At 37.5% G+C, this 62140-nt stretch overlaps 2 protein-coding genes across 4 annotated transcripts; both read right to left on the bottom strand.

The window, feature by feature from the left end:
- Positions 1 to 9104: 9104 nt before the first annotated feature.
- On the bottom strand, positions 9105 to 43932 carry BTBD8 (BTB domain containing 8). 2 transcript variants are annotated; one of them, XM_082766109.1, is made up of 18 exons: positions 43757 to 43932; positions 43502 to 43678; positions 35539 to 35810; positions 34511 to 34628; positions 31511 to 31600; positions 29478 to 29558; positions 28206 to 28302; positions 27465 to 27553; positions 27138 to 27240; positions 22796 to 22978; positions 21896 to 22033; positions 20726 to 20855; positions 18061 to 18122; positions 16352 to 16964; positions 16079 to 16169; positions 15374 to 15507; positions 11835 to 14180; positions 9105 to 10479 (listed from the first exon to the last, which is right to left on the bottom strand). In XM_082766109.1, the coding sequence occupies exons 1-18, from the start codon at positions 43864 to 43866 to the stop codon at positions 10010 to 10012; spliced, it is 5304 nt and encodes a 1767-aa protein (XP_082622235.1). In that variant the 5' UTR covers positions 43867 to 43932; the 3' UTR covers positions 9105 to 10009. The 2 variants fall into 2 exon arrangements, with proteins under 2 accessions (XP_082622235.1, XP_082622234.1); XM_082766108.1 differs by having other exon boundaries at positions 43502 to 43932.
- A 281-nt stretch (positions 43933 to 44213) lies between these two features.
- Positions 44214 to 59369, bottom strand: EPHX4 (epoxide hydrolase 4). Of its 2 annotated transcripts, none has more exons than XM_082765487.1 (7): positions 59045 to 59369; positions 56552 to 56637; positions 53031 to 53188; positions 51257 to 51385; positions 48627 to 48730; positions 47549 to 47697; positions 44214 to 45118 (listed from the first exon to the last, which is right to left on the bottom strand). In XM_082765487.1, exons 1-7 carry the CDS (start codon positions 59285 to 59287, stop codon positions 44887 to 44889), a joined length of 1101 nt encoding a protein of 366 aa, XP_082621613.1. In that variant the 5' UTR covers positions 59288 to 59369; the 3' UTR covers positions 44214 to 44886. The 2 variants fall into 2 exon arrangements, with proteins under 2 accessions (XP_082621613.1, XP_082621614.1); XM_082765488.1 differs by having other exon boundaries at positions 44214 to 44418.
- Positions 59370 to 62140: the final 2771 nt, after the last annotated feature.

The raw sequence follows: 62140 nt of genomic DNA, 5'->3' as shown, positions 1-62140 counted from the left end.
TGATGAGGGTTGATGATCCAACTGACATCTGCTGATGTGATGTTTGAATTCATGCACACTGTGAATGAGTTTGTGTTTCAGTACTTTCAGTACAGAGGAATTCTGGGCTACGGAGTAGGAACTGTTGCTGAAGTAGTTGTACTTGTTTTTATAACACTATAGTGCCTTTGAATTAATATTTTGGAATATGTTTAATATGAATGAGCATTAAGTGAATTACATCAATTCTGATGGAATAGATTGGAATAAAATGACAATTCACAATATAAATATACTTAACAGGTGAGTAGATTTTGTTTCATTCTGTGTAATATTGTTAAAAATGTACAGTACAAGAATAAATTACTACATTTTAAAAAATATGGAAAAATATAAATACTGGATTTAGGCTCCTGGGATACCAGCAGATGTCTTTTTCTGCTATAGCCATTTACTAAATATGAAGGAGTTGCCTCTTCACAGTTTACGAGTCTGTTCTCAATGTCTGTCTGTCTCAGCAGTGCCTTTCTTCAAGCTGGATTTCTAACCTTAATGCTGTATCTGGGCTGTATGAGGTTTGCACATACTGAAAATTAACCATTTCAAGAAATTTTAACATTTTACCACCAGGATATCCATCATTAGCTTAAGGTAACTTAGTACAGTAACTATACAAAAACGAGCAAGCAAAAATACATATTAGACAGTCCTACTCTCACTTTTGAGCAGTATGGTTTCTTGTTACTGACTCCATCTCTGAAATATATTTTTAAAATAGTATTTGTTACTGTTTGGAGGTCAAGTGGGCAAATGAAGCATGTTGAATCTGAAACTGAAAATAATTTTCAATCCACATCTGGAAAGTTTCCTGACGAGGTGGAGAATTGCTAGGAATATCAAGGCTGTCCTCAGCACTTGCAGTATATTCATTTGCTTCATGCAGTAGGGTAGTAGAAGCAGTGCATTTTATGACATCGACAAGAATCTTGCTTCCAGCCAGTCTGCTTGAATATAAAAACAGGCATGGTTTCAAGAAATGCAAAGATGTTCAAGTCGTCATTCAACATACTAAAAAGTGAAGGACTTTTAAAAATGATTTTATTAAACCTCCTAGTCTTCAGAAGTGTGTCATTATATTTTATTAAGACTGTTTTTACATGAGAAACAGTAGTATTTATATACTGACTGACTAGGTTTTAGTTTTGAAATAAGGTATTTGCATAATGTCGAATTATAATTATAGTTGGTTCCTGCCATCTAAGTAGAAGGCCATTTAAATAGAGCTTGGACTAAAAAAAGATGTATACTTTTTCAGTAACGTATTCTTTAGAGTATTCTTCCCCCTAAGTGTTCTCCCTTTCAAAAAGTGACTTTGAGGGATCCTGTGCTGACTGATGTTAAGAGCTAAGTACTACTTCACTACCATATCTGCACTAATTCTGTGCTTGATGTGAGTGTCCGTCCTTCCGCTTCCCTACTGAACCACTTGGATCAATGCTGTAGCCTTGAGACTACAATTGACCCTTGCAACATTGAGATTTAAGTTTTCAGCAAAGGTTCAAGTCTATGACTTCTTACAGCTGTTAACCCAGTTCTTTGTCCTTTTGGGGACATGCACACATAGCCCCACACAAAATTCCTGGAACCTGTGTTATTTGCAGTGATTTTGACCTAAGAGGCAATTGAGGCCAACACAGGAGGCAACATTTTGCTACTTGGGACTACAGTAAAAACTCAGTTGTAAATGTATGGAGATTAAGTATCCAATTATTACTAAGTTTTGTAGACCTACTCAAGTGTTCTGCAAGAATGTAAAAAATGTGTAGGAAGAATTGTTTTGGGTTAGGTTGAAAGGAAGTATATAGATGTACAACTGATGTTACTGAATGACCTTCAGTTCTTCTACAAGTTTGGACTCTTTCAGTCTTGAGGATTTGACCAGTGCATCAAGAGACTGATTGTTAGAGTTCTAATAATGAATCAAGAAGAAAGCAAAAGAGCTTTAAATGAAAAGTTTTTTTTTTTTTTTTTTTTTTTTTTTTTTTTAACGATAAAAGACAGGGTGAAGCTGCAGCAGAGAGGAGAAATAGGGCTGTGTCTGGCAGCATACCAAGTAAGGCCTGGGCACAGAGTGAAGAACTCCTCTTAGGCAGGAATAGAAAGATCTTGGGATTAGAACTTTCATATGATGAAGATAATGGTTTAAACATTTGGATTAATAACTAATTTATGACAAGACATTCTCTCTCCCAAAATTATTTTTTCTCTGCTCTCCTGGATCATATCCTGAATGTTCTGAATCAGCACCTACTTTGATATCTGATTTTGCAGGGCAGTCCCACAGCTACTTATATTTTCTATGGATTCCTATGAGAAAACTAATTTTTCATCTTCACACACATCACGTGTCCTGTTCTCTGACGACATGATCCAATAAAAAGTACTTTTTTCCACATTAGAGGAGAGAAAGTTGGACTGAAGGTCCACTAAATGAATGGAAAAAGAAAGTCACTTTTTTTCAATTTACAGAACACAAATTAAAATTGATGGCAGCTGTCCACGCATTCAATGAAGTACAATGACACAGCTTTTAAGTTACACATAGAATTTATTATTTCCATCTGTCATACACAAATCAATAAAGAATCTTCAATATGTAGCATGGGGAAAAAAGCTTGTGGGACTATGCAACCATACAGTGATTCTGAAAGCAAAAGACTAGGTTCACAAGGAATCATTTGGAAATATGGTTACTTAGACCCCAGCTGTGATTCTAATTATTAATGTCTGGAAAACAAGTAGGTTGAAAACATGCAAGCATTCAGCTTGAGAGCTTAACATGCTCCTTACTCTCCCAAAGACTGAATGGTCAAAATATTATAGGATCCATTAAGGCATGGATTACAGCTAGTGACTCAGACTTTTCTCCAAATGCACTCCATTATGCATATTTAGGATTAATCTCAATTACTAGAGCACGACAATCCAGAAAATAGGGATTTAAGTTTCTTGCTCTACCACAAAGATACAGGCAGACCTCTTGTTACAGGTACAAAATTTCACTTAGAGGTGGGTCTTATGTTCACGAGCATTAAAATTACCTCATTCTATGAAGGTAACTAAAAGTTTTTATGCTACCAACACTGAATCTGGCATGTATGTATGTTTTGTCCTAAGCATATTGATATAATTCTACTGAAAGGCAGGATGCCATGCTGCATTCAAAGGAGGGTTATAAAAAAGAAGCAAGAAATTAAAATGATCTCACTAAACACAAGTTTAAGAAAATCACACATTTGTTTGATCACAGTAAACCCAAGGTACAAGGGTTGCAGAAATGAGGATGCTCTTCAATTTAAGTAATTTGTTACAGCCTTACTAAGCTCAGTCTTAATTTGGTTATACAAGCTAAAATTTTTATTCAGGTTACCAATCCTTCTGTTCAAATGTTTTAAAATATCCCTAGTTTTATAAATATGGATCTGATACCACTCAAAGTAACTTCAGAGGGAGCTGAGAAAAAGTCAGAGTCACTTTTACTCCAGTACATAATTATAAAATGTGGTGAATTGTCTGGGTAATAGGGTCAGTCCCCACATTTGTGCATGCAAGTGTTCAGATTCACCAGAGCATTCAGTTATGTCCATTTCAGTTGTCTTCAGTTAACATTTTGAAAAAAATATTTTGGCCATTGATGTCCTTGTTAACTGTATCTAATTACTGAGGTATAGTCACCTCCCCCCAGATACTGAGGCTTCTGGTTTTGGAGATCTGATCAGCATTCATATTTTACAGTGCAATAGCAAAAGAATATTTGTTCCACGTAATGCAGAAAGTTACATTTCTCAGGATTTTGATTTCCCTAATGGAACAGTCTTCTGAGCTGGGAATTTCAGTAATAAGTCAAAGAGATTAGGGAAGCAACCTAATGGAATTCCATTATTAATTATCACATACTTTAGCTTCATCCAGATGGTTCATCAAGATTAGAATCTCATTAAGTTGAGAGTACCATCTAAAAACACGAGTATGCATAGTGCTTGCCCCCAGTGCCAGTTCCATTACCCTTTCTGAGAAGTGAATGTTAACCTGAAAGCCAGTCTGCAAATGTTTGAGCAGATTTACTCATGTTTGCAGAACTGTAGCCTAATTCACTGTACAGTGTAGATGATGTATAGCAAGTAAAAAAGAAAGGTTAAATGCAAGAAATAAATAGGTGTGCATGTGCATGCACGCATTGTTTAGCTTATTCACCTATTAGTTATCAAAGGTAAAAAATATGTGTATATATATATATATATATATATATACACACACACACTGAAATCACAATTTTTCCTCAACTGATATCTGCGTTTTATATAAATCATTTTCTTCCATGTTTAGTTTCCTTAAACACATGTAGTAGTTGCCAATAGAAAGCTTGGTGTTAAATGAGCAAAGAATGAATTTGAGCTGTAATTTTTCCAAAACAATATACATTAAAGCTTATTTTTGAAAAACAGCATATATAGCTTATAGCTATAGTGTTCAAGAGATACAGGTGAAAAGCACTATGGATTTTCTGCAAGAGATTAAAACTTCTAATTATATTGGATTTCAAATGTAAAAGCCTCTTTCCATGGAACCATCTATTGTAGCAAAGCTGCTGCTTCTGATTCTCTTTTGTCTTTAGTTCCTGTGTAGTCCTGGCAAGAATGTCATCTATCATAGTATGAATGTTAAATCACTCCAGGCATGAAATATTAACAGAATACATACAATTATGACTCCTAAATTGAAGTCTTTCTAGCTGCAATTTGTCACCGTTCCAATTGTACAGTATTATAGGTTAGAATAAAACTAGAATAGTAAGAAATACAGATATTGGAAAAATAGCATTTCTAGTACACGCATTTAATATAGCTAAGCCTTGAACCTATTTTAGCAGAGGTCAACAGGAGTTTTGCCTTTGATATTAGTGAAAGCAAAATTATGCCTACTTAAATGTCTTGGATTTGAGCAACAGATGATCAACATATGAGCAGTTCTTAATTCCTTCATGCAAAGGTTTAGCTTTTCTGCAACAAAGTAGTATGAACATGCTAGTAATTATTTTGCAGATGGCAGTAATATATATTCAGAGTTTTAAAATAGTCTTCTGTGATCTGTGATTAGAACAGGTATGTTGTTTTTTGTGTGTATATTCCCTGAAAGAAAGTAAGATAGATGATGTTAGGGGAATTCTTATTATGGATAAACTTTTTGTGAGGAAAATGGGATGATTTCTTGCCCACTAGCTCCTCTGAAGCAATATTAAAATTTGTAGGTTTGACAATTCAGTGTAGTTTTGAAATAGATTTAAAACCTTAAAAAGTAAAATGTGGAATAAGATTATTCAATACATACAGTCAAATCATGTATTAGCCAGAAATTAAAAATATTGCAAGCAAGGCGTATTTCTTACACTTATTGACTAATCTTTTTCAAAATATTTTCAAATAGTTTTATTATAATGCGAACATTTGTATCTCAAGTAACTATTTCCAGTGTGCATTGTGTTCCTGTCTACTGACTTTATTCCAATTTGACACGCTACAGACCTTCATAAAGCCCAGCAACCTCAACTAACTTTGAAGTTACCCCTGCTTTTAGCCAGAGGTTAGCCTAGAGACCTTCAGAGGTCCATTCAGGCCTGAATTCTTCTGTAATTCTGTGATTTTTCTGTTTCTATTCATTCTATGATTCTATAGCAATTTTTTTCCAAGAGAAAAATGATATATTTATGATGCATCTTTTCCACTACCCATACCACAAAAGCACACATTCATCTCTTGCACTCTCATCTGATCACTTACAGTAACAGCCCCGACTGCATGCTGATCTAATTTCACGCATACTTACTCATCTCTCCTGATCTTCATTTTAGGTCTTAGTCTCCTGATTTCTTGTGCTATGCTGTATAAATATGGCATCTTATGCATTTAAAATCAAAATTAAACATATTAACTGATGTGTTTTGTTAACTGATGCCTCTCTCTTACTTGCTAGCTTCAGTTTCCTTCCTACCTTTCTCTCATATTCTTCCAAGCTCCTCCATTCGAAGGAAGCTAGAATCTCATTTTGATTGCACCTAAGAACATTTTCTTAACCAGCCTCAAAATTGCTGTTTTATTCACATCATCTATCTCTGGGTCCATTTTCAATTTTTTTTTTCTTTTCTTATATTCTGCCTTCCTCATTTGACTCCTGTCTCCACCTTTGTTTATTTTCTTAGCTTCCCTGATTATTTTCCAACCAAATCCTCTGAAAGAACCTCAATTTCCTGTAGGGGTCCAAGTGTTCAGGCCTCAAGTTCTTTCTCTTTTCTTGTCTGCAATATGTGATTTATTCCACAAATACAATTTTAGCTAGCACGTGAAAAACTGGCAAGGCCGCTTCTCCAATGCAATTCAGACTCTTCCTTTCCAGACAAAAACAGTTAATTATGTTGATATGACATCACCATCTGGAGGTCTAGCCTATTTTGAACGTAATACATCTATACCTGTTAAACATCCTTCCTGTTTTTTACTTCCATAAAACGTCATTCAGGATAAACAAAACAGGGTCATCGTCTTAAAGTCTGATTTCCAAGTCCTCCCTTCTAAATTTCTGATTCTTTGTTCCCTGTAGGATACAGGCAACTTTATCCATTCACATAAGCAGATCTCATGGAAGCTGTCAGTATTACCTTTTGACTGCGAGTTTCTCTTCTAGACTGACAAAAACAATTTTACTGCTGTTACTCATTCAAAATACTACTGCCAAGATAAATTCTTAACCATTACTTTGACTATGCCGTCTTGTTTCAGTGGGTGTACATACCTTGTCTTTACATCAGAGGTCATTCAGGACCTCTTACGCCCTATTCATTCGGGGCCCATGATACTAGCTTTGGCTACCTGCATATTAAGTTTTCAAACAAACCTTTGTCCGTTCTCTCATGCTTTGGAGAGAGGCCAATACATTGGCAGAATGATTGTCAGGAGATGCGAGCAGGTTCCAGAGAACTCAAGTGACTGATGCTATTAAACAGATAGCCACCTATACCTGCCTAAAGCTTGCACAGCCTCCTAAATGAGGAGGGACTATTAAACAACATTGAGCACAAGCAGACAAGCAGGATTGGTCAGGAATATAGATCCTTACAGCTTCCTCCAATTTTCCCTTCCCATAATGCATACAGAGAAAAAAAAAAAAAACACAACCATTTAAACTGATGGTGCACTGAAACTATTGCTGATCGGCTGAACTAATATTGACTCTCATTTTACTTTTGCATCCTTTTTTTAAAAAATAAATAAATAAATAAATCTTTTGCCTTAACTTGGATTATAGCCACACTGGGAAGCCTTCGTTTTTGTTCTGTGTTTGTACAGTGTCTAGCCAGTGGGATGCTGGTCTGATTAAGACTCACAGGCAGTCTGGTAATGTGAATTAAAAACAATACCGCTTTTTGTTCTTGCTACTTCTACAGAGAGTCTGTGGCTGTGGGAAGCTGAATTCTATTGTTACATATGCATCAATTGAACAATACACCAAATCCTAATCATTGGTCTGCTGCAAAACTATTACAGGAATTATAACATCAGTGGGTATTTGAAGAGAGAATCTGATTTAATTGTTATACAACAGCTGGAAAAGTAAATAAAAATACAGCTCAGTAACATGATTATATCTCAATATGCAAAGTGTGAAACTTTGTGTGCTGGTTTTCAGTTATTTTTTTAATTCCGTAAGTTAAAAATATGGGTAAAGCAAAAAATAGACAAGGGGAACCTTTCTTTCACTTTGTCACTTTTCCTAATCCTTTATCTTCTTTCCATCATTTCATTTAACATTTGAATGTCCACCAGGGGCATCAACCAGGATTTTAAAGTTGATTAAACGGTATTTTAATCATCTTTTATGACCACATTTTGCACAGAAGTTGAGAAAAAAAAACACACTTCTAGTTTTTTTTTTTTTTTTTTTTTTTTTGATTCAGAAGTTAATGCCCTTGCTTGTGACCTTGAAAGTAAAAGCTGTTTTCTTGATGACTTGCACATCTAAAGGTTCTCCTAACTCCTTCAATAATAAAGGCTTGGCTATATACAACATATTATATTTAAAATACTATGAATTTTAATATCACAGAATATTAATGCTGATAAAAGCTAAGAAGACTACAGGAAAAGTTACTATAAGATTGAATACCTTTCTTGCATGGGTTCTGAGTCCTTCATTGACAGGAAGAGAGAGGAGGGTTTTATTTTTTTTTCCCCCCTTTCTTGATATTAAAGAAAGTAATACAATTCCTCCTCAATTTACTTTGGGGAAAATAAAATGTCACTTTTACTTCTGTAACAGAAGTTCAAAAAAGTGGCTTTCTTGAGTAAATGTTTTGCCTTAGAGCCCTTTATTTTGTCAAGTCCAAACACAAGTTATGACCTTATGACAACTTTAGTAACGTGTTAGGGCAACTTCATATTTCAACACAATGAGAGTTTCTGACTATTGATAAAAAATAAATGAAGTTCCTACAGAAAATTAAGGTGCCCTGCCAGAGTTCTGCAAAAGTCTGCAAAACTGACTGTATTATCATTGTTAAAGTCAGATAAAGTTCTGCTTTATAGTTAAAAAAAAAAAAAAAAAAAAAAAAAAAAAAAAAAAAAAGTTAGAAGTGCTGTATGGCAGTAAAAGGCTGTTAATGACTAAGAGGAGGTAGAATACTTCTTTAGATTTTGAACTGCGTGAATGACAAGCCCTATCATTTCCTTACTGCAGGAATTTTAGAGGGGGTAACCCCTGCAGGGAAAAAAACCCTCTGTGCTTCAGGAAGAATTCTGTCTTTGTAAGAACAATGAATAATTTCTCACTCCCCTCTTCCCCTATCAAATCAGAAGAGACAATAAACCGTCCCCTCTATGCCCAAATTCACATCTAGAAGCAACAGAATGAGCAGTACTGAGAAGGATGTCCTATCTCATTCTGCTCACAGAAGAATGGTTATGTTGGCATTTAGTCTCTGGATAGAAGCTACAGTAGAGAGATACAATAATTTTGTTACCCCCCCCCCCCCCAAAATGTAGTATTTATGAGAATAAACAAAACTGAATCTCTGAGAATCTAGCTATGCCTCAGGTAGTGTCAGAAGTTACAGGGTGCAACTGTAAGGAAGTGAAACACAAAGCTAGTTCTAGACAAAGTCAGACTTCTGATATGAGTGACTAGATTATTTCTACCAGGACTTCAGACTGAGATACACTTTTAGAAATATCAGACATACATCATAAAACAGGAACAGTATTCTCCTAACTCTTCTGAATTAACGTACTATGCCATTAAAAATATTTACTTAAATACGTGCATTTTCAAGAAACAATGCCCTTCCTAGAGCACAGAGCCTCTTAAGACTTATATTTAAAAAATTTATTGAAAACTTGTAAACAAAAAAAATACAAAAAAAAAATCAAATGTGGATGAAACAGATGAAACAAGCTGCTCATATTAATAAAGCCCAAAGGGGATTCAGATTGGAACCTTTCCTGTGAACACAAATTTCGGGCAGACATGACCTTTCGACACAACCATTCTGAATCTTTATTGTTGTAAAATTGAGTCACCATATAGAGAAAGAGAGAAAAAAAGGAGGGAATAACTCTACTAATTGTGCAGTCATCTTTAAAGTCTTGCTCAACGGGACTATTAAATGGCAAAAGGAAGATAAAAGGAGAGAGGAAACTGAGATCTTCCTTTCAGGTCATCTAATTTTTCTAACAGTTCCAGAAAATACATGCTCAAAATTCATTTTAGAAAAGACATACATTTAAGTCTTGAAAAATAATTGTACTTGCAATTAAATCTAGATTATAAATTAACATATTTACCTCATTATATCAGAAAGATTGCCTCAGTACCAAGAATTGCTTGTTCTTGACTGATGCAGTATTTCATTATTGTATGGAAACAACGCATCAAAAATAGATTTGGGGAATGGATTGGAGTGAGTTGCAAACATTTGATCACCTTAATGATGAGTTTCCAGTTCAAGAATTGTCCATTCCCCTTGAGGGGAAGAACAGTCTTCAGATGAAAAGCTTGCCACTGTAATGCTTGCTGAAGAGTCATCAAGTGGAGACATAAGTTCAGTCCACCTACTGAATGTGTCGACTTGTGATGTACCCTGAGGATTCGAACCATCTCGTGCCAGAAACAGTGTCTGATTGATGAGACATTGTGCTAAGTTAAGGTCTTCAGGAACAGAGTTTTTGAAACCTATATTTGAGTCCTGCTCAGATAACAGTTGCCTGAGAAGAGTCCAATCCTGTTCTGCAAACTGCTGATCTTCAAGATCCACATCTAGAACTGCTGTTTCTGAATCCATCCTCTGCTCAATTGCTTCTCCAACATCCATCTCATATATTGGAGAAAGGGTTTTTGAAGGCCGGTGCTCAAACACGCAGGTTTGTGCCATTGTGTCATAATCATCTATGTCTCCTGAAATAATTCACAATACTGTACAATGTAAAAATTGCAGGTGATCCTCCCCTCAGGGCTGTGTAGAACAAATTTAAATCATTCAGGAAGGATAATCCAACCAGGTTAAAAAGGGGATGATGGAGGGTTATACAAAATTGACAAAATTTTAGGCATTTATTTCCTATATAAAAAACGAAGTATGGTTTATAAATCAAGTTAAAGCAGCAATCACCACTGGTAATTAACAATAACCTCCATAATTAAGTTTCTGATACAGAAAATGACAATGTAAATACACATTTAATGCACATGAAATTTCTCATTTACTACATAAATTAAATTTAGAGCAGGAGGTGCATGGAGGGAATTAATAGAGAATGATTTCTGTATGGTGACTTAAGCCATGTCAGCTTAGAAAAGAATTAAAGACAAAATACTTCATCCACAGGCTTATTTCTACACTGCACATGCAATGGCAGCTGCAGGCAAGGGCAAACAAAACTTAAAAAATAAAATAGTACAACTTTTGTTGTCTTTGTGTTATATGGTTTGGTTGAACATAGATCGTCATCAGCATTTCATTGCTCTTGAATACACAATAGTTGATAACACTATTGTATATTTTTGATGGGAAAAACAGACTGAATTATTGGTATAAAGACAAAACACAAAACAACTAGACAAGTATTCATCTAGCCACATCAAAGAAGTTAGAACTCTTCTGTGAATAAGCATTAGTTCTAAGTATAATCTCTCTTTTAGGAAATAAGTTTTTACTGGTAAAATTTAGAATTTTATACATCTCACAACCTCTAAATCAGAGTTCAAACCTGCTCCCACTGACGTATATGGCAAATATTCAGTTATATTCAATAGGAGAAGGCCCCAAGTTTGTGTATAATATATAAATAAATAAATAAATAAATAACAACGGTAATACATATAGCTGTTCAGGTAAACGGTTCAGTGTGCTTTAGTTAAGGTGATTACTGTAGTTATTGCACATCCCATTCAGACACACTATATGTTGTCAAGCAGACAAAACAAATACTAAGTTTCCATCAAAAGTTGATGCTGTCAGTGTTAGATTGGATCAAAAATAACTTAGGTACAAAAAACTGCATCCAATCTTTATTCTAGCATTACATTTAAATCTTTTCCTGTAGTAGTTGAATTTCTCATTGAACAGCATGGTATTTATGGATATATCAGACAATCATTCTTTACCATAGTGAAATACTTAAAAATACTTAAATTTAATATAATTTCCGCCAAAATTACTTCAGTTTAGTATTCAATCCCAGGCAAATTGCCAAAGCTTTCCCTAGTAATTTGCTCTTGAATGACTGAACGTTTCTATTTCTGTACATTACCTGGAAGTAAATCAGTATTAGCGAATTCAGTAGGTGCTGGTTGACTGTCTCTCACTTGACCTTCCTGAGTCAGTACCTGATTCTTACTGGCTTCTACAGGTTTTGCAGAGTTGCTCTTTTGCATATCAGCATTTGTTTCTCTTTGATGAAGATCCAAATGACATGGTCTTTCTTGAGATTTTGCATCATTGTCTAGGTATTTATTGCACTGCTGAAACTCAATAGCCACCTCATTCTTTATATTTATTTTTTTATTTTCCCCTGGACATGGACTAGCCTCTGAATATACTTTCTCTGGGCAATTTTGTTCAGTCATTGATGTACCTTGATTCTCCTTTCCTGGCACTTCAGTGCCATGAAGAGGTAGGAGACAACTTTCACTTTTTTCCAGTCTGTTGTCTCTATCCTTAGGCTGTTTGCAATCCAGGAATCCATCTTCAATTTCCAATGAGTATCTTGAATAAAAAGTCTTTTCATGGTGCTCTTGAGAAACACTGTCAAATACATCTGAAGGAGTAAGAAAATCTATTGAATGCTGATGTGAAGGATGAGTTTCTGCTCTATCATCAGATCCCAGTTCTTCACATTCATCTACTGAAAGTAAAACAGATCGCTTGAAATTTTTAGTTTTAGAAAACTCTTGTCTTGCATTATCATTTTCTGTTGCATCTTCAAAAGCTAAATTATCAATTCCTTGGAACTGTTGAGTGGGAACATTTGATGGAGGAATGTTTTCTGCAGCATTTTCTGCTTCAGATCTGTCATCTTCTGTTTCATCAGCAGAAGAAGAAACTTGGTCTGCTTCCTGAGTAAACTGTGCATTGCCAAAAGCAGAATTTTCAGTTTCTTTAGTATTGGTCCTTGTGCTTCCCTGATGGGACCAAATTTCATTTTTTTTCCTTGGTATTTCATCATCACTTGTTGAATTAACACGGAAGAGATCAGAACCTTCTTTTTTCATTTTTACTTCTATTCTTAGGCTGCTGTCATAAATTTTTAATTCTTCAGGTGTGCTAGTGTCACTGCTGCTTCTTCCAAGAAAATCGTGGCATAACATAGTGCTGCATTTAGAAATCCCTCTTTCATTGGATCCTTCATCATCCTGAGAGCCTCCAGCATCATAATCTTCTGATCTTGGTTTTATATCATCAGAGGATGTGGTGGCACTGCCAGTATCTGATTCGGGACTCTCTTTTGGATCTAGCACGCCAGTACTCCAGTGGTCCACAAAGGGAATTTCTGCATTTTCTTGGTTTTCCGGCATTTCCATTGGATCAATACCTTCTGTGTAATGATGTGCACATTTGTCCCTTACTCCTTCTGTGGAACATTTGGAAACATCATCTAAAGCTACTGTAACTGACTTGTATTCAGTCAGGGCTGGTGTATCACACAACTCATCAGCTGAAAGAAATCCCTCCATATGAACCTGAGGAGATGGTGTTACATCTTTATTGGTTATCCTTTCGGAAAAGCTCAGTAAAGTATTTTCACCACAGTTGAGACCCATATCGCTGCTTAATTTATCACTTTGTTTGATACAGACTGTTGTTTCTTTTGAATGTTCTACCAGTTTTCCTGAAGCAGTAGCCTTTTGATTGGTTTCCTTGGAAAAGTCTGAGTATCCATCACTGGTAGACTGCGCTTGACAGTGAAATTCAGCAGTATTATCATCTGTCTTTCTGTCTTTATTCTGTTGAATTGCAGCCTGATCTCCACAGATTTGTCTTACTTCCATTTCATTTTGCACTGAAACATGCAATTTAGAAAGAGTTTCTTCTATAATCAGAGGCAAAGATTTAGATTGTGATTTGTATTCCTCATTTTCAGGAGGATCCAATAGTTTTTGTTTATCAGGTTGGCAGGATTGATCTTCTCTGCTACCTTCCATCATAGCTTTTAGAAATTCACTTTGCTTTGCAGAACTGCATTCATTATTTTCATGAAGCTGAACTGCCACAGCATCGGCCATATTTTTTTCAAGTTTCTGTCCAGGACTTCTGTGCTCTGAGGCGTGCATATTCTTCTGGACAACAGGAGATTCACTCCTTGAATGTTTTGGGGTAGAGGACTGAGATTTTAATACAGATTGCCCAGCTGTTTTCAGTTTTGGGTCTTTATTATTCATAATCTCACCATGCTTTGATGGAGTCTGAGTTTTGGGTGTTAGTGTTTTTGCAGCAGCTTTTGTTACAGGTGTTTGAGACTGCTTAACACTCTTCTTCTTGGCCGAAGGAAGTTTTTCTGGGAGTGCTGTCTGAACCAGGTGCTGTACCACATTTTTTTCTTCATTATGTTTTGGAGACATTCCTGATTTCAATGACTTTGGTGATTCCACCATAGGTCCTAACAAACAGTGAACAAACAGACATAAAGACTATAGATTTTAGTCTATGTATATGCACTGAATTTAGGTTAGTGTGCATTTGTATTGAGAAACAGATTACTCAACTTTTCATTCAACTATGGGATTTAAAGCTTGTTAAAGAATCAAAAGTTGAGATCTTAAATACAAACAAGATGAAAATGCCATCCTGCATTTACATACCATCTTTGGAACGAAAGCACCTTGTAGACTATACCTGAAGGAATTTGACCTGTCACCAAAGTAGTCATCAGTGGAGTAGAAAGCAGCAGCTATGTAGTAGTGCATAAAAACACCGCACAGCAGTTAGCACAGGAAGCGATGGGTACTGTATTCAATTTATATTGTAGAGGAAATGACAGGAGGTACAAACTAATTGCATTACTAGTAATGTGATTAGAATACCAGAATGAACATCACTGCTCTGTCTGATCATACTGCAAGATCTCTAATGACCATAAATTGACAGGACCAGTGGTTTCTGTATCATAATGCATATAAGATAAAGCAACTGGAACGTTCTTTCCCACCCCACCCTCAGTAAGTGCTAGATCCAAAAGGGATTAGAAAGAGCTCCATCCTTAACATGTCATGTTTTCATAAAGCTTTTTCCTCTCTGTGCTCTATGATGTCATTTCCCACAATTCCTCTGAACAGCTGTCAAAATTGAATATTAGTTCATGGGGGTAGGTCAGCATCAGCAGAACAACTACTAGGGAGGCAATCAACAAAAAAGGAAGGCATAAAGTTTGCTTTGTTCTTGAAAGTTCTTGAAACAGTCTGCAGTCTGGATCTTTGATGTATATTGTAAGCGCTTGACCTACAGGATTTCTATTGAACTCAGTCATAGTTTTAAGTGCAGAAATGTGAGCTATTAGCAAATAAAAGAGTCGGTGAAGCAGATAACAGAAGAAAACGCCAATTGGCGGAGAAGGCCATCTCTAAATATTTTGAAATAGCTATTCATTTACATTTTACAGTTTAGTGTTGTCACCAATAGTGAAATATGGAAAATAAAATTGTTCAGAAGATTTTGCCAATGCTTGCACAAATCAAAAAAAACACACAATCAAACAAAAAAACAACCAGCCAAACAAACAAAACCAAAAAAACCCACCCATCAAGTTTTTGCAAAAACAATGCAGGACTGTTTCATTACCACTGGAAACTTTACCTTGATTTTTGGGGGAATTGGTAGGTGTGTTCTGAGCCTTTTGCTGTGTAGGGCTACTCACATGCCCTTTTTTCTTTAGAACAGCTTGTGCATTTTGTTCATTGCACCCTTTTCCAGTTGACTTTTTTGTTAGACTGCAAAGAAATTATTATATGCATTATTTTCAAGCATAAGACCTAGCAATATTTGATTACATTTGAACAAGCAATATATCTGTTTTAATGTACACACATATATATAAACATTGAAAATCCAACCTAAACCATGTACTTTTGTGGAAAGAAAATATACACCTATGTATGTATATAGGTGCACACACACCCCTATATAAGTGACCGCTGTCATATTTTCACAGGGTTTCAACTGTCTTTCTGTGCATTGTTTTTGCAGCTCACTCTAAGCGATCCCAGAAATACTAAGTTTACAACACCTTGTGCAGTCATTAACCGTTCCAAGCGTGCAGCGTTCTGAATGACCTACAACAATGTTCAAATGATTAGCATGAAACAATCCAACATGAAATCCAAAGTGTTTCCAGTAACAATTTTTTTTTTTTTTAGAATAACATGTAATAGACAATCATTATGAAAGATACTCAGGTTAGAAGTAACATGTTGGTTTAACAGTAAATTTAATAGTTAAACTGAAAAAAAGATTTCGCAAGCATGCATCCGTAGAAACTAAAAAAGCATATTATTGACATACCTGCTTGTTGTGGCATTAGCCTCAAGCTCAGTCTTTTTTTTTTTGTTGGTGACTCCATCTGAGGTCTTCAAAGAAGACTTTGTTATTACTGCTGTGAAATAAATTCAAAGTTAATTATAAGGGAAAATGCATTGCATATAAAGTACTGAAAAATTCTACTACGTGATGGTCAGCTATGAAAACTGCATACTGCATAGCTGCTAAACATGTAAAAATTTTTAACATATGACTCTCATTGATGATAGACTTTTTAAAAATAAATAAGTAAATTACCAGCACGTTTTTTTCCTTCTTCTACCAATTTATCCTCTTTGGGTTCTTCTGCCTGTTTGCTGGCAGTCTGGATATCTGTGCTCGAGTTTGTTAACTTGCTGGATGTTCCTGCCACAGTCACTATGGATGGAGATTCCTTCCCTGTGTATTTTTTCAATGGTTTAGTTTTGATTTGCACACTTGCAGTTACAGTCAGCACTTTAGGCCTGGCACCTGTGATTTTTCCTTCGTGGTTCTTTAATCCTTTGCCACTTGCAGATGTCTTTTCAGCATCTTGCTTGGTAGGCATGCTTTCAGCCTTTGTATTTCCGTTATTTTCTATTTTTGTTTTGATGACAGCTCTAGCCTTTGGTGAAGCAGTTTTTTCCCCAGTTTTTGAATCTTTAGTAATTTTGGAAACAGTTTTTTTGCTATCTTTTCCCTTTGTATCCTCATGCTTTGAAGTCTTGTTGGCAGTGTTTCTGTTGGTGCTTGATGCATGTCCAGATGTTCCTAATCCATCAGATTTCATTTTATCCTGATTAGTGGAAGAATCTCTTCCACAATCTTTCTTGCTGTGTTCTGTCCAAGAAGTATTCCTTACACCAACAGATTCAGTACCAGATTTATTTAGCTAGAAAAGAAAATCAGAAAAAGAAAACAGAAGACCATATATATAGTATACGTGCATGTATATGTGTATGTGTATATATATATATACACACACACACAATCTGTAACTACTGAAACACAGCTATTTATTAGGTAGTACATGAATCTAAAACATCAAGTTTCAGCATTGATATAATTTTTAAAAATTTTATTTTCAGCTCAGATTGCTGGCTTACAAAAGTACCAGAAAAAAATCTAGAGTGCCCAGTTTATTTTTTTGTTTTGCAAAATGCTGCTCTATATAGAGGATATAGAAATATATAAGCAGAGTCACACTTTTACTTTAGACATTTTTTTCTGTTATGTATAGCTAGTGTCCGCTGAGGGAAGGAAACTTTTTTTTGAGCTACATATGCCTATTTTCCAATGAGAAATAAAGACTCTGAATTATTAGAAACATAAAAATTAATTTGAAATGTGTTGTTTTTTTAAAGCCATTACCAAAGTATATCCATCAGATAAGTGATGATAACTATTCTCTCTCTTAGGTAAAGATATTCTGAAATATGGAGAATTAAGTACATAAAATAGAATCTTTGTGTAATTGCAATGTATCCATGACCATCAAATCATATGAAACCCACACTAGTTTTCTACTAAATAGTAACCTAATTTTGAGCATGAATTTCAACAGAGGTGTTGCTGTTCAGGGCATTAAAACATAATTTTGATGGCAGGGAGCATAACAGACTCACTACTGCCATGGCTTGTGATAATAGTAGAGATTCGTTAGCTCAGTAGCAAACCATTTGCTCTGGGAAACAGATCTGTTTCATTACGTAGCAACAAGGGAATGTGAGATTCTGAACACAAATTCCAATCTTTTATTTGAGCTCATCTGTTTGAAAATGTAGTAGAGCATAGGATGAGTCCTAAAATATTTCCAGTAAGGGACATCACTGATTCTGCAGAAATAAGAGTTCAAGAGAATACAAATTTTTCAAAAGGAAGTTGCATTAATTAATGTGACAAATTAACATTGAATATAAGACGAATGACAAAAATAATTATGTTCACAAGCTTTCGAATACTTTTAATGCTCAGATATGAAGGTTTACCTGAGAACTAGTGAATACAGGTTTTTTGCCAAGTCTTCGGTCATCACCCTTGTCAAATGCAGCTGTAAAGAGGAAAAGCACTTTCTTTAATATTTAGCAGATAAGAAGGGAGACAGAAAAAAAAAGTCAGCCTACTCAATTAGCATCTTTTGAAATCAGGAAGTGATTCTTTGAGTCCTTTAATTTTTTTAAGAAGGCTAATTTTGGTGATGTGGCAAATGTTAAGAGGAGAAACAGCTTTATATTTGGAATAAAAATTGTGATATTTGTTATGAGGTCACATGGCCACAAGCAAGTTTTTTTTTTTTTTTTTTTTTTTAAACTCTTACTTTAACTCATTTCCCCATTTTCATAGTAAGACACTTTTGTTGATCCAAGCTTACCTTACTTAAAGCTTGAAATACACTGAGACTTTGGAAAGTGTATACAAAAATTTACAAAAAAAGACAGACCTTCAGATTTAGAGTACTAATGACTTTAATGTGACATACTGTAATTTATAGATTAAGTTCTTATAATATTTAAACAGGAGGTTGATTACAGAAAGGTAAATTAAATTAGTTTTCAAACATGGTAAAGCCAAAATATCTAAATGTACTGCACAGTGCCTCTTTAGACAGCATGCAGCTTAACATCATGAGAGTTATCCCTGTGATTGTCATGTGAAATTTTCAGGCAGTGAATGCCTCTTTTTTTTTTTTTTTTTTTGACTGTTCTACTCTGGTAGAGAAGCATTTTTCAATGAAGCTTTTGAATTAATTGTGCTTGTAGAATATAAAAAAATATGTATAGACACTATACAGACATAGAATCAATAAGGTTTCTTTTTTTTTTTTTAATTAATGTTTCAACTGAAAAAGAGGTTTTATAAAAAATGTAGTTAAAATTAAGCATTCAGTTCCTCTTGTTCTGACAGTATTTGTACATATATAAAAATGTATCTATTTATAACAATGAAACAAAAAATCTGCTGAATTCTTATTGAAGATTTCTTAAATATATTTCTGTAAAAATCAAACAAGAAAAGATATACTGGAAATGGCACACCAGGGACCTATCCCTTTTTGCAGCAATGACTCTGCACAATAGTACATATTAAGATAAAAGCCATTTAAACTTGAGCCTAAAAAAACACATGACATGCTGCGATTGAAAAAAAAAAAAAAAAAAACAAAAAACCCACACCGTATCATTTCTTCTTTTGGCATTTTTCCTCTTCCTTCTGTTACAGTGTTCCAATTCTAGATAGGCTAAATCTCTAAAAGATGCCCCTTCCCCCCCCCGAAATCTTTTAAGATGAAAGTTGATTTAAATGATCTAAGACAAATTTCACCTGAAGATTAAAATTTGTCTACCAGTATTGTGTGATTGCTTTGCCTGTAATTAAAAACAGATAATGCATGGGAACATTTCAGATTGGTTGTTTACAAATAAACTGTATACTAACTCTGACTTAGGGTTTAATTTAGAGAAAAACAAAACAATGTCTGTCATGATGCAGTTTGGACAACTAAGGCACACCTCAGTCTTAAGTATTCATTTTTGTATTGAAAGCACTGGTGCAAAACAGCCCAAACATTATGTACAATAAGGAGATAAGCATACTAAAAACACCTCCCCAACAAACAAACAAAAATCCTCTGGTTTCTGAAGCCAGCTCCTTAGCCTCTGAAAAACTTCACGGTCCAGAAAATAATCACAAACCTGTTTCATGCAGATTTAGCAGCGAGATGTTAGTGGGCTACACCCTTAAATCATGCTTATAAAGACTGACACCGCATCTTTACCTCAGCGTGCAATTCTAGAATAAAATTATCATCAGCCTACAGGCATGAACAGCTCTGTAACTAGCATGGTCTAACCCCAAATGTCCTTAACAAAAAGAACACTGAAACGTTTACCTTCTTTGAATCAAAATGCTTTCATTTTATACAAGTCTTACACTGTACTGTCACAGCCAGTATTCAGCCACAACTCCATCATCAGTTCGCAGCCGCAGAATACTTGTGTACTTCAGCACAAAGAAAGGCTCAGAACAAAAACTCCTTTTTGTTGGAAGGGCTGCCTGTCCACATTTTTAGAGCACAGTGCAGCTCCTTAGGGGCTTTCTGCAGTAGCATACACAGGATCACAATACCAATCAACTGTGAAGTCAAGCTAGCTGCATTTACTCACGGAGCCTGAGATAAGCATTACACAAGAGACAAACTATTTATACATTATGTAGAAAATGATAAAGGATAGAAACTGAATTCATAGAATGGGTAATCTACTTTATGTAAATTTAACATTTCCACAGTGCTTATCTCCTTAAAAATGAGACAGAAAAGGTCTATTAATCCTACTGCAGTATTTTAAATGACTTAGAGTAGCTGTAAACAAGGGGAGAATCAGCATACCCACCTCTGGTTTCTGTGACATGCTCTCCTAAAAATAAAAGGAGGGGAGACTTCGTAGAAAAAGACTTACTGATTTCCACGTTTGAAACTAGCTAAGCATGCATCTATTCTAAAATACCATTTCAGAAACCTACTGTTTCAGAAACCTACAAATTGTGCTTTAATTTGTATCTGGCTCTACAGTACCACCTACATTTTATCTGCTAAACAGATTGCTAAAAAATTCTAATGCTAAATTCTAATTCTAAAATTGATGCCAGGCATACCTGCTTGTATTTTCTGTTGATGGTCTGGTCTCATCAGCTTCCAGCTTTCTGTGTGACGAACAGCATAAAAAGACTGAACCAGGAAGACCCAGAGCTTATCACGCAGAGCCTGGATCTTGCACGTAAAACCCTGTGTTCAAGTAACAAATCAGCAGCTGGCGAGAGGCAGATTGTCATAGCAACCAGTCATTATTCCTTGCAGAATCTACTTACTCCCTAAGCTAGATCAATGATGTCATCACTTATATTTTATAATGGCCTGGTAGATGGGGATGCTGTTTTTGAAAGATTATTGCCCACCATGGTAATTTTTGTAATGCTTTGATATCAAATCACTCCAAGGCATACTAAAGCACTAGAAAACACTGCATTCCTTTTTTTTTTCCTCCTCCTTTTTCCTATTTTTTTTTTTAAATGAACCCCTTAATAGCTCTTCACTGTCAGCTGTGTCACAGCAAGGTCAAATACTCTAGGGAAAAATAATGTATCTGATTAAATTTTCATTGCTTTTACCAAGAAGACCTACAATAGCACCAGATTGCAGTAATTCATTTTGCATTTATTTTTCATTCTTTGCTTGTAGCATCATTCCAGATTTTAATCAGTATGTCATATTATTCATGAATTATCCCCAGCATTACAGTCAACCACAGCTTAAATATCTTTATTCATTATTTAGACTGTGGGATACATGCCATGTTACATACACGCAGACTGATACTTCCCACCAGTCCAACACACGCTCACTAGATTGGGCAGCCCTTGCTTCAGAGGAGAGTCTTAAACCCAGATGTAGCTGTGACTTTTAGAAAATGTGGAAGGGGGTTAGATATATAGAGAAATAGAGAATTAAACGCTCTTCCCCTTTAGGTTTCGGGTAATTAAACATTTTGGTAAGTTTTTCCTCATCACAAATTTAAAGTGATAGTAAAGATCAACAGAGCAAATGGTGCCCATGGGACTTACATTCTCAGTAATACTTTTTTTTTTTTTTTTTTTTTTATGGCCATATGTGGGGTTTCTCTTTAAAAGAAAAATGTTAATATCCAGTAAAAAATGCCAATGTCTTGGGCACTTCCAACCTGAGCTCAAAGTACATCACATGATTTGAACTCAAGTGAAAAGACTAGAATAGTTTGTCCTACAGACACTGCACGTGGCAAAACCTACCATCTCCTTCACATTTGTGGAGTCCAGCAATGTATCCACAGCTACAAGAAGAAAGCAGCTGTTTTCGTTATTAATACTTTTTTCAATTGCATTAAAGATTAGTTCAAGAAGGTCAGGTTTGCTGCTCATTGCCTGAGCCTGAGGAAACAACAAAAGGCAACCATTTAAAATAAAAGAGCGTGCACTATGCAAAAGTATTACTGAACAGAAAGGGTCTGCTATCATGCTGGTGCAGGAAGCCTTCCAAAAGCTGAGTATCCATTCCTGTGTATTCCTTTCACGCACATCCCACTCCAGGCCTCTAACAAATAATCTTGAGAACTCTTGCTAATCCAAATTTTAGGAATAAACATGAATTTACAGCCACATGCAACTCTAAGTTCAAAGACAAAATGTTCTAAAATCTCAATATTTAAAATCCTCTACACATTAAACAAACAAAGCTTTTTATGGGAGAAGTGAACTCCCTCTATAAACAGGTATTTTCTAACTAGGACTTGCAGCATTGCCAGTAACTTGCAACAAAGATCAGTGAAAATTTGAGTATACTGTTAATAGTTATAAACGTTCCTTTAAATACCTGTTGTAATCTGTGGGTCCAAAGATAGGAAAGTTTTTTGGAATTTTATGTACATACTTACTATCTCTTTGCGACGTAGAAATTGTCCCACTAAATTCTTGTGTGAACACTTGTCTTAGCTGAAGCACATACCCAAATGCGGTATTAAACCTTAATAATGCTTTATAACACTTAAATTTAGCGCTGCCTTTTTTTTCCCATATTACTGTAATTTAAAGTAAAAGTTGAAACTATTGCAGTTATTTAACAGCCTGAACTATCCAAAGCCTGATATGATTTAGTTTACTTGGAAACACAGAGTAACTTGAGGGCACTTTTACCTGCAACAAAGTATAGAAGGCTTCACTCTGTACTACATGTAGGAAGTTTGCCACAATAAATGTTATGCATTCTTCTTGTAGCCTAGATGCCACTGCCACAGCAGCCTCCGTCCACTTCACTTGGGGAAGACTGTTGATCAGCTGGTCACTTTCCATCAAAAGGAAAGCAGCATTCTTATGGTTCTTAGAAAATAAAAACAGAGATTAGGCTGTTGCCTAAAGAATTGCTGCTTATAAAATAGCTTCTGTTCAGTTCCTGAGTATTTATACAAGGATCCAATGATCCAACGATATATTCATTTCCCTTTTAAAAAATAAATTTGGCTTTTGATAATTCTGAACATTATAGGTACCTTTGAAACTAAAAGAGAAAAAAAAAAAATCTGTTGCTGCTTTGTCTACTGAAGTTAGGCAGTAAAGTTTTCAGTAGCTTCTATTGTATTTTCCAACTGTCATTACATACATACTGTAGTCCTTAACAGAATCTAATCTGATACGATATTACTGAACAAAGAAAATCATTCTAGGTCACTGCAAGATACAATAAATTACTTAATAAAATGCGTAAGTGAATGTTTTAGGTGATTGTGGATGGTCCAGCATTTAGAATACATAAATATCCAAGTATTTTCATAGCTATGAATCCTTTTGCCTTATTTAATAGAAACATCAAGTATCTGTCTTCATATATGGAGAACTTACCTTCTTTTTAACTGACATTTCTCTAAGAAGCATGACTGTTATGTTTATAGGTAAATTTGAAAGAAAAGAAAACCAAATTCCTAATATCTACCCCCCAGGTCAATTCTTTTGCTTCTTTCATACTTGGCTAAGCATTTGCATTGTCTCACCAACCCAGTAACCAAGAACAACTTCTACTGGCTGATATGTGACTTACAATGAACTTGCAATTTATTAGGATGGATCCACATTAGGATGGATTGACAGCTCTACTCAACATAACCTAGCAGGTCACTAATAAATGATGTGGTAAGATCAGTAACAGTGGAGAAAGAAGCAATTCAGATAAATATTTGACACACACACACAAAAAAAAACACACAACACTGTAAATTCATATTATAACCACGTTTGGACCATACAATTAAAAATCAGTGAGGATTTTCTTCATGCATATTGCAGTTAAAGCATAACATCTGTTATGCTGTTGAACAGCCACTGTTCAACTGTGTTTTATTATTTTACTCAGCTGCAGGTAAAACAAGTTTGTTTATATGCATTTAAGGTAAACTAAAGATTAAGCAAGTGCTTATGGTTTGATCTTGCTCCCACTGGACTCACTTGCAAGCTTTTGAAATTGTCCAGGAGTCACCCCTGCTTGTAAGGCAATAAGCATTAACCCCCTTCAGACACGTCCAGTGAAACACAAAATGCTGTCATTGACATCTAGCTAAAACCAGCCCTTGGCAGGAGGGGCCCTATCTGAGTTTTACTTCTCTTGTTATAATGTTTCTCCTAATCATTCTAAAATGGTGTCCACTTTACTCGCCTATAAAAGTGTAAATCTCTGACACCTCATTGAGACTCCGGGGTAGTACCTGGATGGTGTTTTAAGCTGCACTCCCCTTTTAACATTGCTGTGCTTGTCACTGTGGCTGCCCAGAGATTTTCTAGTCAGTAGTCTCCTTTTCTTTGTCCCTTTTTGTCCTCTAAGGGTTGCCTGTATTTATAAGCTTCGACATTTGCAAGATTGATAAACAGCAGGCTCAAGAGTCATTCTGTTTAAGAGTCATACTGTTTAAGACTCAAGAGTCAAACTGTTTAACTGTTAAAAAGTTCTACAACAGAGAACTTAAAGGATTGCAAAACATTGGGCAGCTCCTGCAAAATGAATGTTACACTTTTCTTCTTTCTCCGTCAAGCAACTTGAAGCATTTTTGCAGATTCTTAGTTTTAAAAATTCCAGTGGGAATTTGTACTGGGTCTGGCTGGAATGTTAACTTTCCCGGCAGCAGCCCATTCAGTGCCGTACTCTGTACTTGTAGCTGGAACAGCAGTGTTATCACACCAGTGTTGTGTTTACTGCTGAGCAGCAGTGGCACAGCATTGGGCCTTTCTCTAACCCTCCTAGGGGGTGGGCAAAAAAGTGAGGAGAGAAACATCACCAGGGCAGCTGACCTAAACCAATCAAAGGGATATTCCATACCATGTGGTGTCACACTCAGCAATAAAAGGTGGAAACAGGAAGAAGAGGGGAGGGGTGGGCTCTCGTTGAGAAGACGTCGGTCCTCCTCTCGAACACCGGCTGCGTGCGTTGAGGCCTTGCTTCAAGGACGTGGTCAATCATCGCTCATTTGTGGGAAGTAGAGAGTAATTTCTTTCCTCTGCACTTCCATATAGCTTTCATTTATTTTGTTTGTTTGTTTTCCTCCCTTTTTCCCCTTTCCCTTTTATTTCCCCTTAGTTAAATTGTTTAGTTCATGGTAGTCTTTATTTAATTATTATAATTATTTCCCTTTAATTAAATTATCCTTATCTCAACCCGTGAGTTGTTCTTTGCTTTACTTCTCCCCCTCCTTATCTAAAGGAGGGGGAGTGAGAGAGCGGTTGTGGGGTTTAGCTGCCCAGCACGGTAAAACCACCACAGAATTCCACAAGTGGACTGGGTGTCTTAAGAGCTCGGAATTAAGTGATTACTCATCAAAACTGTTCTGTGGGCAGATGAGGTTTATGCTTTACTTTTTAGAATTGCAATTAGAAAAGTTTTCTAGGCTTCAGTCTATAAAATATTGGTGAGTCTTGCAAAGACCCACGAACAAAAATCCTAACTCAGTAAAGTGGGAACCAAAATACACTTTAGTCTGCACTCCAAAATGTTCTGGAGAGGCTAGGTACACAGCTGGAGCAGTACCAAGTACTACAGGTTCTGTGAAAGCTGGTAGCTTCAAGATAGCTCATATATTTCATCACAAAATCAATACCACAAAGCTACACACACATTCTGGGAACAAATGAGTGTACTGAATTAATACAATGGCAAAACACTCCTACTATCTTAAAAGCCATAGCTACTACATTCTGTTAAAAGTTGATGCATGCTGGTAGAAGGACTGGTTATTATAGCTTTGGATACTCACAAGCTTCTCCTGGTACAGCCACATAGATCTGAAATCTCTTGTTTTTCAGGCCTTCACCTGAATACAGACTAGCAGCCACCACTTACAGCTGACCTACTGGCCTCAGCACTTGATGGGGTAAGTACTCTCTCAATAAATCATCCAGAAAGGCCCCAAGAAGCCTTCACAGCACTTTCAGCAAGGGGCAGTTCTTGGACAGAATTATTTGACAGTGTTGAGCTAAGGGGTATGTTTGGTAGCCATACCTAAGCTCGTTACCTTGGATAAGAGTAACAAGACACAAGAACAACTTCAGCATGAGATACACAATCATTCTGAAGACCGTACATACTCAGCTGTCTAGTGTATGCTAGAAAATTGTCCTGTGAACATTAGCTGAGCTAGTTAGATTAAACTTTGTGCATGCCAATCCATTAGTTGTATTTATATACACACACACAGAGTCATGCCTGACAACAGCTGTACAGATATATCTTTAGCTCCTTTACCTGATCTTTTTATTTCTACAGCAATTCACTCTATTTCTAGGCTAATTACTGGGCCAAATTCCTGTTAAAATAACTGATCTGAGCTAGATCTATGAAATCAGCACTGACAATAGTTTTATACACAAAGAAAATTAAAATATTTACATTTAGGCAGATCAAAATTTGAACAATGTAAATACATGCTACAAACAATGAATTCTGAACTGTGACGGAACCAATTCAGTACTGTCATCTGTGAAGTTGAAGATACGTATACAATACTGTTACTTTCTTTTTAAAGATAGCGGGCATTTAAATGGATGGTTTGTGCTCACTGATAGCCAGTGATCACCTGAAGTCTGGGAAAAAGAAAGATATTATTTTCCAAATTAGAACATATGTAAAGAGGAGGAGACAATCACAAATAACGCGCGCCGCTACCTAACATTAAATTTGATGCAGTAATTTGCTGCTCCTCGCTCTTTGAATATGTAATGAATGCTGTGACGTCAGAGCTGTGTTTCATAAACTCCTTTTGTATTATGCTGGACTTTCACTATGCTGTGATTTTCACTAGACTGTTTTCCATGAAGCAACTACATCTGCACATCAAAATCTGTTTCTTAAATTGTTATTTTAATGGGAACTTTTATGCAGTATATATGTACTACAGATCTAAAATACTGCCATTATTATTTCTTAAATTGCACTCTACAGCTAAATAAGCAAAAAATTTATGCCACTGTTTTTATATAAAATACACTATATACTACTTACCAAAGACTTGATCAACATAACAAGACAGTTGTTCTGAAGTTCAGGAGGTAAACTGGCAAAGCTTCTCTCTGACAAACATTTTGCAAAATGCTTTCCCACCCATCTGTTGGAAAAAAAAAAAAAAAAAAAAAGAGTCCTAAATAAGAAAGATGAAAAATGTTCCATCTTCACTTGTTAGTTTATGTGATCCCTGTAATGTATTGTGAGGAAAAATGTTTTAAACGTGAACTTTTAATGTCAGAATAAACCCAATCTCTCAAAGGAAAATCATTTCAACAGAAAGTAGAGAAATTAAAAACAAACCATAACTTAAGTTGTTTTACTTACTTCATGCAGGCAGCATATAGGCTTTCCACTCCCAGTGAATGAGCAATAGCCATGCATTCTAGTACAGCTTGTTGTTTTCCAGGAATAGGCTGGAATTGTTATAAAATCACCACAATTATTACACATTCTGAGATAGAGAAACTGTACAGAAGTAGAAAATCTACAGTTCAAACAGAGCTACTGTTAGCCACCACAGTATTTAAGTTTGTTTGCCTTAATATGGAATAGGGAAGTCATCTGTTTCTTCACAGGTCGACAAAGTACCATTCAGCCTAATGAGCCTAATGCATAAAAATGCTTGTCTCCAAGCTGTTGTTTGTTTTTAAACTATTTTTTATTGGAGAGAAATAAATTTGAACTATATGCCCATGAAATCTGTTATGCACATATATAGTATTTCCATATTCCTACTTCTGTTAAGAACAATTACATATGCCATGGAACATATTAAATTATACTTGATGTAATTTAATATGTTTAATTCATGGGATGGAATGCTGCTTTTCATCAGTTGTGGTTTACACGTTTCTATAAATAGGTGGATGATACTGAAGGCCTTACTCCCATCATCAATGCTACTGAATTTAACAGATTTACACATATGAACAGGTTCTGCTGACTTAAGGTAACCCTTGGACCACATGGTCGTTAAGTATCTCATCAATACGATCTGTTAGTAATAGAATCAAAATTCTTTCTCTAGGCTTTACAATTCACAAAGTAGCATGAGAACTGACATACCTTTTGGAAAAAATTGCAGTAATCTCTCTTCAAAATGTAGATAGCTACTTCTTTCAACCCATCTAGCCCATACATATCTGCAATGCCCAACATGCGACTAAAGAGAAAGCAGAAACAAAAATTAGAAATCATTTTGATATATACACTTTGCTTACAATTTACACGCTATTTTCACCTCTTTATTCAGTCAGAAGCTACTGCAGAAAATGAATTGATAACTAAATTTGAAACTTGCCAAAGAATAATCTTCAAACAGAAGCATGTACAGAAAAAATAATCTCCCAACACTGAGAGTGGTACCACATTTCTATATAAAAGTAAGGCTCAGCTACAGGCTGAGTTTAAAAGACTCTCAGTTCCTCTACTTCAAGAGTATCAAGTGAAAAAGATATTTGTGCGAGTTTTGTTGTTCTGTAATTTGTCGAAGGGTTACGTAAAATGTTAGCAATGACATAGTGTATAAGAATTGTGCCCCTTCCATATACTAGAAAGCACAGTGAATAAACTATTAATAATTTATATAGAAAATAAGGTATTGTTTATTATATAAATTCATTATATAATAAGTTGACATTGGGGAGCATATTGTGAACAGTTCTACATTTTTAATTTAGATGTAAACTTTGACCAACAATTTCTAGCATCGAGAAGTTGTAGTTTTTCAGATGTAGTTTTTTTTTTTTTTTTTCCCCAGAGTCCAAAAGCTACTATATAAATTATTTCAGTAAACAATTCACACATTTTAGATCTTATTTCACTAATACAGGATTATTGTACAATAGCAACATAAAACTGGGGTTAAAAACTTTAGCAGAATAAAATGCTAACAATTACATTAGTTGCTATATATATTATCGTTTATGGATCTAAGACTAATTACTTAGCCTTTGCATCAAATGCTTGTTTCAAAATACATTCCAAATAATAACTCCTACACATTTTACATGCTGTGGATGTTGTTCTGAAAGCTAAAAGAAATGTACAAGCAAAATGTACATTATTATGGTATAAAACTCCCTCATGTTTTTCACTGTCCTCATAATATTCCAAAAGCCTTTGCCCCATCTTTTCCAGTAGCTGCTGAATAAACAGTATTTTTTCAACAACCCTATTTTTGGATTTTCCTCAAGTATGATTAGGTGTAATGATCATTATATTTGACATCTTTGTCTTATTTATATTCTACAAGAAATTTTTTCCCTTAGACTCTTAACTGAGAAAATATAGAACAAGCAGAAACTGCAATTAAAAGTAATAAAAGTTGACATATACCCAACATCAACTTCATCTGGGAAGTCCAGAATAGCTCCATATATAAAATGCAAGATGACACTCATTTCTATATGGCTTATGCTGAAAAAAAAAGTAAGAAAGAAATACAAATAGAGACAAGTTCGGAACAACTACCACATTTCTTAGCCAAAATACATTAATCAGAAAACATCATCCAGCCTTACCAATGGAAGCTAATGACCTATTAATCCTAATGATCACTGCAATGTAAAATTATCTGAACTATCAACATTTTGGCTGAACTTTGATACTCTTGCTGTCTTGCTGAAATTTTGCAGTACTTTAAATCTTTGAAATTAGTCATAAGAAGACTATTACCATCTACTAGTAAGATTTGATATAATTACCTAAGTATCTAGATTACTTATGCTGATAATATGCAGAAAGGATTTAAAAAAATAAATCTTCTCTAAGCCCTTTACTACTAGTAAGTCAATTACTAAGTATGTATTTCAAAATTGTTTTATAATATTTTGAATTCATTACTTTTACAAATCTATTTAAGCTTTTCCTGCAATAAAAATAGATTTAGTAGTTTTATGACAATGCTAGGTAGGAATGTTGCATTTCAGAATATTTAGAAAAATTCTTTATGGCTAGATTCAGATAGAGAAATCTGGAAGTCCTTCACAGAGTTGCATTTGCATCCTTCCATCTTCCCAGCACCATTATGCGGAAAGGCATGGAATGTCTATTTGAAGTGGTGTACACAATATTCTGAAAAATACATTAATCTACTTACATATCTTACAATCTTATGCAGATTTTTCATTATTTCAGAACATGCCATATGTACTTTATTTATAAACGTTTAAAAAGACAGCACAGAAATCTGTACCTAGCAGAAAAATGAATCAGAAAAGGTAAAATAAATTCACATGATTCTTAATACCAGAAATTAAGAGACAAGGGCAATGAGAACATACTAATAAAAAGATTAAGTACCTCTCAGGAGAAATTCTTTACTAAAAAATGAGGGTTACAGTTTCTTAACAGGAAATTAACATATAAAGATATCAATTGCAGGGAGAGAATTGTAAGTACCAGAGCAATCGTTGACGATCAGCCTCTACATCATTCTAAGTACAGTATAAAAGCCAAACAGTTAAGTAAAACTGTGTTGTTTTTATGAGCATTAAAGTTATAACCAAACGAACAGAAAACCTCACTGATTTTGCAGCAGTATTATTGCACAGACAGAAAATTAAAATGATGAAAATACAAGGAAGCATCACTTGGTGAAGCAATTTTATATTAACACAAAGTAATTATACTTTGTGGCACTGTAAGGTATACAGTTCTTTCTGAAGAAAGCTGAGTCAGCCAACACCACATTTAAATTAAAAAAGCTAACATGTAGAAGTAGCACTATTAGTTTGCTTTTAAAGGCAGTTTAAACTATTGCAAATGTTTTTTTTCTGATACTAAAAAGAAATAACATGGCAGTCCCCAGGTTATCTACAAAGTCTTAATTATTTATCCTGCGCTGACAGCTCTGTTATTTTCAGCACTTACACAGAAAGCCATTGTGAACAAGCACACTAGTCAAAATGATCTTAGTGTATGATCCTGAATTATCATTATTAAACATTATATAGGAAATACAATTGTTTGTCTTTACATTATAAAAGTACTGTGCAAATAACTATGAAAACGTATTACACTTTATCCATTTCTGATGCTTTTCATGACATCCACAACTTGAAGTCAGTAGAAGAGATATTAAATAGATTGTGAATACTAAGATATACTCTCCAAAAACAATCAATCAAACAAACAAAAAGGATTAGTACCCTTTTGTTGATGATACAGACTTCTTCCCTGAGCCATCTGACAGCATTAACAAACATATTACATACACTGTTTCATACTGAAGTCAAAACGGTAGTCAGGAAATGTATCAGGCTGAACAAAAATGTCAAGGCAGATTAATCTCCAGTGCTCTATACACAGCACACTTGCTGCATATTGCCTACCTTTGCTCCTGCACAACTTGAAAAGACAACACTTACCCTTGAAGAGTGATGTGCTTTTTAGAGCTTTCAGCCCAACTTCCACTCAGCATAGCAGCAAAGTAACTAGATCTGGCACATAAAATAGCCCTGAGAGAGAAAAAGTAAACACGATTCCACTAGATACAAATATTTATTATGAGACTCTTTGATAACATTGACTTAAATCTTTGCCCTTTATGCATTAAGGTGTCATCTGTATACTGCATGCCTTTTCTTCCAGTATGTTTGAAATTTTAAAATACACTAAAGAAAAAACAAAAGCAGTACTCCAAATTTTTCTCAGCTACAGATTTTTTCTAGTATGACTTTGACATTCACATAAAGTAAATCTATTGTCACAAGCATTTTCCTTTTATATAACATGAAATTGCAGATGTATTTCTTCTGTTTTATTTACCAAGTAACAGTAAGTTACTGTGTTTTCACAGCACCAGTTTGGCCAAATAGTTATATCCTGAACCTCCATATCAATTTCTCTTTATACTGCAAAATGTCTATTTATTAAAATGAAGAGAGAAATATAAAGCTTCTCTTACTCAAAATTGGCTGGCTACCTACCAGCACGTACTAAAAAAATCAAACGAACTTAATAACAAAATAATCCAACAACTTGATGTGCGTTTCCAGCACTATTTGAGAAGAGCTATCAGTTCTGTTCAGACTTACTGTTTTGTATTTTATATTCAAAAAGCCTAACTTCATAAGAAAGGGGCTCATCCAATTTCCTTCTACTTCCTTCAAAGACAATAAAAAAAACCCTGATCAGTAGTATTTCTACCAGTATCAGAGCGTTCACAAAACAGATGAGAAAACCTTTGCAACAAGAGTTTCTTAAGGTGGAAGTGAAAGGGCCAAAAGAAAGCTAGTAGATGAGAACTGCTTTGTGATTTCAGCCTTCCAGATTTATACACCAGTTACAGTGTTAGCTCTTACACATCTAATCTGGGCTATGTTAGCTGTAGATGATATCCTTATACATACAGTTCTTTTCTTGACACCTACTAAGCTAAAATTACTGTTTGTCATGTATTTCCTGTGGCAGAAAAAGCAAAGTATTTTGTTTGGCATGAGAATACATTCTTTCATGCGTATTTGTTGGCTCTTGAAATGTTTCAGAGCACTTTTATATGTGCATAGGAAGAAGTAAGAAGGATGCTATTTATGCTCTCTTTTCTAGTTGTTCTATATTCTGGAATCTCTCGTATCTTTCTACTCCTTCCTCTTCTAGAGTCTCTCAGTATTTAAAATTAGGAACTTCTTGCACATTCCTCCAGTGATTCACCCAGAAATAATAATAACGAAGCTTTTACAGAATGCTTCACATCACGGTTTAATATGGCCACACTTAAATGGGTATTATCTCACAGCTCTGAGTATGTGAAATTCAAAAACACATACCATGCTATCTTGTTTTTGAAAGTTACAATACAGTATCATAGGGATGTTTGTCATTCTATTCCAAATAATTTTTAGTAATAAACAGGGCTCAATCAACTATAAAGACATAGTTAAGTGGTGATTTACAGGATTTATTTTAAATTAGATGGCTACTTATCAAAATATCGACAAATGTGTATTACCTAAATATATGGTATTGATAAAAATTTAACTTATAAAATATATCAAGATATCACATGAACTTGAAGTAAATTTATCTGTACTTTCCTGCTGTCGTGGTTTGTGCCACAAGTTTATTACTGAACAAGTTGTGTTGCTACACAGAACTGTAATGATACAGTGCAGCACCAGTAAGACAAAACTCAGCACCTCTCTCAGAGCACTGCTCCTTACACTGTGCAAAGTCTACAGGAAGGTCATCAGACTTCATGAGAAAGTAAGGAATATGGAGGTGACTGCGTGGGGGAGGGTGGGAGCTTAAACTGTCTCCAGTCTGAGAATTAAAAAACAAAAAAAAAAAACAACCAAACAAAACAACAACAACAACCAACTTCAAAATAGATCATACTGGTGCTTTCACGACAATTATATCCAAAATTAGCTTTTTGTTATTCACTCCTACCATTCATGTGTTGTGGCGTTAAAACAAGCAACTTTTGTGCCTGTTTTAGAACTTCCTTGTTTCCTCTACGATTTACTGCCATATTTTTTTTCTAGTTAGACTACATACATGTACATTGCTCCAGGCAGTAAGTGGCCTAAATTAAAGAAGCTCTGACAACAGAATACTTTGTGGAGTTTTCTTTTGCAATAGAGTATTTGTTTCTCAAAGTTACAGCTCTAAGAACATGCCTTCTTATTAGTATAGACCAGAATTAAAACCATGCCTAACTACACTCTATTGTGGGAGTCTAACATATATCCTGATTCTGTTATTAAAAATACACAAACGTAACTCCACCACCACTGTTACGATACTTCTTCTGTAAAGATATTTATAATGTCAGTAATACAACACCCCACACTGGTTTTGTGTTGAGAAAATACTAAAAATAGTGGAGATTTTTGATCATTTCTCTGTTACTTATATACATAAAGTAAACAAAATACAGGCTCTCCAGTTTGCTACTTCAAATTCAAACAGTAAATGCAAACAGACTGATACCAGATGTACAGGGAAGACAAGAATGATACTGCCCCTATAATTTGCTTTCCCAACCTACAGAAGTCCAATGAGCCAAAGTTGTTAAATGGTCTTGAACTTTACACCCAATAAAGGCTGCTGACTTCCTGAAGACAGCTCAACTGTCTTTACATCCACATGACTGAAGTAATGAAAGTAAAATCAGATTATGATGCACAGATTCTGGAAAGCAGAAAAAAATGAAGTAATTTCAACTCCAGAAAACTTCTACCTGTATGGTAGTTTTATTCAGCACTAGTAGCCGAATAAAATAGCTGAAGTTTATGAATAGATTTTTCATTTTCTTTAGAGTACAGATGATTTTTAAAAAGTTAGCAAAGAAAGCTTACCTAGTATTTATACAAGAGAATATACTCTTTACAATGGCAATCTTAGAAGAAGAGTTGTTTATATACCTGTGAGCTTGGAAGTTGTGGCCTTCTACACAAATATTAATATCTGGACAACAACGCTTCTTGTAGAGCTTCATTAAGTCTTCTCCTAATACAGATGCAGCTTCTAGCTTGGAATCACCTGGAGGTGGGGAGAAGTGGCTATTTTCACTTGTTCAGTATATACTAGACTATTCTTAGGATACAATTGGAAGTATTAGTGAGAAAGAAATTTACACGATGTCAGATTCTAACACTACACATTCAAGGTAGATGAATTTTTCCTTGCGAGGTTTTTCATACCCAGCAAAGGAACATGCATTTTACTTGTCATTGTGAGCAGAGATTCAGGAAATTAACTGGTGCTTCACTTTGATATCTATAGCATAAGAGTGTTACAGGGACTCTTTTGTAAGATTATGTACCCAGTTCATTTCTTCTGCAAAGATCTGTTACCTTGGTGTTCAAGAAAAGTTGACTTTGAAGAAGGGTAGGATCATGTAGTGCTACCAGATTAGTTGCTTGATCCTACCCTAATGTCACAGCTGCAGCAGCCAACACCTCTAGTGTGGATACAGTCACGTGTTTCCTGGAGTTACAGACTTAGTTCACAGTTGTAGTAGGAAAGGCTCTGAAAGATTCCATATTCCTCATGAAATAAAGCACAGTGGAACTTGTATAATTTGTTAGAAAAGGAAAGGAATGGAGAGATTGTGTTCTGTGCAAGTCCCACATGCTCAGGACTCAAGTTTGCTGCATTATAGAGAAAAGACAGGACGCAATGACGACATACATGCCCAATGCCTGGCACATCCTTTCAGATTTCTGCTAGATATTGGTAGGGAACTGTTTCTGCCAAACTTCTCCAGCAATTCATTTTTTCAAAGTGTGAGAGACTGAGGTATAGCAAAGAATATCCATGTAGGTTGCGTTACAACAATAGCTTTAACTTCTTCCCTCATTTTTACATCCGTATAAATCTTTGGATAATTACTTCAAAGGAAAAAAAAAACAAAACAACAATAAAGTTAAGAAAAATATACCAAACCTACCTGCCATGGCTTTGTTGCTTTCTGCATCAATGGCTACTTCTGAAATTTCCTCTTCAATAAAAGATACATAAGCCACTTCTTCCTGCACAGCTCCGCTTGGAGCATTCTGTTCAGCTGCTGTGCTTTCGTCATCCCCAAGACAATTTACATCTGTTTGAGTGTTCTGAAGAGCAGCGATGTTGTTTTCTTCTATTAATTTGGGTTCCAGTACTTTTTTCATCATAGCCAGTTCCTCTGATTCTTGAAGATTTTTATCAGATGAATATACAAGCCTAAAAGATGACACTGAGTTTACTCATGTAATGTTTTAATTGACCAACACAAAAAGTCTAAAATCACATAGTTCATTTCATGAACTAACAAAGTTCAGGAACAGAAAAAAGCTGGATTGTACAGCACTTAATCATCACAACAATACCTCTCTCTGAAAACAAATGCGTTTCTGTAATGCTTCAAAAAGCATAAACAAACATTACAAATAAAATGTATTGCCAGGTTACAGGGAACAAAGGTTTATCTCCATCAACTTTTTCAATTAACAAAATTTTCATCTGCTCTTCGTACCCCATCTACTATAATCATCTACTACAAGCAAAAGCAGAAGCAAATTATGTTAGTAATAATAGATCACTGATTTTATAAATCTTAGCATGACTAAGAAAAGGCATTTGATATTTGGTTGTCCTTTTAAAATCAATTTAAAAAATCAAAATATAAAGATCTTCTAACATCAAGGCTACAAGTACAGACCCATAGCAAGTTTTAGAGATATATGTTTTAATTTCAGAGGAAGTGCTTGAAAGCATGAAAATGTTAACAGTTAAGATTACCCAAAGGATTTTACTTTGCCCATACAGTAATTCCAGCTTCCCACTTTCCCATCTGTTTTACCAGCTTATTTTAGGCTCAAGATCTGGAACGGCTAACAAAGCCTGCAGTCTGTGATTGCAGAGATCTCATATTTATGAAAAGATGCTCTTCTTCAGCAACTTAATGGAGCTTTAAAAAGTCAATGTGAACAGATAACATGTTTTATCAGTGGTTTTATACCAGACAGATGAAGTTAGCAAAGTTTAACAAAAGGGCTACAGTTACTTTGGATTCAGTAGATATATACTTGCAGATCTGCCTCTAGTCACTCATTCCATGGCAAAAAGGATTTATTGTTTATACTGGGAACAGTAATTTGAAGATGCTGTTTGAACACTGCTGTAAAAGGGCAGAGAAGAGATAAATAGAAATCAAGAAATCATCTTCTGTAATTCCTGTATGTAAAGGATTGGGTTAGGTAGAGGGGCTTTTTTTTTTTTTTCTCTTCATGATACAGCTTCTCGTTCTTAACATATTAGGTTAAATTTGTTCCAGAATTTATTTTTTTTCACCTTTCTGTTGCTGTTGCATACTTGCCATGTCTTGCCATGTAAGGATGGTACAAATTGACTTTGAGGGAGAAAGAAAATTGGTTATAATAGATACACTGCTTTGCCATTACAATAATTGTTGTTATGTTCTTGCTTTCTTTCTGCCAGTAACTCAAAAACACACTCATAGGCAATATAATAAGCTAGGCAATAAAGCAAAAACCTCTATGGAATCCTCAGAGTATTTTCAGATAATATACATAAGAAACCTTAGAAATGTGATTCTGTTACCAGTAAGCTTAAATTGATAAAAATGGCACCGGTTAGTACAACAAGGAAGTCTACATGCTGTTAAACCAAAACCAAATAACTGGTTTCTAGATCTGAAAAATTATTCTACAGTCCACTTCTTTGGTCCTTTGAGTTAAGTACCTTTCCTTACTGTATAACAAAATCCCAAACTGACGCGTTCCAAACCACTAATGACCATGGAGACAACACCAAAAAGCAGAGAGGTGGGAAAAGGCTTTATTTTAAAAGAGATGCAATAGTTAAAATTATGAGAAATACATTTTTCTTATTTCCAAGAATATGTAGTCACTGGAATTAATACTACCACCACCACACTTTATAGAAACCTGCTAGGACAGCCACTCTTACTGTCCCAGCCTAGTTGTAAACCAGCATGAAAGAACACTGGATTTAAATGTTATCCAAATCTAAAAGCATATTCTCTACTAGTTAGGCAGCAGCCTTTTAAATCCTCCCTACTGCAGGTTCTACTTTCTAAGAGAGAGTCCTTCACTTAAAGCCCATCTGGGAAAACAGTTACCAGCCTTCTTCTCCTTACCCACATTCTCCTTATTTATATATATGTGTACATATGTGTGTACGCATACATATTTATATATGAATACACATCATCCATGTCACTAGATAAGTGCTTTTTTCGAGTTCTTAAATGATCAGTGTTTAAACAGACAGGATCTTGTACATGTTGTATATATGCTGAGATTTGTAGAGCATTAGTAAAGAGATGACAAAGCAGGCTTGAACAAGTCATTAACGCTAGGAGAGAGGGTCACTTTTCTATCTTGATTTTTTTTTTCTTATCTTAAGTTCAGCTAGCAGTACAAACTGTTAATGCTAAAGTCCATCAGAAAATTCTTGATCAGAAATACTAAAGATAGCATGAAGCCGTCAGCACACAAGTCTGACCTGTATGAAAAGGGGTAATTCTACTGTTTGGCAGCACATCAGTTTAATTGTCCTGGGAAGGGAAAAAAAATAAAAATAAAAAAATAAAAAAACTGCAGTAACTTTAGAATAAAGGGACAAAACAAGTAGATGCCCCAAACAGGATACTTGCTTTTAATGTGGGGGATAATGCAATAAATGGACACAGATAAAACAAAGCATGTTTTTCTTTTATTCCAACTTTTACAGATGTTGTGTGCCATTTTCAGTAGAACTTGGTATAGCACATACTACTAGAACTTCAAGTAGTACCTAGATTAGCACGAAATATCTTCTGTAGCTGTGTAAAATACTATATCATGCAGTTTTACTCAAACAGTAAAGCTATGTATCATCACAATGAAATGCCAAAATAAACAAGATCTGTTACCTATTTTCAATAAAATAACACTAAAAGTAGGAGATCTCTGAACAGTTTCCTACCCAGGGTTTAATGTATTGAAATCTCCAGCAAACGTTTTCATGCACTGCATTTAACCTTGGAGGGCTTGCAAAAATACTTCAGCAATCCACTATAGTGGTGAGTCCTTGTGATCATAAGTTAGGCATGTCATGTGTGCAACCTCAGCCTACCTGAATCACATCAAGATTCTTAGCAAATCTAAAGGGAAACAAAAAAACCACAACCATCTGCTTGACAGCTCTCAGCTTTTTGTAGCCAAGATGGTTATTTTAATTGAATTGATTTATTGTGACAAGTATTTCAGTAACTTTCTTCTCATGAGATACATCTGCTGCTTCAGTGCCTCGTGCAGATGCCATTTCAATTTTGCAGTTCTATATTAAAGCTAATAATTTTAGCAGAAGAAGAATATGGCCTTTAAGCAAGCATTGTCCCAGTGAAAGGTTTCTGCCCATTTCTCATAAATTGATTTTTTTTCCCTAGTGAGTGACGTGTACATCCATGGCATTAAAATATTTTATTTTCCAAAGCAAGATATCAATGTCACATATACTGAATATACTGCTACTTGACAATTTAACTTCTCAAATTTCCCTAAGAAGTTGAGATTACATTTAAACATGGATCAAAAAAAAAATAATAAAACTCGTTGTTTCTGTGTAGGTGGAGATAAGATTATCATTATGACTGTCTGGCATGCATTGAAAGCCTCTTTTTAAGTAAAAGAGGCATGTCAGCATGGTGAAGGTTTTCTTCTGGTTCCCCCCCCCCCAAGACTCACACAACAAGATATAGTATAAAGTCTACAAGCTTCACGTAGTATCTTAGGTATTTCCTTTCCTCCCACCTTCCTTGCTTTAGCAAAGTGATTATTCTTAGTGACTAGCTTAGCTCCTGTTTATAACTACAGCAAACAAACTTTAACTGTGAATTAGTTGTATTTAAAGAACACATATGCACAAACAAATTGTGTTGTATTTGGTACAACTGTTTTATGGAAACCTCACATGCAAGAGAAGGTCAATCTAAAAATAGAGCTAAACCATCACCCTCTGTGGTGTTGGCTTGAGGTCATGTAATTTTAGCAGGTACCCCAACCTTCTGGCTTGTTTGCCATTCCCTGCACACGTGAAAGATTCTGACAGACATGACAACAGGGAGATTGCAAGACGGATGAAACTGGAACAATGCTATTGGGCATTTGTTGTACTAATTGTAGGTAGTTACAGCCTAAAATTTATTCTATAAAGGAAAGGTGAGTCTACAGAAAGATTATTGTCATCATGCCATCTGGTAGCTTGCCTTCAAGAATGTTTTTCTCTGTACTTATACTAGATGTAGCATCCTTCTACTGCCTGATACACAACTATACAAACATAACAAGGTCAAAGCCTTGGCTGGTCTACTCTGAATCAACTGCTGGTGCTGCGCATTGATCCCTGTGGCTGTAAATGTCACAATGACAACTGTATTCCTTTGTATTTAATCCATATTTATTGCTTTTTAACTTTATCATCCTGTCATTAGGTCCTCTTCTGGCCTTCCTTAAATCACATCCCTTTAATACAAATATTGGGAGATAATGAGAGTACTAACTAGACTTTGATTTCTAAAGCTATCTTTTCCATACTGAAATGCCATATTGCCATTTTTATTTATTTATTTAAACCAGTACTGAAACACTGTGACATTACTAAGCCATTCAAAATTTCAAATAAACATAAGTGTATGAAAGGAAAAAAACACAAATCGCACACTTTAAAGTAACACACACCAGTAAAGAAACTTTTCCTTTGGTTATATGGTGTAATAGGGATATTTGTTATGATATACAATTACCCTCCCCTTTCCTACCCATAACGTTTCTAATACTGGTCTAAAACAGCATGCAGGTGAATATTTAAAAATACAGCAGTTAAAAATTAAAACACTTACCAAATCAAGACTGCAACTACAGGGAAAAACATCTAGCTCAGGCACAAAACAGCCTAAACTTCTACCTAGTCTATCAGCCGAGGAGGTGCTCATTTTGAATCTTACCTACATTTGGGCAGATTCTCCTCAGCTGGATGACAGCAGGCCCTGACATTAATAACATCTTGATGCTCAGTTTCAGACCTGTACTCATGATCACCACAGATCTGCACAGATCACCAAAGTATTTACTGGAGAATACAAACCAAGACAAACAAAAACATTTAAGAAAACAGCCCCCAGCCCCCACGTGTCCATAAATACAACTTATACCCCCCTTTATTTATTAGAAGTATTCATTTTGCCTTGGTAACAAACACAGAAAAAAAAAATCAACTACCCACTAGAACTCTACTGGAAGCCATTCTACCTGTATTTTAGTTAAAGTACCTAAAAGCATGGTGGCATTACAATGAGTTGAGGTGATTTTCAGTTAAGGCTGTAAGACTTGCTAAAAAAGCACTGCATAGCCAAGACCAAACATTCTGTTAATTTGCACATAGGTAGATGTTTGTGTGTGCGTACACACGTGTGCGTATATACTATACATGTATATGTTCTGCATACACCTGCTTGATGATCTATAGAATTTAATCTCTCATCTAGCTACTATTTGACCACGTAACATACATATTTTGCATACCTGTGCTTTTCTGCATTTTTAAGTGGTATGAAGTAATAAAACGTAGGTTCCAAACCTATAAAGAATTCTTTCCTTTCTCATACCTTAGCAATCTTAAGGAACAAATTCCCCTAACATGCTTTAGTTCAACAGATTATCTTTACCACAGCAAGTAGTCAACTCAAATACAGATTCTATGTAACTTCATGTACTTTTTTACCCTTCATGGGACAAAGGGTAAAAAGCAGATTGCCTCTTAGATGACAGATTATTATATTAATAATCTAATGACACGTGACAAACTGCTGTCCTTCAGGTATGCTAAGTTGTTCGCCTCTCAAGGCAGACTGCAGAACCCTGCTGGAGCAGTAAACTCCTGACAGTGATGTGCTTGCAGTTGTTGACCTTTTCTGGTTGCATTTTTGAAGATTGGACAGAAAGCTATTGGAGGGCAGAGTCAATACTACATTACTGTCATATTGACAAAATGGGGGGTGAGCAGTGTCTATAACACAGATGCTGTACTTCTGGTGATCAACAGTTTCTTCCTGGTGTCCTCAGACAGTGAAGCGTAGGGACGCAAACAATACAGTGCTCAGCTGCTCACCTACTTCATGCTGAGGCTGTGCAGAAAGAGCATGAAGTTCACCACATCCTCCTCCCTGCTCAAAAGTGCTCAGAAGTTTGGCAATATGAGCTGCACAGCCTTCAGCATGCAAGTAACTTGTAAGCTGTGTCCTTCCTGATTAAGAGGGACAGGGGCCCAAAGAAGTATGTCACGCTGAGATGCGAGCCAAATATAGCTTGTGGGAAAAAAAAAAAAAATCCCTAAATTCCAAAGGAAAGCTAAAAAAACAAAAAAACAAAACAAAAAAACAACAACAACAACAAAAAAAATAAATGCAAACAGGAAGTGGGAATGAGATTTTTTCTACAGCTTTGATGAATGCTTCAATACTACACTAGCCTTCCACTTCTGTTTGATAGGAGAACATTATTTATAACCATAAAATCTACAATTTTCGTAGACTACAACTTTCTCTCAGGAGCTCAACCACAACAATGGGTCTTTATGAAGGTCTTTGTTACAACTCAGCATGGAGATGAAGGATGAAGTAGGCTAGATTCCTCTCAACCTCAAGCTGTAAATCAAGGCACTATTTTGGATTTGCTGAGATCAAAGTCATTTATATCTTAGCTGTAAGTACCATCGCTACAAGCAGAAGTCATCAGTCCAACAATGAAGCTAGGCTCTTTTCAACCAGTGCTGCTTCTTTTCCTTGGTCCAAAGTCATTTACGTCTGTCCAACTTCAGTGCTTTCTGTGGCACACATTTCCACAGTGTGCTAGCTTAGAGATTTCAAAAGCTGAAATGTCAAACAGCATTGAAGATGAAGAAAAATCAACCATCTTGCAAAATGCACTTTGTATGTCCTTCAGAATATGTGTGGAGGTTGACTTTAAGGCTTGAAAGGTTTGAGAACTCTTTTCAAAAAAGAAGAGTTGTAAAAAACTAAAAAACATTTAAATTTAGGTGAACTGTTTTGAATCAACATATGTTTTTCAAGACTTAAAAGCATGGAGAACCATGGAGAACATTTGGAGAACCTGCAATACTCTGGAGATCATTATATGCCTTTCAGCAAATGCAGACAAAGTTGAAAGCAAATGTTGAAAGCAAAGCATTCTTTCATACTTACTGCAGTTTTAATATCCTGAATACATATTTTAGCCATTAGCTGCCTTTACACCTTTAAGGAAAGGATGGATGACACCCACAGGGAGAGGTCAGCCTACGCCGTTTTTGATGACCAAACTCTACAACTGCAACACTTTCCCCTTCCTCTTCCAACTCTCTAAAGCCTAGAAGCACGCGCATTTTCTAGGCACATCCTGATGGCTTCTACAGTCTGACAGTGCCTACGGCTGTGCTCAGTGCAGCAGCACCAGCACCCCAGAGGTACCTGCCCAGGGTTTAGCAGGCCGGTGAGATGCCCCATCGCTGCCAACAGCTGGCACAGGGCCGCACACCGGCCCTCGCACCAGCAGCTGCCCGCCGCGGTACTCCCGGCTCTGGCGTCCCAGCGCGCTGTGCCGGGCCGGGCACCCCTCGGCAGCGCTTCCTTCGCGGTTTCCAGCAGGCAGTGCTGTTCTCGGCGGTGCCAGCAGCCGCAGTCGATTTAAAGGACACATTCCAGGTTTGTGCAATTTCCCCCCCGGTCCCATTCCGAAGCCCGCCCGCACTTTCCAGACCCGTGCCGAAGCGGGCAGCTCCGGGAGGGCACCCGCAGGCTGCTGGGCAGCAGGCAGCGCGGGGAGCCCGGCCCGCCGCGGCCGCGCACTCACCGCAAGAAGCGCCGGAGCTCGGCCGGTCCCACGCCGCGCAGCCGCAGCGCCTCCCGGGGGCTGCCCAGCGGGGCGAAGAGCCGCGGCGCCCTGGCCAGCAGCACGGCCCGGTGCTCCCGCAGCTCCGCGCCTCCCGCCCGCAGCGTCACGTCGCAGCGCGTCCCCTCCGCCAGCAGCCTGCGGGAGCACACCCGTACCGTTACCGGCGCCGCTACCGCCTCCCCGCCGCCTCGCCTCGCCTCGCCCCGCGCCCACCTGCCGACGTCCCGCCGCAGCTGCTCGGCCAACGCCTCCCGCAGCCGCTGTCGCTCCGCCACCCCCGGGCCGGGGCCCCTCGGCGCGGAGCCGCCGCCGCAGCGCGCCATGTGCCGCTGTGCCGCAGGCGGGGCGGTGGCGCGCGGTGCCTCGGCTGCGCGCCCCGCGCTACTCGCGAAGGCGGAACCAGACCCGGGGCCGCCGCGCAGCGAGCGGGGGGAGCCCGCGGCCAATGGGAGGCCGCAGGGCCCGCCTGGCCCCGCCCTCCCCGGGGCACAGAAGGGCGTGGCAAGGCACACGGGCGGGGCGGGAGGGGGCGCGGCCTCGCAGCCCGGCCCCTTCGCCGGTAGCGGGAGCGCGGCTGCTCCGCGCCCGGGCTCCCCAGCTGGAAGCTGCGCTGAGGAAGCGCTGCGCAGGAAGCCAGGTACAGGGAGTAGGGTCAGGTGCATTTTATTGGACAGAGGTGGACTCGATACACATTAGATCGTAATTTTCCATTCTTCTTGGTCAGGTATGTTGAGTGTACAGGTTCCCATTTTTCAGTCCAAAAGGAAAAAAATGCATCACACAAAGCAGCTGCATCCAACAACACAACAAGATCCGTGTCATTATTCACTTGAAGACTAGAAATGTGCCCAGAAAGTTTTCAGTCATTCAATATGCTAAAATACAGATAATAAAAAGAGTTAGTAACTGTTTACTGGTAAAATACATTAAAAAATCAGGCAAATTGAGAATGACAACCCATGACTTCCCTCTGTATGGCACCGCTCCATTGTTTCATTATAAATTTGTAAAAGGCACCACACATTGAGACTGTAAAGCAAGGGAGAAAACAAAACCAAGCAACTTTCTGTGATTTTCTTTCTGTACAAACACATATATCTTAAGGCAGGTGTTTTCATGTGCAAAATACAAGTATACAGGTAAAACCAATGTTGGTATCAGATATTCTCATACTCGCTTCTTCTTTTAGCAGTAACGTTGGTGTCCAAATGTACAGTACATTGAAAACACTTTTCTCTAACAGAGCTCAAAATAGAAGGCAGGCTGGAAATATGGCCCTGATAACAATTACTTTTTAAATCTGAAGAACTTTTATGTAGACCCCTTAAAACATGTACAAACAGTCATTCTCTTTTTCTTGTCTCTTCCTTTAGAAAGGTCCATATCAACTTGTTCACTATGTCAGGTTGATCCTGTTGGAGCCAATGACTGGCCTCAGACAAAATAGTTAATCTGAAATGATTTTTAACATAAATCCGTGTAATTTCTGCCATATCAACTTCCATAAAGGCATCTCTTTCTCCCCATAACAGCAGGGTTGGCATGGTGACTTCATGGTGCTGCAGAGGTAGGCAGCTTTAAAAATAAAATACACTTAGTTTAGTCTTGTTTTATAGAAATCACCAAGACAGGTTTCAATCAACTTAGCTTTTGAAATAAACACATATAATCTTATTGCAAGCTTTCCAGGTTCTGTATTATCTTCTACAACACCAATAAAATATTAATGTGACTCAAAGTACTCTAACTGTTTTTAAGGATGCTAAAGTTATGTGTCTGATATTGTTGCTGGTTGCAACATTTAGAATATAACAAGCAACGTGCAACATAATATACAACAATTTAGAATAGATTCTGTGATCAGATACAAATCATTACAATGCTGATGCTCAAACAACAATTTTAAACCAATAATGTATAAAAATGATATTCTGAATGAATTGTTATGACAGATAGAGTGCTAGGTTGAAACCTAGCAGTTAGTTAAGAAACTACACTCTGTAAGAAAGGAAAGACAAAGAACAAAGATGGCATGCATTAGTTTAATGTCAGACAAAACTGGAGACTTCGAAGACATTCCTCCTCTCTACTTATATATAACATCAAGAATTATTAATAAAATGTCACATTATTATTTAATTGCACATAATTATTTAATTTCATTTTGATGGATGAACTTGGAAAATTCTTAAAATGACTTCTGTAGCAGTGGATTTAGGTCTCATTTTTCAAACCAAACTGACCCAACCCACTGAACCATAGCTCATTCATAGTATCATTTTTTTTAATTGTTTATCTGATGATCTGGTTCAGTACATTTACATTAATCTCTTTAAGTTTCAAACTATTCTGGATACCTTTACTATTTTTATGTATATTTTTCACTACTGTACAGTTCATTATTATTCCTTTGTGCCAAGTGCCTTGCAAGATTTGTTCCCTTGGGAAAACTCTCCTGGGCCTGTATCTAAAGTACAGTGAATGGAAGGACCGCTGTGCTATTTATACAAGAATGTGCTCATGATGGATGGAACTAGGTAATTTCAATCATCTCTTTTGAAATAACTTCCTAGAAAAAATAGTCCCTGAAGAGCTGAAACTCCAGATGAATAGCAATGGATTGGAAACCTTTCACATGTAGGTGACCAGTACCAGCCCACTTTCATCAAAAAAATAAACCAAACAGTGCATAAGCACACACATACACAGGAATTGGTAGTGATTAACAGTAATTAATAGTGATCAACAGTAATTAATATCTGTGAAAATCCATTCTGATTAATAACTGATACTAAGCTTTCTTTCTTGAGCCCGCAAAAAGCCTGAAACAATAGTTGACATGTGCAACTCTTCTCATCCCATCAGAATCCCACAGCAATCCAGCTGCCGGCTGCCACAGCTCCTTCCCTGTCACTGTCAGAGAAGCAGCTGGTTCATGTGTGCTCACAGGTGTGAGGTGCTACAGCAAATATGACGAGCAAGGCTTAGGGTGCTCCTGCCTCCCTAGCTCCTCGTTAGCCCTATGCTGGGGCCCTGCTGTGTAGTTCCACGGTCAGCATGGAAGGCACAGGAAGAGCAGTAAGGGTGGCACTAAGCTTGGTCCAGGGAAAATGAAAGGTTCATCTACTGCAGAGACTTTGCTGGGTTTAGGGAAGCTAGAGAGGCACGCAGGAGGTTTAGCACTGCTGAAGCCTGGTGGCAGGAAGGGACTAAAGAGTTCAAACCCACTCCTCTTGGTATATTCCTTGTAGCTAGCTATGAGGCTGCAAGTCACAAATAGAGAATAAGCAGAATCAAAGATGCTCTGGCCCTGTTAAGCTTTTGGTAGATAACCACGGAGTGTCAGCCACTAAGCCAGTGACTTCCACAAAAGTTAAAACCATCAGAAAATTGTTTGAGAAAATATTAAGCTTGCAAAAATCTTTCCTATGATGCTGGCTTTCAGTCTTAGTCTATGCCTGCTCCCTGCTATACATGCTCACTGGTGCCAGTGAGCAATATGAAATCTATGTAAGAACAAAAAAAAAAGGGGTTAACAAAAAGGGTTAGTTACTAAACAAACTAACTAATGTTTTTATAAAAAACAGCCCAAGCACAATAAAATTGAAACCAGACACAGTTTTGTAAAGTTATAAGGAAAGGTAAGGGTAACTTACTTGGAGCTATAATACAAATTAACATCAAATATTTGTTTACAAGTATTGTTTAGAGATGAATTTTTGTGATTACCATGAGTTCTGTCAGTGAGGAAGAGGCTTCACTTTATCAGATTGTGAACAAAGATTTTCCTTACCAGCACTCTGGTTGTTTCACTGTTTTGTGTGGATACATTATAAAATTAACTTTGCATCAGGCTGCTTGACACTCAACGCATTCATCACTTGTTGAACCTTTAAAAACAATTGTCTTTTTTCTCTTCTATGTTGGTGGCAGAAGACACGATAACGTTTTTGGCCTCTAGAGGTCTCTAGAATATTTTACCTTGTTGCGGAATGTTACACTGACCTGAAAATATTTCTGTAGTGGTTGATGGGTCCAGTTAATGCTCCAGGTTGTGAAAAGACATACAGATAAGCTTCAATATCCTCTCCTGTTAATCTGCAGCCTTTCCGTCCAATTCCAGTGGCTTGGCTGGTAAATAAACTTTTCAGAACCTACAAAGGAAGAATAAAAAGCCCAAGATATCTAAGAAATGTTATTTTTCTCATTCAAGAGGACACATCTTTCTAAAATCTATTTATACGTTGTTGGGAATAGAATTAATGGTTCAAATGTTTTTATTGGAGAGCTATCTGTAACGCACACACTAAACTTATTTCTGGTGTAACTTACTCCAGAATAATTAAAGTATAGGCAAACATGAGTATCACCAATTTACTCAGTTCTGCACTGCGACGTGAGAGGCAGAGGCAGGCTGCAGGCACACAATTTTTTCAGGAATGGGCCCCAGCAGCTGAGAGGGTGAGAGGGAGAAGATGGGAGCTCCCCAGCTCGCAGTCCCACAGACATGCAGCACCGGGAGCACGGTACTGGGCTGCATGCGTCTGGGAGGATGCATGCCTTCAGCTGCTTTTTCCACTTCTACACGTTTGTATTGATTGTTTAATGTTATGTAAGGTGTTGGCCTTACTGTTTTCTTGGGCACAGTTAATCACCTGGAAGAATGTGCTAGCCAGACTCCCAGCCTGCTTGCCCTGAAGCAGGCAGTGAGGGATGAGAGGATAGCCCACCACTCACAGGAAGCCTTGCCTAAGCCAGCAGGAGTTCTCCAGGCACCAAATGTGTCCCATGGCATGGGCACAAGTAAAATATTACCAGCTGACTACTGAGGTGGAGCAACACACTGTAGAGATGGAGGTTAAAAGGATGTATGGACCTGCCAGAAATGCAAAAGCAATTGTGAATCCCACAGATGGTATATACTTATATTCCACTTTGTATAAATATATACAACCAAAGAAAAATCAGAAAGCTCTGTATTTTTTCCAGTAATTATCATTACATCAGAAGGCACCAACATAGGTAGGCAATTCTTCCATTGCTGACAGTTAAATATATAAAGAAGAGCACTCAGTTTGCTCACCTTGAAATCATTTAGTGTAAACATGAATTCAGGAAACCATGGCATTTGGAAAAAGAAGTAGTAAGCAGATTTAATCAATTGTGATGGATGTCGTAGAATGTATTCTGAAACAAAAATGCCCATGAATTAAAAATGAAAACTGATGACTCAAAGCAAATTACTGTTAATATCACTATTTTTTAAACTTAAAGGAATGCTTTAAAAATACTACATTCAAGTATGCTATGTTACATAAGATGATTACTGTTTCAGGAGTAAGTATATGTGTGGCCACTTCTTGTTTTATAAGTGGTAATAGAAACAGACAGCAAAGCCTGCCACAGATTAGGTGAGAGCACTGACATTTGAGAGTTTAATTGCATGGTAAGATTTTCACTTAGAGATCTATTTGTATAGCGAGTCTAAGGCATTCTTTCAGGTGTAGAATAAGAGGCATAAATGCAAGTATTACTTCTGTCTTAATGTATTTCTGTCATCAAAGATGTAATGTACAGAAATCTGTAGATGATAATCCACTCACATTATAAAGGGAGCATCAATCCTGGTCATGAAAGGACAGAATTTTTCTAAGTCTTCTTTCTTGGCAATTTCAAGAACCACAATCAAGATTACATTGCCACTTTTGAAAGACATTGAAGAATATATAACGGAAGAGTGATATAGCCAAATTTGCAGTCTCCTTTTTGAAACTGAAATTTTGTGTCTCTGATAAATTGCAAAAGCCAACACTCACATTCAGGTATCTAACTTCTAAAAGCAAGCACAGAATGTATGCGATACCAGGAGGTCTAGAACCTACCCTTTAGAAATGCAAATTCAGAAAAGCAAAGTTGCACTCCCATTCTAGTAGTGAATAAAAATGGGTTTAAAAAAAAAAAAAAGTAAATTGGAGCCTCAGCTACCTTCTAAGCACTCATATCTTACACACTCCTAAACTGCATTTTGCCATTAATGGACCATCATCAATAATGCTTACTTGACTTTTCTGTGCTAATATGTTACTGTTATGTTTCCAAATATGTTATTAAACTAAAATATTTCCACTATTGAGTGACGTACAAATATTTTGTTTAAATATTTAATTTTACTAAGAGGATTATAGAGATTTTGTCAATATTGGGAAAGGATAAATCACCATTTTCTAATAGGGAGACTTCCCCACCTCATTGCTTAATCTAACAAATACAGCACTGTTACCAGTCCATTGATGTTAGGATATGTGAATGTAGTGGTAAGTCAAAAAATCCTGAGATGGAAATTCTAAGGAAGGAACTCTCAAAAAATCTGGTATCATAATTGCTATCAGTTAGCAATGAGAAATGGCATGCATTAAGTAACTAAGTCATTAAGGTATGCCCAAAGTAGTGATATGTAACAAAGATCAAGTGATTTCAAATGCATGAATACAATAATCCCTTAGGAGTGGTTGGGAGGATGTTAACAGCTATTACAGAATTAATTGTGTAAATAAAAAAAGAATTAATCCCCAGACTTTTATCATAGTAAAGATTACGATATTAAAGGCAATGGAGAATACTCCATTTATAAGCCATTTTCATTTAATCCACAGTCAAACAAATTTGATCCAGGGAGACTTTATCAAGCTACATAACATGCTTTGTACTTCTAAAAATATGCAAACAAATACTAAGAAAAGCTATAGTAATATGTATTTTGCTTCTGTACAGCCTGGCTCCCAATCTTAGTGAAAATGCTGCAAAAACTCCTGATTGCTCCAGTGGTGGTACAGACATTTCATTGGGTAAGTGAAGCTTAACTACCTGGCAAAACATTCTTTAATACCATAGAAAGGTGGCCAAGAACACTGTGAGAACAATAGGTATGAACGGTTCTGAGATGAAAATTAAAGCTTCACTGAGTTTTCTCAACTATTTCTGGGCAAGTGGGGTGATTACAGAATGGAAATAGTATAAAGCCTGCAATTTAAGAAGTTAAAATCAGTGAGATACTACTGTCATTGTAACTACTGAACACAGATCTAATACCTATGAAATATTTTGTCATTCTGGATAGCAGACAAGCTCAAAGCCTATCACAGAACAAATTCTGCTAGTGCACTCTTTTTGAACTAGCACATTCCTCTCGTATGCAGACTGAAGAAGTTGTCTTGTTGCAATGAATATTGTACAGGATCATAGTGTTTCATTTGTCACCTAAATCAGGATTAAACACTAAAAGTCTGATTGTCACTTATACAAAGGCTGTTTTGTACAGTTTTTATAATGCAGTGAGACCTTAACCTAGGCATAATGCAATACACATTCATGTTCAGGGAACTTTATCCTGCCAGGTTCATGTACATGAAAATTATGTTTTTGTGAACCTTCCAGGATTAAGAAAAAAGATCAGTAAATTTGCTTGCAAACACTCCCACTTCCTACAGTAAATTATTTCCCAAAGTAAAATACCTAATACTTTACTGCTTTGTAAAATACAGTCCAGATTGTGAGGAGGACTGCGTTCTGGTAACTTAACCACTGAACATCTAAAAGAGCAAGCAGTTGGTTCTTCTTTAAGCAACCTCAAAGCAAACACAATCTTAATGAAAATGCAAATAGTCTGGGTTAACACATATACATATGTAACATTATAACTATTATAAAACTCACCTGTAAACACAGAAGGATGAGGGAAATTAACCACAATCAGCTTTGTCACCATTTCAGGGTAACATATAGCCACTAACCAAGCGATCATTCCTCCCCAGTCGTGGCCAATCAACACGCACTTGTTGTATCCTACCACATAAACACAGATTTGTGCTTTTATTTCAGTGAAATTTGTGTCCATAAATAATATTGCAATTTCTGGGTAAAATAGGTGGTCCAGCACATGTATTAATGTAACTATATTCATAGTTACATTATTGCTTCCATTACTAAAGGCAAAAAAAAAAGTGCACTATTATAGCTAAAAATTTAGCACATAATTAAAATTATTTAATTTAGCTTCAATCACACTTGAAGTGTAAATGTGAAGCTGAAGTAATTTGGCATCCAAATAGCCACACTGTTCACATATGAGCCAATTCAGGGTCAAATACATGATTTAAGTTGCAGTCGTTATAATACATGTACAGTTACTGTGTTTAGGGAGTTTGGAGTTTGAAACCGCAAACGGAAAGACTGAGATGTCCTGAGCCCTTCCTGAACAAAATTAATCCTTATGAATTGCTTTGAATATGGGAGGTTGTCTAAGGATTAAACACCACCATTATGCAAAAAGGGGGAATTACACTTAATAGCCATATATATAATATGGCTATTCTCCAAAAGAATTTACCTTGGGGTTAGAACAAACTATGATAGGAAGCCTCAGAAATACTTTTTTTTTTCCCCCATAAATATTTAAATCCCTATGAAATTGCATTATGATGAGAGTACTTCACAAGCATAACCATGGCATTACCATGAAGATTAACACAACCAGTGAAAGTTGGAAAATGTAAACACAGTGTGGGGACAGCCTGCCCAATCTTTTGACACTATTCAAATATCACAATCAAAACAAATCCTAAATTCAAACCTTAAGACTGGCATCACTGCTCTGCTATTTCTTCATGTGAAATGCAGGAAGTTGTACTTATCCCTAGTACTGTATCCCTAGAGTATCCAAGGAATTAATGGTTCAGAGAATGGGTCTAATCTCATCCTTTTATTGGTATGGAGGAGAAATACCCTTCAGTAGGTGTTAGTTTATTGCCAGAACAGCTATATTTCCTGCTGAACTGGAGGAACAAAGTTTGCAGACTTGCTTTAGTTCAAGATCATCACACCATGTATTTGCCACAGAGAGCAATGTATTCCGTGTTCTGTTGCTTTCACTGTTGCATAAGACACAGTGATTCAGCTCTTGTACACTGACTACCATGCAGGAGTAGTATTTTGGGATTTTTTTTTTTTAATACAGCAGATGCACTGTCACCATATTTGGAAAGCCCACAACATTTATTCTATCTTGTTTGTGCTAGAAGAATTTCACCTGATACCAGTTCTCTTGTCTGCAAGTGCTATTAGACTAATCTACAACAGTACCCATTGAGTGCAATGGGTAGGAGGAGTAAGTGAAAGTCTGTTTAGTTAGGGGAAAAGACCATAGGTTTGTCCTGCTGGATTTCACAGCATTTTAAACTATGATGGAAAATCATCTTTACATATTGTTTACACCGACATACATGTCACAATCGGAAAACAATTTTTTTCTGCTAGTACTGATAATAGTCCATAAAATACGAGTATCCTTAGCTTTATATCCATACACATCTATGAAGTGTATATATTAAACAGAATGCATTTTTTTGAAATCAATTATAGATATTAATGTGTTTTCTTTCCCCAGAAAATTAAATTGTCTATGATCTGAGAAGTTTCTCTTTTAACGCACCCAGAGATTCCAAAATATCCTTTATATCTGTTATCAGGCAATCTAACTTGTAATTTTCTTTGTGAGAAGGAGCATCTGTTTCTCCATAACCTCTCAAATCCAGGGCCACCACTCGATATTCACTTTTAAATTCCCGCAATTGATGGCGCCAAGAATACCTAACAAAGGAGAAAAAAAAAAGTCAGAGTTATAAGGTCAAGCAGTATGATACCAAAATGCAGTCAATGCTTTTGCTCCCAGATAGCTGAACGTAAGTTATCATGGCTTTGTTTGCAATGAGATTCTTTTTTCTTTCTGTGGTATGCTGATAGTTGTTTGTGGCTATAGCAATTTTGTGCTCCCTTCTTGAATTCTCCAGTAAGGAAATGCAGCTGCTAGAGAGGGGGCATGGCCAGAGCCTGGATATTTCAAGTGTCTAGAGTCTGTCATGGTCCCTTTGTTGCTGGCAAAGCAGGCAAGCAGAGCACAGAGAGAAGTATTCTGTTTTATCTTTGTAACCATAATATCATCCAAAAAGAAAGGTCTGACAAGCTTTCTTTCCTCCCTGGCTTGTTCACATGCAAATTTTGTTAAGACTAGGGAAATATGCCTCAAGAGACAGATTTTTTTTTTCTCTTCAGAAAAGGAATGTCAGATAATTCATATGCTAAATTAACCAAAGAAATACAATGAATAACAAATAAACTTGGTGACTTCCATATGATTTATATTATGTACACCTCTGTATTGCTATACTACCAGAATTGTTCCAGAGCAATCTCACAGTGTGTTGGTACTGCATAAAGTATTGTATTGTTTGCATTTCTATGGAAAAGAGTGATAGCATTATGTACTTTAAAGACATACAAAGTAAATAACTTAATAAGTCCTGGGCTATTCCTCATTCTGTATTAGTACATAGTGAGTGGATGACTGCATTATAAAAGCAAAAACAATAAGAAAATGGAAGGCTTGATCCTACAAGAACTACTTGCCTTCAATTGTTAATTAAAACCAAATAAATTTCAGAATAGCCACTACCAAGAAACACATGGCCTTATCTTACATTGCAATAGAAAGGTACACAAAAAACATGATCCTTCTAGGTCTATGTAACAATGGCTGAATCCTTCTTTGCTAGGATCTAGCTTTTATTTCTGCTCTCATTTCAACAGTCTCAGATAAATGATACAAAGAATTTGAATCATCAGGTATCATGAGAGAAGCACAGAATTCTACCTTAATTCAAACAGCGTCTGTATCAGTCCATTGGCTGTTCCACTTTAGCTTTGCCTCCAGCCCAGTAGGGATTTTGAACATACCGTAAGTAATATTACAATAATACCCATTAATTATAGAAATTTGTATTCATGTAAACAGAACAGTCAGAATCTTTTCATGTCAGTGCTGTATAATGCAAATGCAATACTTAGCACAGATCTCTAGGAATTAAATTTTTAAAGGCATTATACAATAACTTGGAAGCTGAATTTGCCATGGTAACTGTTGTAGCTATCATATATCCTTGAGTAAGAAGAATCAACAAAGCCCATAAATAAATAAATAAACTGTGTTTGTTTTAGAAACATGTCTAGTTGCTATCCTCATCTCCTGTTTTCACAACAGTCCATCAGTCACCAAACGTCTGGCTGACTGGGTTTTATATCCAAAGAAATCCTTTAACCCTATCTGAAATGTAACTACTGGACAATTGTTCTGCAGGCATAATTTGGAAAAGCTGGTGGATGCCTTCATTTTCATAAGGCTGAATAATGGAAATTATTCTGTGACTTTCTGATCACATTATTTCTGAAGGGTAGCTTGCATAAAATTTAGGAGCTATCTTTATAGGTACTCAGCTGTCTCAATACATCATGCTCGTTTTCAAATATTTGAATATTGTCTTTCCACAAAATTGGTATTGATTTTCAAGTTCCTGTACATCTAAAGCACTTAATGGCTTTGCTGCATTATATTCTTTAGTGATCTTTCATCATCTTCAGACGTACTCAGTCACTTGCTAAGGCCAGTGTTGTCTGGTTATAGTTGTCCTACTTATAACCTTGAGACATTTGAAGGCAGAGGATTTGTTACAATTAAGAATTGCAACTGTGAATCTTATCCTTTTTTTTTTTTTTTTTTTTTTTTGCTAGTCAAACAGTACAAAGCTGATGCTGCTTTAAAATCTCTTGTGATTATTTTATCACATGGTCTCAGAACAATCTCTGTTCTTGCATTAAAATTCTGCACTAATTGAATTTACAAACCAACATCAGTATTTGTAGTGTGACTAATTTATAGACTAATTATCATTTACCATTGCAAACCATGAAAACAGCTCTGAATTTTGAAAACAATACACTGGATCTCAATAGAATAAATACGTAAAATGCTGAATTTTGCATATTATTCCCACTGTAGGGGAAATTAGCTCTAGTCTCAGCTGTCTTATTGTGTTAGAATACACATTAAATACATATTATGCAAGATATGCATAATCCTTGGATAGAATATGCGACTCCCCTCCGTCTAACTGACTTTCTAATCAACGTTTACAGCTTTTAGACTTTTAATTAGAAATTTATTATTAGAGTAATCTGCTTCTTTGAAAATGTATTGTAAAGTAATAAATATGACTTTCTACCGTCATCCTCAATGCCTTTAGTATCTCCAGGAAATTTCTAAGGGAAGACAACTGACCTCTGTTTCATCTGGGTCACTTTATCATGGCATGACCTGAGTCCAGCTTGAAAGATCACAATTCCAACACTGGAGCCTAGCTCCATATCTGAGTTTAGGAAGGAAAAGGATCATTTAACTTGCTGAATTACAGGCATCACCACTTCCTCTATTCACTTACTGTTTTTAGGTGTAAGTTCTGCATGCCATGCCTCACTAGGCAAATCTGCCAGTGACAGCTCAAGAAATTCTGTTCAAATGCTGGACACATGACTGCTTTTCTTTGTTACAAACAAACATTTTGGGTTGGTTGTGATTCATCATTCATCTTATGATGAACTAAAAATAGAGCCTCCTTCCCTGAGTAGCACTCTGAAATTAGGCTGCAAAGTAGCCTATAGAGCTCACAGTTCTTCTCCCCCTCCCCTAGTTAAAACTTACATGTAGTATTTTTAACAAAGCCATCCATACTGCACACATATCTTGAATCCTCATTTTAGCACCCTCTACTATAATTCCTAATTTTAACTGTAATTCCTAAGTTTAGCCATGTCAGTGTAAATGTTATGTGTTTTCCAAGTGGGAAGTTCATTAAAAATGAGTAGTTCCTCCCCAAAATTTGAATGAAAGTGTACAGGCAATGTAAAAAAAAGATAGTTGGATTAAGTCAGACTACAGGATTTTTTTTTTTTGTGGTTGCTGCAGTTAAAAATTTCAATGGCTTGTTTCCTACTAGAACTTAATGCTTTTAGTATTCATAGATATACAAAAAAGTTCACTCTGAGGATATTTAAGCTTGATCATCACTCTCAGGTATCTTAAGCAGCCTCATTTGTAAAAGAAAAGCTTGTAGGGAGTTTTACCAGAATTCTGGAAAGCCATGAAGCAGCAGCATGAGTGGTTTACCCCTTTCTCCAGCAGCCACATAGTGGAATCTTAACCCTGAATCCTAGAACAAAAGAAGAAGTATTGTGTTTTTAGTGTGGCATAGAACTGCTGTACTGGAATTTGCAAATGAAAATGGCTTTAGACAATACTCTAAGGAATAACATATTGTCCCTGAAAAAAAAATCAAATTGTCCGTTCTCAAAGCTGAAGTCTAATGCGTTCCTGAGATCAGGTACCACTGCCCCAATGCTGAGCATCCCACACCCCAGCTGCTACAGTCCTGGGCAGGGTGTCCTTGCTGCGTGCCAAGCTGTGTTGACTGCGTGTCAATTCAGCCATGAGCACACTCATGGGTCTGAAAGAGCACACACCTGGCATGGACGCTAGGCAGTGAAGATCATCGCAGGAGCTAGGACCTTTCTTCACACAGACAGGGCATGTGCTTTGTGGAAAGACTTTAAGACACAGTATACTTTAAATGCACTTTCAAACTTTAACTTAGTTTCTAAGATTGTGCAACTATTTAAAAACTATTTAAAACCGTCACATTGCAGTGTGGCACAATAAAGGATGCCATGCATTCTTAAAAACATAAAGCAATCGAAGTTAAGCAACTACAAAGCAAGTACTTTTTGCTTGTTTCCTTTACTGTTCAAGGCTTCAGACTTGCTTCAGAAAATAAAGCCTTAATGTAATCATCTTCTTTCTACCCTAGCCACTATTTATGATGCACCATTTAAGAAAATGGATCTTACAAGAATTACCAGCAGGCAAGTAACTTACTGTTAGCAGTCCAGCTGCTGAACACTGAAATGCCACTGAAGTGAATAAATGCAAGCTTACACTAACTCAAGGTCAAGTCCTTGAGCTGAAATTAAGCCTACTAGGCTACTGAATTCTGGCACGGGGTGGATACACAAGTCAGCAAAGACTTAACTCACAAAATACAATGTGCTGTTTAGTAGTCATGTGAAAGAAACTGCAGGAAGAAAGGTCATACAGCTGCTGAACAAATGTCAGAGCCTGCACCATCGCTGCTATTTTAAAACGGGAAGAAAAAATCCCTGCCTTTGCTGTAGATCAAGATCTCATGTCATGTTGAGGATCGCAACTGCACAGGTTTTTCTTGCCTGAGATGCTTCAGATTCTCTGAAATACCTCGGCACTGCTAACTCACCAACCAACTAAAAAAAAACATGAACTTACATCTTGGTTTTGGAAAGAGCTCTGGAATGGAAATAATTGCTTTCTTATCTTCATATTCACTATCGATATAGTAGGAACTTTTGGCTCAGTTCTGCCCAAAGTTACACCAATTTTTCTCTTCTGGGATGGCAGTGAATTTGGAGTCCCTAGAAGTACAAATGGCTGTACATTTCTAAGCACTTGCTGATACCTTCTCACTACGTTTTAGGTCCAGTACATCATCTTCACCATTCCCTGGATCACCCCCTGCCTTTGACCCCTTTAAAATAACAGAAGTTTCTCAGTTCTCTTCCAGAGATTTTCATTTCATAGGTAGTTGGTTTTCCCTCCTCCATTCCGATTCTTTCAGTTAGTGTCCTTTAGGGATTTGCCCTCAGTGCTTTTACTTTAATCTAGTTATTGCTTTTAAGGACATCGCCTTTACCCATACAGATTTGATCGTCACTTGCACAGCAGCAGTTTAAATGTCACACACCCCAAACTAAGCCCACCCTCTACCTTTTCGGGTGCTCCTTTCAGCTCCCTTTTTTCTGTTATTGCAACAGTCCTTGCGGTCCCACAAGACACATGTAGGACATTGCCATCTTATCTGAAACATGCTTTGGTCTTTGTTTTGCTGAAATCTGTCCAGGTCTGTACGATACATGTAGGAAAGCCATACAGCAGCCAATGGCAAGCAGGTTTCATATTGCCTGAAAAGAGTGACCGACCGTCACATCGACAGAGTTCGCTTTGACCCCAGAGCTCTCTCCGTCCTGCCACAGCCCCCACTCCCCAGCACCCAGCCACTTGCAGTTTGGCGCTGTAGGGAAGAAGAATGCAGCACAGGATTGAAGAAGCATGTGCGTGCCTCCCGGTGATGCTGGAAAAAGAAAGCAGGCGGATCACGAGCAGCGGGGAGCCTCGGTAGTTCAGATCAGTGCCACCTGCCAAAAAGCACCTGCCCGGACCCCACAGAACTAAGGGCTCGCCACTCGTTTCACCCCAAACACGGCTCTAGGACATCCGCGACGCCTTCTGCGGCCCCGGGAGCTCCCCGGCTCCGCGAGGCGCCGCTCCCGGGGGGCCCGGACCGGGGCCCTTCCTCCCTGCGGCCGCGGCGCACGGCGGGGACCCCGCGATGACGGGCCGGGGGGACAGGGGCAGGGGCAGGGGCAGGGACGCGCGGGCACGGGGAGCGCGCAGGGTAGCCGCGCGCACGGGGCGGGGGCGCGCTCGCGGGGGCGCGCTCGGGCCTTTCCCGCCCTGCCCCGAGCCTTCACCTTGATCCGGACGTAGCAGTGGGTGCCCAGCGAGGGGTCGTTGAGGCAGGCGGGGGGGTTCTCCCGCACCGTCCGGCGGAACGTCTCGCCCGGCCGCCGGCCGATGCTCCAGAGCAGCCGCAGCCCGGCGATGCAGGCGCACAGCCCGCAGTAGCCGTACACCAGCGCCCAGAAGAGCAGCGCCCGGGCGGCCGCCAGCAGCCGGCGGGCGGGCGGCGGGCACGCAGCGCCGGGTCTCGCCATCGGGCCCCGCCGCCGCCGCCCGGGAGGGGCTGCGAGCGCCGCCGCCGCCAGGAGCCGCCCGAGCTGAGGCACCGGCAGCGGCGCGCCCGCCCCGCGGCCCCCCGCGGCCCTCGCCCTGCCGCCGCCGGGCACAGCGCCGCGCCGCCCTCCCGCCGCCGCCCCGGCCGTAGCTGCCCGGCCCGGCCCCGGCGCTGCCGAGCGGCTTCCCCCCGGCGCTGGGCCGCCTCGCCTGCCATGCCCCGCGAGGGGCCGGGGCGCCGCCGCTCCGCCGGAGGGTTGGGGCGCGCTCACCTCCCTTGCGCGGGGGGTGAAGCTCGGGGAGGTGGCTGCGCGCTTGCAGCCCCCTGGTTGTAAAGCTGCCTTCTGGCCTTAACAGTTGGCCTCTGAAAGGTCAGCCTGTAATACATTGCAACCTGAAGTGCATGCCATCAGCGTGCACGTTTCTGGAAAACACACTGATATGGAGCTCCGGCACGGGCATTTATAAAAATACAATTTATTCTAATCAAGAAATTTGCTAGCAGAGGAAATTGGATCGGCTCCAGCAGAGATCAACGTGCTACTGAGATCTCAGCCATACAAGGTGGACATTAGCCAAGCCGATGCCCGTCCACTAACTGCAGATGTCACATATGAGGCCGCAGATACTGAGATAGAAAGAACAGCCCCAGTCAGCACATATCAGGTGTGAACCTACTGATAGGTAAAGAGTTATTCAGGATTAGAACAATTTATGTAATCCAAAATTACAAGAAAAAGCATGACTATATTAAGCCATTGATCCTACAGGTTATCAAAATACAGGTACATGCTGCAGTTGGTTAGTTCTGCAAGACGAAGAAGCATGGGCTGAGTAGTTGCTGAGTGCAAGAAAAGCAGCACTGAGCTTGCACGTTAAGTCCTGATCCAACTCATTGCAGAGCCTGCTCACCTCCGCTCCATGGTGTTTCTCAGGGTACAGGCTGGTCCATGGCTTGTAGAGGCCATGTGGGAGAGTCACTGCCAATAAGGCAGACCTGTGCACAATTGCCAGCAGGGCTTCTGGAGATTTAGCCAAATTTTACTTGAATTTGACCAAGACCAGAATTTGTGCTTGATCCAGCTGAGTTCAGAGGATTAGATCTTCCAAAAGGTGTTTTATGCTCTTTCAAACAGTGCATGTAGAAGCTGGTGCAAAGACACCATGTGTTTGTTAACTAACACATGTAATTTAATGAGTTATTAAAAAAAATGGATATACATACATACGGAAAGAATATATATCATTTTAAACTGCACATAGAACACAGCTTGCAGACAATTTTTGTCTCTAACATACCAAATGCTTTCTCCTACTTGTTCTAAATTCAGACTTACAAATATAGACACTGATGTTGAAACCTTTCCCTTTGAAAACTGTGGCAGAATTAATGCTGATTTCAACATGTTCAATTTTTTTGTTTGTTTGTTTTAAATCAGATAAGCAGCAGAAAGGCACGTTATAAATGATTGCCCAGTTTCATGCATTTTTAATCTTAAAAAATACAAAACAGGTATCTGAAATTAATCTTTTACTGATACAGATAAGATCTTCAAGCAGTGGTAAAAAACTGCCTGACTTCTTTTTATCAATAAGAAATGAAATCTCAGTAGCCCAGAGCAGCTGACAACAGTTGTTGGTTTACGTATGTAGAAAATGCTGTGAATCACGCTGCTCACTGTCCGTGCTTATTGGCTGCATGCAAGACCCCCAGATTTGAGGTTGGGAGCTTTATCAGGCTGCTGGGGAAAAAATGCTGGGCTATTTAAGGCTCCCTTCCTTGTTTTAGGCAAGAAGAAAAGGAATAACATCAGAAGCTGGTATGATTCAGTTAAGAAACTAACCTCTGCAGACTCCAGCAGGATGATATGAATCGTGCCTACCAAGCCTGAGCCTTCCGTTCATACTCCAATTACTCATACCATGAACCCCAGGAATAGCACATAACTGATTTTTTATACATCAGCCTTTGTGCTGATAACCTTTTTTGTAGGGAAGAAGGTTTTTGCAGGTTTTTTTTTTTTTTAAGACTAAGGATTTTCCCATAGTGTACCTGAGTAGACCGGCGATCCAGTTAGATAAGTTAGAAAGTCTGGCAGAGGGAAAACAGCCAATATTTTTGTGTCACAGTAGTCATTGAGCTCCCTAACAAACAAGCCACCAGAATGAATTAGCAGAAAACCTCCCCTAAGAATAATTGGAGAAACAAGGTTGGAAATCCTGGAGTTGACCACAAGCTTCCACCTGCTTCCAAAGAAAGGTTGATGAAAGCCCATAGATTAGGCACCTTGAATACAAGAGGGATTAAGAATGGAACAGTGATGTGCATTCTTATAAGCAGATACTTGGCCAAACTAAGCCATATTTATTGTACAAAACTCAGCTTTTTTTTTTTTTTTTTTTCTTTTTTTTTCTCCCCACAAGGATAGAACCAAATCTATTTCTAGCTTATACATCTAACTACCTAGGTAGCTTTATTTTAAAACTTTAAAATGACACACAACTTTTGCAAAAGCTTATAGAGTTTAACTATGCAATCTTCAGATACAGATCCAGTATCAGAGTTGGGAAGATGATACCACTGGAGACCTGGCAGTTCAAAGCAGCTTCTGTACAGTGAGACTGTTGCTGCCTTCAGGCCACCCTGGGCTCAGTGTCTTCAGGGACCTCCAGCTGAGCTGCTTTAGCTGTCCTCTGCCAAAAAGCAGTAGAATTCCTCTTCCACTGAGGAATGCTTCCTTTGTATTCCAAGACCATGGTGCCTACACACCTGTGGCAGGCCTGTTTGCACATCAAATCTCTTCCACACATTCTCCAGAATAGCAGAATCATCT

This window comes from Aythya marila (genome assembly GCF_965140915.1).
Source record: "Aythya marila genome assembly, chromosome: 8".
NCBI classification, from domain to species: domain Eukaryota; kingdom Metazoa; phylum Chordata; class Aves; order Anseriformes; family Anatidae; genus Aythya; species Aythya marila.
The sequence above is the reverse complement of the archived record's forward strand: the minus strand, read 5'-3'. Positions and strand labels throughout refer to the sequence as shown.

Coding starts and splice junctions, on each gene's coding strand:
- BTBD8 (XM_082766108.1), bottom strand. CDS start 43,866: ATGGCGCGCTGCGGCGGCGGCTCCGCGCCGAGGGGCCCCGGCCCGGGG. Junction 34,629..35,538: donor AAGCAACAAAGCCATGGCAG/GTAGGTTTGGTA, acceptor CCCCACCTCCAG/GTGATTCCAAGCTAGAAGCT. Junction 18,123..20,725: donor TCAACAGAAAATACAAGCAG/GTATGCCTGGCA, acceptor TCCTCTTTACAG/CTGCATTTGACAAGGGTGAT.
- EPHX4 (XM_082765487.1), bottom strand. CDS start 59,287: ATGGCGAGACCCGGCGCTGCGTGCCCGCCGCCCGCCCGCCGGCTGCTG. Junction 56,638..59,044: donor ACTGCTACGTCCGGATCAAG/GTGAAGGCTCGG, acceptor CTTTTGTTCTAG/GATTCAGGGTTAAGATTCCA. Junction 48,731..51,256: donor TCATCCTTCTGTGTTTACAG/GTGAGTTTTATA, acceptor TTTTTGTTTCAG/AATACATTCTACGACATCCA.